Source organism: Buteo buteo, chromosome 20, assembly GCF_964188355.1.
Source record: "Buteo buteo chromosome 20, bButBut1.hap1.1, whole genome shotgun sequence".
NCBI classification, from domain to species: domain Eukaryota; kingdom Metazoa; phylum Chordata; class Aves; order Accipitriformes; family Accipitridae; genus Buteo; species Buteo buteo.
In genome coordinates this window covers 16,691,821-16,763,909 of record NC_134190.1, presented here as the reverse complement: position 1 = coordinate 16,763,909, position 72,089 = coordinate 16,691,821, and the positions used below count along the sequence as shown (strand labels likewise).

General features: G+C 44.7%; 1 protein-coding gene across 4 annotated transcripts; it reads right to left on the bottom strand.

Annotated features, from left to right (window-relative positions):
* Positions 1 to 24,646: 24,646 nt before the first annotated feature.
* RNF152 (ring finger protein 152) lies at positions 24,647 to 70,988 on the bottom strand. Of its 4 annotated transcripts, XM_075052298.1 has the most exons (3): positions 58,654 to 58,698; positions 58,099 to 58,179; positions 24,647 to 30,295 (listed from the first exon to the last, which is right to left on the bottom strand). In XM_075052298.1, the coding sequence occupies exon 3, from the start codon at positions 29,790 to 29,792 to the stop codon at positions 29,181 to 29,183; it is 612 nt and encodes a 203-aa protein (XP_074908399.1). In that variant the 5' UTR covers positions 29,793 to 30,295; positions 58,099 to 58,179; positions 58,654 to 58,698; the 3' UTR covers positions 24,647 to 29,180. The 4 variants fall into 4 exon arrangements, with proteins under 4 accessions (XP_074908399.1, XP_074908398.1, XP_074908400.1 ...); XM_075052297.1 differs by lacking the exons at positions 58,099 to 58,179; positions 58,654 to 58,698 and adding an exon at positions 70,927 to 70,988; XM_075052299.1 differs by lacking the exons at positions 58,099 to 58,179; positions 58,654 to 58,698 and adding an exon at positions 70,514 to 70,556.
* Positions 70,989 to 72,089: the final 1,101 nt, after the last annotated feature.

Here is a 72,089-nt window from a genome sequence, read left to right as displayed (position 1 = left end):
TAGAATTAGAAGTAAATACCATTTTCATGGTTGTTTCTCATCTCTGGCAAGTCTATAAAGTATTCTCTAGATAAATTTTCAGGGCTAAAATAGTTTCACACACTTTGCAATAAGTCTAGATGGGCTGCAGAAATAATTATATTCAAATGTCATTTAATTACAGAAAATACACACTTCTTATTGAGACCCCATACCAATAGCCTGTGGCCCATCTTTTTACCTTAATGGGAAAATCCCAGCATTCAGACATTGGATATTCTCAGACCAGACCCTTCCCATGGCAGTGGGCTTGGAAGGTGCCTTCAGACCACACATCAGTATTTCTAGGGGCTGCCTTGAGCAGAGGGAGAGAGGGGGTTACGTGCCATGCCTGCAAAGGATGGGTCATGTTGGCTCTTTGTACTTTGCTCCTTGCATTTACATAGAACCCAGCCACGCTTCCAGATGGGAATAAATTGGTTGCTGGTGCAGCATTGTTTTTGAAAAGGTAATGACACCTGCTGCAGTCTCCCAGGCCACTGGGAAGCTGGGCTGACACCAGCATTTCATTACCACTGTCAGAATCGCAGTGAGTGACAGCCAGAAAATCATTAAGTATTTCAGCAGGATGGTGGGAGAGCTCTGATTAATATTTAAGCACCTATGTTTACAGAAGCAACATTTTTATTTACTTTAAAAATACTTCTGATTACAGTGTAGTCCAGCATTCAGAAGGGAAAATATAGCTATGTGGCATTTATGAATAATCCAATGCTTTGTTTTGTTGAGAGATTTTTCATAACCATATGAAAGTATCTCAGCAATTCACACTGTAATTGAACTGGAACTGCTGGATTAAGACAATTTTCCTTTCTCAATGCCTACCTGCTGAACCAATTTACTTCAGGACTTATCTCTTAATGGAATACTATGGAAATAGAAAATTTTCTGATTGCAACTATTGGCTGCAGGTGCTGGAACAGCAGGAGATCACACTCAGCCCATGAGTTTCTTCTGTTTCTGACTCTTATTGTCACAAAACACACCAACCATGAAAAAAAAAAATGCTCCTACAATCTTGAATTATATCTCTCTCTGCAGCAACAACAACAACAAAAAAATCTGAGGTTCAGGTATAGAAAGGTATTGAAAGCAGAGTTATTTCCTTGGTTTGGGTATGAGTTCCTGAATTCAAACAAGCTGAAATGAACCCTCCTTAAAATGGTAAATGGTCTGAGCCCAAGTGTGGAAAATTGTAGACCTGAAGTATTGGTCTGGAAAAAAATACATGAGCTGCTGAGGGGACACTGGAGCACAGCTTAGAACAAGCAGAGCTCTTCCTCACTGGTACCTGTGCAGTAAATATCTTATGCTATTGACTGTTTCAGAAACCTTGGGAGTCTTTCCTGGCGAGCCGTAGAAGTTACAGAAAGTGACCTTAAAGAAGAATCACAATGACAAATTTTCAGCATCAGTGCCAAGATAGTTGCACTTCTAATCACTGTCAAAACACAAAAAGCAAGGAAATTACTTCTTCAAATCAGTGCTGAGATTAGCTATGTTATGGATAAAATCCTACAGATTAAAATGCAGTGAAATCTAATGGACATCCTGGTGCCAAGTCAGGTCAATGTCAGGTAAGATCTGTGTGCATCTAAGAAAGAATCATTTTAAGAGTGTTGCAAGCTCATACATTTATTTTGTAATTGGAAAGGACTCAGAGTTCAGTGACCCTAGATGAACTGGGAAGAGGTAACACATTAAACCCCAATCGCTGCTGATGAGCGGTATTTTTAATCAAACCTTGGAGATGTCATTTCTGATGTGGGACTACAAGGATCTCCCTCCAAAATTAATGGAATCACATATGCATGCTCTGAAGAAAGACTGTGCAATTGATAAGTGGGAATAGACCTGGTGCAAAACCACAAATCTCCTTGTGTATCAATAGGAAGGTGTTCATTTACATCAGCTGAATTTTGGACTGAAGGTCTGCAAAGTAATTTCACAAACGGGTTTGAAAGATGAACCTCCTTAATAAAAGGGTGGATTTACTTATCATGGTTTTTATCTGCATTACTTTCTTGCTACTAGTAAATCTGTCAGATGAGTTTTCAAAGTACTCTCTAAATTCATCCCTCCAGGAACCCAGAGATGATTTCATGTATCTTAAAGCACTGTGCATTACTACTGAAGTGGTGGATGAAGCTATAAACAAAATTCAAACAATTTTGAAAATACTGTTATTTATCTTAAAGCTATCACTATAGCACAGGAGAGAATGTTTCTACTGAACCACACATGGCATCATGCAAAGTTTTTATAATAAAAAGAGTTAAATGGCTACCAGTGAGTATAAACCAGAATACTGTGGATCAGCTCTTGATGGAAATATAAAGCAGAATGAGTTTTGTGCTCGAAAACATTCCATGAATGAGTCCAACATAGTCATTTCATTTGATAAAGGAGATGTCAGTCTGTTATTCATAAGGCACTTCACTTCTGTGAGCATTAAAACCTGAGCCAGCTTAAAAGATTGCATATATTAAGGTCCTGGTCCCTTAGTCAGGCAAAATAAAATATTTTGCCTTTGTCAAGGAAAAGCTTTGCCTTGAAGCCTTCAAGATTGGATTGTAAGGGGGAAATATTGCCCTCTCTTCAGGCAGTAAAAGCCTGGCATTCAGTGAGCCAGTACGCTTCTGAAGTATGAATATCACAGGATTTCTGGGCAAGGAGTAAGCAAAGCCATTTTGGAGATGAATCTGCACACTGACTGGAGTCTGAGAAGGGGACTCTCCTCAGTCACAGTGCAAACTCCACTTTAACTGTAAGATTCCGCTTTGCCTAAGTATCCTTTTCAAACTCCCTTTTGAAAGGTAGTTCATAAGGAGTGTTCACACATGACTAACAGCATGGGGTTGCTGCCTTCATGGACCCTTGAAATGCAATCACTCAAAACTATAAAATAGCTTCTGCTGAGGAGAATGGATTTGCCTGAGGGGAGATGATTTGCACACCAGGGTCACCTATCAACACCCCAAGCCAGCACAGGCTTAAACCCTTCAGAAGTAGCTGTGGTGTCCCCTATTGGCAATCTGTTGAGTGGCCAAAAGAGGTATCTGCCTCTATATCTGGTCAGAGCGTGTGAGCACAAACGCTTTTGCCCTTATCCTCAGAGAAATTAGGGAGCAGGCACTCAAAGAAAAGCAAAGGTGCTGTTCCACCTGACCCCTTCCCAATCATATAAACCTGTGCAAAAAAACAACCAAAACCTTAAAATTTACAGACTACATGTGTATGTGTAAAATAGTGAAACCGTCTTTAACAAACAAATGAAAAAATAGCTACAAATGCTAGCTTTCTAGGAAAAGCTAGGTCTTTCTGACCTCAGAGACAGGTTTTACATCACTGAAAGTGCTTCTTGCTCCACTACATCCATTGACTTGCAGGGACCAACAGAGCTGGTACAGAGCCAATAGACTGCTACTGAACTGGAAGCCACCTTCTGCATGTTCGGTTTCAAAAAAAATTAAGTGGGAAGGACCATTCCACAGAAAAAAATATATTACTTCTGCTGCCCCCCAAAGATAGATACCTCTATACTGAAGGAGGCTGAGCAGCAAATAATCAAGATACAAATCAGCATTTAGCCAACCAGGAGATAAAGGGCAGTCCGCTTACCCAGGACTTTCTGGGCCAACTTGCACGCAGTATCCCAACCTCTGTGAGTGAGAACAGGGCACTTCCAAGTCTGCTGTAAGGACAAAACAGATCTCTTGGAGGAAAAAAATATGAGGTGCTTACCTACTGTGGCATGAGGCCTACAGAGGGAGGTCAGCTGCAGCAATCTCAGTATTTGACACCCATGGGTTTAAACAATATTGTTTGTAAAAGAAACTCAACAAGCAGCCGCCTACTCCCAAGCTGTCCTGCAAGGCTGAGGACACACAGTCAAGGCCTTCATATTGTAGGATGACTCTACTGTTCCGAAATACAGAGATTAGTTTATTTTTGTAACTGTACTGAGCATTAACTGTAACACAACAAACATTTCTATGATTAATAGTATTTCAGATAATAGTGTATACTAAAAATAGAACATGTTGAGAAAGACACAAGGAACTCTGCTATGTGATTTGTTCCTGTGTTTCATCATTCACATGTTAGAAGCAGTTTTAGACAAAATGACAATGAGGAACGAGACTGCAGAGTGCTAGCCTCAAGTATGTCGTAGTCTTACCAGATAAGGTAAAATCTGGGCTTGAAGAAAAAACAAGCTTCAGTCTTAGCTAAAGTGCAGCTACTTTCCTTCCATCACCAGTTTTGAAAACACTAAAGGATTTTGCCTTCTGCTCCCCAGAGTGCCCTACTCCAGGTAATTGTGTTCATATTGAAATTGAGTCCTAGTGGGGAAAACTCTACAAGCTATGAAAAGCCTCTGACATCATTGTATTATTTTTAAAACTTTTTTCCATGATTTAGCTATGATATACCAAGTCTACTGTGACCTGGTTTTCTCCACAACTTTTCAGTAAATTACTCCTGTTCCACAATAGCTACTTAGCAGGATGTAAACGGACTAAATCCCATACATAAACCCTTTTTTCTAGTGATTTTCCAAAGCCATTGAGTGCAGTATTTTCTTTATCACTAAAACTGAATGCATTGCTATCCCCAAAAGGTTTAAGTGGAAATGATAATAAATAAGAATAATACCTCTGATTTTATAACAGTGATGACTTAAAAGGATCACAACATGATTTGTTGTTTAGTGGGTATTACAGACCAGATTTAAACAGTGTTATAATCAATGGAAATCTTTCTTTTGGGCCTAAATTGGCTCTGTATCAAGACACACACAGATTCCCTCCTTCTCCCCAGTACATCAGAACTCTCTCAGGTGAAACATATGAGCCCTGTTACACCAGTTGCTGTAGTTTCCCAGTTTAAAGAAGGGAGATGGAAGTGGCACAACTCAAGCAGTACAGCGCTGTAAAGTCACGGGTGCCTACCCTCTGGGAAAAGGGCACACAGAAACGGAGAAAATGTGTATATCCCTCATACACAAACTGTTTTAAAAAAGCTGTAAAACCAAGCAGCCAAAACAGCCCATGACAGAACCGGGAGTGCTTGTGCATCCTCACAGTGGGCTTCATCAGCTCAGTGCCACCGTGTTTGCAGCGCTGCTCCGCACCCCGCGTGGGGCCAGCTCCATCCACACAGCCCGGAGTTCTCTGCCCGCTGCTCCTCCCTGCGATTCCAGGTCAAGGCTCCGACCCAGGCAGCTCGTGCCTGCCTGCACCTCCCGGTGCGCGCGATTACTGCGAGAGCCACGGCTGCCCAGCCAGGCTACCTCCGCGAGGCTCCTTCTTCATACAGACACCCCTTGAACTGACTCGGCAGCTCTTCCCCTTTGGAGCGTGGCCAGCGTTAGGTTCAGCCCAGCAGGCAAGAAAAAGTGGTTGTATGAAATGCCCTGAACCCCAAATCAGCTCTCCTCTGTTCTGACTTCATTCCTCACATCTTTCACTTCGTGCCTGTATCCTCTTCCCACTTACCTCCCGCTGCCAAAATGCCCCTTTGCCCTACCTCCCTCTGGCCAAGGCTTCTCCTACAGCATCCAGATCAGAAAACCCTGGTACACGAATTCCTCCACATCTTCCTCTGCGAAGATGAAATTACTGGATTTCACTTCGGAGTAGAATATATGATAAAAGGAGAAGCCCGAGACCAGGACACTTTCTTCCCTACGATTAACTTCCTGTGTACCAGGGAAAGAGCACCTCCATCCCACACCCGTCTGGGAGGAAAGCTTCCCAGACTCCACTCTAAATTCCAAAGCCAAAGAACAGCTAAGTAAGCGTAACACCTATTTTGTGTTCCCCTTAAACGTTCAGCCACTGATTGCATCTTTCTACCTTATATCTAGAATTTCAAATGCTTTTTCCCAGTCTTAACTGTATCACTCCTCATAAACAAGTAAATAGCAGCAATGGGGGAATACAGTTCTGAAATTAGATCCCCCCCCTCCCCCCAAGAGAAACTGTAATATAGAAATGAGTGTGTATTGTACAGAATGTGACTGGTCATTTCATGCCAGAAATGATCACATTATATTCATTAACCACAGGACAATGATGCCTCAAGGTTAGTGCCCAAGGTCTAGGAGTTTAGAATTTAGGTGACAGCAAATGCACGAGCCATGAAAAAGATCACACTCGGTTAAGCACTGTTTGACATGCTGCCTACGTCTGCATGGCAGCAATGATGGCATTATGTCCAAATCCTGTGATAACATCCACATCTGAAACTAAAATCCTACATTTAAATAAGACAGTGATGAAAGTTATAGACTGCATGACAAAGCAGCATCTGCAATCTCAGTCCTAAACTCTGAGCTGATGGGAGAGGGACCTGAATGCTAAAGGAACGAGGAGAGTATCTATCACTTTTATATCCTACATTCATGACACAGAGGGAAGATACTATATCTGAACAAATAATACAGAATGATCCTGATCTCTGAATACTTTGTGATTGAAAGGAGCAAGCGTAATACATTCACAGACCTGAAGGCCACAAAAAGCAGTAATTAATCGATCCAGTATGCATCTCTATTTTAAAAGTGATTAATGCTCCCCTGCCTAGTCTTGTACTGGAACCAGTGTCTTGTACTTGAAGTACACTTTCCAAAGAGGTGACATGAACATCGGGACGATAGGGGAAAAAGTCTGTGGGGTTTTTGTTGTGTTGTTACGCAGAGCTCCTAGTTTAAAATCTGTGCTTTATTTGCTGTCTCCACCAGTGTAATTTTAGCTTCCAGCTACAAGATCATGTCACACGCTTGTCTAGACCTCATTACTCTCTCTCCTTGAAGGAACTTCTGCACTGTAAACCTGTCACCTCTTGATTCTCATTGCTGATAAAATAAACTGAGATACTTAAGTCTTGTTTCAACACCAGATTCCCAATCCCTCGAAAAACATTCACTCTCACTTCCTTTATGTTTCCCTTTAGTTTTCCAAAATCCTTTTGAAATGGCAGACACCAGAAGACTCTGTAATAATCTCACTGTGGCCAGACATGTAATAAGTCACAAACTATCACATAATCAGTAAATTAGTCACAACTACTATCTATATTTCACCACTCCTAATGTAAAAACAATTCCTGCTTCATTTATATCCTCCTTTTCTCTCCTTCCTCACCTGCTTTGAAAGAGGTTCTAATTTTTGAATTCCAGTGGTTTTTCGAGACTAGTACTCCACTCCACCAAAGCCTGTTTATACCTTTAACCACAACTTACTAAAATAAAAAGTCCCAATTTTCAACAGTGTTAAGACACCACAGTTTTGACACCTGTTTCACTTGTTTGTGTTTGTTAGCCACTTCCATCTTTCACTTATTTCTGTAACAGAACAATCTTCTCTCTTTATCAGCCAATTGTATTACTCTGGCCTTATATTCATATCGGTGAACTGTACCAGGTGCTAGGAAAGCTCACAAGTTTTTCTGATCACACTTCCGGCAACAGTTTTCTTCTAGATCTCAAATTTAAACTCATTTTCCTGAATATTATACCGTCACAAGCTGGGATGTTCTGCATGACAACAATAACTACTGTATGTAATAAAGCACTTGATAATCTCTATTATGGTATCTATCGAGACTCATTATGTCTCAAAATAAAGTCTTAGCCCTCACAGTAGTATTTTGCAGCTCTATAAATCTTGATGTTGATATCAGCAGTAGCCAATGGGCTTGACTGAGGCCTTGATTGCATGGATACAGAATATGACTGAAATTGAAAGAAAGCTGAGTAAATCTGGAAAAACAGACAGCACACTGGGGCAATGTTTTCACATTAATACGTGGAAGACAAAAATCAGACTGATCTTTGGTTATTCCCTTTTGGTGATGTGTGTCAAAATTAGACACATATCTGGATTTGGAATATTGGTCTGAATGAACAACACAGACTTTAGATAATAACGTGAAGTTTAAAAGTTGAATTCTACCATTGAGGAGTGAATTTTCCCATTAATTATAATGATCTGAATAATGCACAGTCTGGAACCTCTTGAATCAGCAAAATTAGAGTGGCAGCGTTTTTACGGTTTACAACATTTCCAGTGTCCAGCTCATCCCCCTTTTTTCATACCTGAATACCACCTCTGTTCTGTTGGGGGCATTTTTTGTGAAAGTTGTCTGTAGCAAACTCTCCTTTCCAAAAATCTCCCTCATGAGCCTAAAAACTGAAACTGGTACACGCCATGCAACAGAAGGAAGCAAAGACGTAAGATCAGTTAGAAGAGAGACTTCAGAGAAGCAGCTGACCCCCCTCAAGACCAAGAGCTCCTTGCCATTTTCTACTGACTTTGCTAAGCAAGCAGGACAAAGCAATTCAAATATAAGAGCTCATTTATAATGTCATCCTTCAGGTCAGTCTCAGACAAACAGTGCAAAGCAAAAGCACTTTTCTGTTCAATGAATCATGTTGTGGGTTTTGAATATGGAATGCGAATGAGCTTGTTGCTGAGGGAGAGCAATGGGCAGGAGCCTGAAGTGTCAACAAATGGAGAAGTAGGCATGAAAAATGAGGTTGGTTGAGAGCTTGGTGAATGGAGGATGAATGGTCAGCAGGATGAGAATGAACAAAAGTGAGAGATCACTTGGCAAAGAAGTGGCATTATTTTCTACAAAAAGCCAAGATGAATATCTGAAGAGCAATCTATGATCTCTTCTCCCCAGCAATCACAAACTAGGTGGGCTTAAATTATTAAGTTGCAGAAAGCTGCATCTAAGGCAAATATTACTATGGGGAGAGGGTGCAACTGCCACCATTTTGGGTTAGCCAAGGTGAAACACTCTAATGGGCAGACATCTCAAGGGCTTGGAGGCTCAGCAGTTTCTGAAAATAGGATCCATTTAACATGTCCCAGTCAGAGCACCAAAACAATGGGGCTTTGTTGCTGCTGACAGACAGAAACAATCAGTCAGGAATAAAGGAACAAACACAAACAAAGCGATCCTCTCATTTCCACAGAGAAAGCCATTTTTAGGTGCAGAATTCAACACAAGTGGCGTGCAGTCAGATTTCAGTAGATGAGTGCATGAACAAGTGTGTGCACACAGGTAGCCACTCTGATCCTGGAGGAATTTCCGCCTAACTTCACTAAGAATAGAAATGGACACTAAAGGCTAATTCCGTGGCCTGAACTCTTCCGATTCTCTGAGCAGCTGCATTGATTTGACCTGTGAAGTACAGTGCTGCTAGAGGTGAGAAATTATATCATCATCTGGCCCTGAGGATTTTGTGAACCCATCTGACTCTGAAAGAACCAAAGATATAAACATTTTCCAATCTCTGACCATACAACTGATCCTTGTAAAGCTGTCAGTGCGGAAGACTGACAGACAGCAGTTGAAAGGTCATAAAATCAATACACAGAAAGTCAGCTCACAGAAAAGCTAATAGGAGAGTAACTGCCCTTTGGCTCAGAACAGGAGAGAAAGGTACACATCCCTGATGGTTTCTAGGTGGCAGCTTCTCTGCTGCTTTGAAAGGCCAGAGGGTTGTCTTTCTTTGTTTTTCTACATCCACCTTATTTTTGCAAGCAGTCCGATCTGCAGACACCATAATAAGAAAAGTTCTTAGATCTGGAAGTAAACACTCTCTCTCCTGAATGATTTATGATTAAGGAATGAGAGAGGTGTTATCTGATCCTTGAGCTTTCTGGATGGGCCATAAGCATAGCTCCTCTGTGCAAACTACAAAAGGAGCAGAGCTCGGGTGCCTGTGGCTGAAAACAAGCTGTGCAGCTCTAGCTGGCAGGGACAAAACTATACAGGCTGCAAGCACAGCCCGAATAAGCCCTGTAGCACAACGGTGCTTTGGAGAAGCCCGAATTTCATTCACTCCCACCCCACAGCCCTGGATGCTTTCAGGACTCTGCCCAAACCGTTCCAAGGAACAAACACGGCTCCATAGCACTTTTCCAATTGACAATCTCTGTTCTGGGAAACATCAGTGGAAGGAAGCCCACCCTCTAGCTTATGGGTATTTTTCAGTCTGGACCTGGACTGTTTTGCAAGGCGGCCAAAACTCCATGGGCAGGACTATACTGGAAATGATGCATTTTCTTCTCCTGCATGAGGTGGCAACCATAAGCACAGAAAAATGAACTGTCACAGTGCAGGTGAGGGGAAAAAGTGAAAGACCCACAGAGAGGATACAAAAGATATGACACAATGTGCTATACTATAAGAAATCCCAGCAATTTAGTTTAGGCTACACGCACATGAGCATAACGCAAGGGGCATTTACTCCAGTGCCCTTTTCCCAGCAACCTCCCTGCCTCCAAGCCCCACAGCCTAATTTTTTTTTACCTGGTAAGACCCCAGCATAAGCTGTCTCACAGAATGTTTTACACATTTTCAGGATCCAGCTCCAAGTTGTGCAATGTATCTGGGCATAAAAATTATTCCTCTGCAGTGTTTCCAGGGCTCTTGAGGGGTTATGGAGTGTAAGTGTGAAAATGTGGTGCTCTAGCAGCAGCTGTACTTTGGAGAAGCTTGAGAGAAAGAAGTCTAAGAAGTGCTACAGCAAAAAAGGAAGGTCCCATTAATCCACAGAACAACCAGAAATGGGCAAGAGTCTCACCTGCATTCAGCTGGAAGTGAATACACACTGGAAACTACCCCAGTTGCTCTGTTAACTGGGTAATGAGTTCAGCAGTGTCCAATTGTGTTTGCTTCCCTCAAATACATAGTCCAAGGAATAGCTGCAAAAGCAACCATCTTGAGTGCAGTGGCAACAAATCCATTTTTTTATTTTGAATTTAAAAAAAAAAAATCAGCAAAAAGAAACCAGGTCCATGGGGTGTCCGTTGATCCACAGTTCACCATACCTTTGTCTTTCACATACCCCTGAATAATTTCCTGATGACTGCTGAGCAAAGAAGTATGGTTGAGAATACACTGGTGTACTCACAGACAATACGTGGTCTACTATAATGTCCAACCAGCTTTGTTGTAAAGCATTCCTCCGGTTTTTCACATGCATGTATTACATCAGTGTATAATACAGATCGGTTCACATAGCACATTCACATCAAATTATTTGCAAGATGAAAGAGATAAGGAGATGGTCTTTTAACATGAGAGTACTGGTATCTAGCAATTTGGAGTCACATCACATGAGAAGGTATATCTGTATGTGTGCATGCATGAAAGAGTGAAAGAGCAGAAAGAGAATGCTCCTTGCAAAACTGAAAAGCTCCTGTTGAGATGAGTTGCATTGAAGAGTAAAATCTCCAACCTTACTATTTCAGATGAAAGGTTTTTGCAAGCTTTTCCCTACGAGTTTTTTATAACCTTACAAAAACATGCTATGCTTCCAAGGCTTCTCAGAGAATGCCATGTGAAATTTTACAACATATATATCATTACAGATAAACACACATATATATGCACATGCACACACATATACATTTGTATATATACACATGTATATTTATAAAACATGCTTCAGCTTGCACTATTTCTGAATTTACACACAGATTTGGGGTAAACATGAAGGAACACCTAACTGCCTTTTTTTTATTTTAGTTTCACACAAACACTTTTGAGGAGTAATTGTTATCAACAAACTTACCCAATTCTGACATGATACCTCCATCATACTTGCTGTTTGACTAAAACCATACAGGCATACAAGGGGAACAATTCACTAACACCGACACCTACCTTACCAAAGTAAAGGACAAAACCATGTTTGTCTGAAATTTTTACTTTTGTTTCCCTTTGAACTTATCAACCATTAAATAATTTCCAAAGCAATGAAAGGGTTGTTTTAATTACATTAATATACAGTTTTGATTTTGATACATTAATATACAATTCAATTTTGTAGCAGTTTTCATATAAAACATATTCTGAAATGTCTTTCTGCATTAAATAATGCATGGCAACATTTTAAACAAGTTTTAAGCAGTTTATTTTGAATTCAGCCATGTATTCTCAAGTGATCAAGGTCAGAGCCTTCATTTAAAAACAAGACCTGAACATATTTTTAAAAAGGTATTTTAAGATAGTTGCTGCACAAGGTCTGCAGGACATGTAATCTGAAGGGTTGGTAGTTGTTTGGTTTTTTTTTTTTTCTTTTAGGCTTGCAGAAGCAGTCTGTGCTACATCTCAAAAAATACAGCATTATAGAACTTAAAGGTAGCAGGAATTGTTAGAGCATCTAGCCTGATCCAGTCTCATTTCCCAGTTTCATCCAAATATCCTGATGCTACAGGTACGTGTCACTCCTCCAAAAGCCAAATTATGGGCCGCCTGCAGAAAGCAGGAAAGAGGTATCATCTCCATCTAACGGCTCTCCAGGTCTGAGCCTGTTTGGCAGATTTGTGCAGGTGACCCCACCAGCTGAACCTCTCTGCCCATAAAAAGATGGAACACCAACACCCATCTGACCCTGGAGGGAAATTTTCTGGCTGCCCTCAGCTTTGTTGATTACTGTGGCCCAAAGCATGTGAGCAGGGCTGGGTCATCAGGCATCTCAGAGGATGCTCGGCACCAGCAGCGACCTGCTCCATTCAATATTCTGCCTACAAGCACTGAAAAATGGCATGTGCTTATCGGTGAGGCCAGAAAGCAGCTCTACTATTAGCTTCCCCAGGGTGTTCAGGTGCCTGCATATGCTAATGAAGTCACCTCCTGACCGCCAAACAGGCCAGTGGAGGAAGGTGAAGTCTTCACCCTCCCCTCAGAGCTGGCTCTCCACATAGGCAAAGTAATAATTTTTCTTAGGGCAGCAGATTGTCAACCGCAGGAAAACACCTCCAGCCCGATTTCCTACTTTGCTTCTGCTGGACTCCGGGTAAACCAAGCCAGCTGTTGGGGTAGAGGAGGACGAGGACAGAATCCTGATTTAAGGACTACTCCCTTTGCTCCGGCTGTAGCACGCCCAACACTCCAGCCCTGCTCCTCTTGCCCAGAAACACTGCTGGCAGACGTAGGACTTGCCCGTTCTGGGAATAAAGACAAACAAGAGCCTCCCTTGCATGGCGTAGCAGGAGGCTAACGCAGAGCTGCTCGCAGGAGGCCGGGAAGAGGCACGGGGATCCAAGCCTAAAGGAAAGCTGGACTTTGGGAAGGGAGGTTGCTCTTAGACCTGACACCAAAACGGCCCCTGGGGAACAGCACATCAAGGAGAGCAGCCAGAGCAGGGCTGGCAGGCGAGCTGGGACACAGGACGAGGCTGGGGGGGTCTAACCAAGGGGCAGGTGGGGTTTCACCTATGGAGAAGAGCAAAGCTGGAGCAGCCATGTTAACAGCTGCTGCCCCAGCAAAACCAGCCGTGACAGGAGGGGACCTGGTCCTGCCGGGCTGCCACCACCCCGCAACGCAGCCTTGGGACTGGGTGTCTGCCTGCAGGCTGCCTTCAGCAACCCCATGCCAGCGGGGATCTGCACTCATTTAATAGCAGACAACTGTTTTGTTTTCAACAAGGTCCCTTTCAATACATCCCAGGGGAGTCTGGCCTTGTTTCAGGCTACATTTTGCTTATTCTAGCTCTTCCTGGAGAGGGAACTCCTAACTAAGCCATTGTAAATTTGTTTTCTTGCCTAGGTACATTAGTACTTCAAACCCAGGCAAAGACAATAATAGGTTAAGTATAGCCTTAAGATTTAACAGCTGAACTCCACCCAAGTGCTTTTATTTTACTATGCTACTCAGACCTTATCCATCCCTTGGTCTCTGTGTAGACTTCTCTCTTATCAATATTTGAATATACACAGAAAAAAGAAAAGGCAAACAAAACAAACATAATTGGAGACAAGAATCTCAGGGTGTAAGTAGAGGAAAACACTTAATTTTAGATAAGTGCTTGGCACAGTGTGCTAATCTGCTGTTCAGTAATACTTACTCATGCTGAGAGTATTTTACTCACCATTAGCCCTGGCGCTTCAAAGACCTCTCCTTACAAGGCATCTTGCTCTGTGAGAATAGAGGTGGCAGAGCTGGGCTTTCGTGATTTATCCACCCTCCTTGCAGAGCCACCACAAAAAGCTGCATAAGTTGCATTGTTCTCCTTATGTAGGCATGACTGGGACTGGTCAAAAGTGATACATGAGTGCAATTAATGTGCCCATCTGCACCTGTGACCAATTAATTAGGCTGGGGACACGGCTGAGCTGAACAGTAGCTTGGGAGCTGCTTGCATGCCACAGACAATTGTCCTGGCTTTCTAACCAGGGCAGCAATGGATGAAAACATTGGTTTGCTTACTTGTTTATTTCTTTGTGTGTTTTGATTCCCCTGAATATGTCCTAAATGACAGCCCTTTTTCCTTTTTTTTTTTTTTTTTTTTGTTGTTGTTTAGTTTCTTCCCAAATACAGGTGGGACACAGAGCTGACTCACTGACTCTGAAGGAGATGTCTCATTTGTTGAAATGTAGGGATTCTGGTCTGTCCTGGGCACACCAGACTTGAAGACAACACTGAGTATTCAGATGCCTGAGTAGCAAAAGCTGTATACAAGGCTGATGTAAGGCTCAAATTAATTGTATGAGTTAGGAGACCTGATATTCTGTGGTAAAAGATAGTGTCAGAATGAAAACCACTGCATGATCATTGTCAGCCATGCCACTGTATTTATTCTACTAATACTTTTTCAGATGTGCCAGGGAACACAACCAACACCCTTCTGCTCAGTGAGGTTTCCTGAAGGATTAATTTAACCCATTGTATTTTGCAATCAACCCCTGCCCTGGCAGCCTTCCAACTGTTGCTCCACAGCTCTCAGCCTGTGACGGGTGATAGAAGCACGTAGAGAAAAAAAACGTGATAACCCCAGATCAGGATAATGCTGGCAATAATCTGTGTTGACTAACCCTAGCTCAGGGTGTGTATTTGCCTAACGCTGACAGCAAAGCAAATCAGCTAGTCAGTATATGCCTTCCAGTTAGGAGTTTACAAGCTCATTTGCAGCCGCTCCTCTGACCTGTTTGCTTTGTTCTCCCTTCCCTAGTGCCATAGAGAGCCTTACGCTACATCTTCAAACACAGACCGCACAGCCTAAAATACCAACAAAACATCGCAGCCTTACTGCTCCTACCACAAGGTCAACTTGCAAGCATGCCCGTTCAGAGGAGCAGAGGGAACTCACTCTGACATAGCCGCAAGGGAAATGAATAACAGGCTCTTAGCTGGGTAAATTGTTACAATATCATCATCAAGTCCAGCAAAATAAGAAAGCAAAGCAATGAACAGCATCAAGGTTAGGAAGGCTGTATTCAGCCTTTAAACACGCAAAGCAGTATAGTCACCTGGGTGAAGCTTAAAAATGCCACAGATAACAAACAGCCGGCAGCAAATCAGTCCTTCAGACAGCAGGAGAAACTTCTGAAAAGTGGTCATTAATTTGGCTACTGTGATGAATTCCTCCGTGGTGAAGGCAACAACCCACTCCACCGCTTCACAGATTCATTGCCTAGGAGGCCATGAGGAACACTGTGATAATTTAACCTGTCTTCCTGCATAAGACTTCAGCTACCAGCAATCTTTTATAATGCCTTCAGCTGGCGGTAAAGGGGTGGTTTTGATGAGACAACATCTTTCATACTTTTGTGTGCAGCTGTTGCCTCACTCCCCTTCTCCTGGGGAGCCTCCTCCCACCTTCCCACACGGGCAACGGAGAGAGAAAGCCCAGCAGTAGAATGGCTACAACTGGCCCCATTTTGCTTTACTTTCATACTCAGAAAAGTATAGAAACCAAAAGGCGCAGAGCATCAGCAGAGCAAACCTGCAGTGCGCACCCTACACACCCCATACGACAACTGTTACACAAGTAGCTGCGCAGGTTACGGATGCTCATCTACATTAAAGGGTGCCATATATGACTCCCACCTCGTAGACGCAGCCCTTGATTGCAGCAAGGCAGCCTAGGGCAGGCACAAGTGCAGGATTCAGCGGAGCCTGGATCTCCTAATGGTTATCCGACCCCCAGGTAAGCCTAGGTCAGTCTTTTTACTTCTTTCTCCCTTCTCATTCTCCATCTGTTTGAAGTAGTAACTGCTGAAACACAGTTTCTGCTCCCCAGATGTGTTTTTAGTGCTTAGCACTCTTTAAGCTATTCTAGTTAGCTTGACAACGTAAGAAAGGCTTTTACTCGCTCAAGCGATACATCAAGTCTTTGAACAAATCTCCCTTATGAGAATTACACCACTAAAAACATCAAATTCCCTTTGTTTCAGCTTTACTCAGAAGTCCTATTTGGCATTACTGAATTTAAAGACACTGGAAATGCCCATTATGCCTGTCTGTTGATGGCATGGGGGAAGAAAAAACATTGCTGTTTGAGAATGTTTCCATCTAGCCTGGGAATTAACAGCTGTACTGGATCCTGAGATTTCCTCTTCTGTTAGACTGGGATCTACTGAGGATCAGTATTTCATGCCACATTATAAGTCTCCATCAGGCCTTTTCTCCCTTAACTACTTGAATTTTTCACTGGTGAAACTGCTTCTTTCACTCTCTACCTGTTCTGTTTGGCTAAGAGCTTTCCTGACTCTCAATAAAATTTCCTCTCTCCTGCATAGGTCACATCTCCCCCGCTCTCTCAGTACTCCAACTAAGTTGGCATAACTAAGGCAAAGTTAGGGCAATTGTTGTCTGCCTGTATCTAGTTTTGATGTAGGCTACTCTTATCGCAGGCTTGAAGAAGACGAGCTTGTGGGCACAAAACCTCATGGTTTTTCCTCAGTTTACCAATTCACCTGACAAACCTAATTTATATTCTTAATTCATCCCAGCTAGAACAACCATATTTACTAAGCCAGCATAAATGACAGAGCACTGTATGGTTTTGCCTTGCTTTGGATATTAAAAAGCAATCAAACACCTCATCTTCAGGCATTTCCCTTCTTTGAGGATGCTCCTGTACAGTTTTGCCAGTTGGTATTTGTCCCATCATAGTGAAATTGGGTGACCCAAGCTTAATTGCTTGAAGTCACTAAATGCAAAGCGATGTCATAGCAGTTCTGTCATGGCACTACTAATTAAGAGATTCAGCCTCTTGCAACTGCAAAACTCCACTTGCCCTAGGCTATATACAGGCAACAAGTACCACCATAATTCATCACTCAAGACTCAAATATATATATATAAAATGCTAAAGGAGGCAGCATTTCAAAAGAAAAGTAACTACATGAAGAAAAGCAAAAATAAAATCTAATTTCCTGTGCACTGCTGTCTCACTGTTCACTGCAAGCTCCAGTTTAAGTTTTTCTTCCGTTTGAGTCATTTATTGGGGAGCATCTCCCATGCGGTCTTTCTAATTTCTAATAAGATTCAAGTCCACACTGTAGCTTTTTCATACGTTTGGCACATGCAGGATTTGTCTCTCTCTTCCATCTATACTTCTACCCACACATCATCAAAACAGAAATTTAATTATCTTTTAGATGGCTATCACTGTGTTAAATTTGGTTTGAAAGGTCAGTGGAAAGGGACACACAGATGCGGAGCATAAGTGTGCAGGTCTCAATTCCATAGGAAACCAGGCTTAAAAATGGGAGGTTTACAAGGAAAATGAGCTACACTTTTGCTCACAGCAATACACTCATTTGAAACACCAGAGATTGCTGAATATAAAAAATTATCTATATCTATTGGTCCTCACCCTGGGTGTTGTAAATCCTCAGAGCTCCTCTGAGATCATTGGATTTACATTCATTAATACCAGTAGTCCATTAATATAACGTTTATTAGGATGTGTGTCAGTTAAGGAGGTAAGAGAGTATCTCTAAACCTACACCCATGAGCATAGGCATGCATGTGCATGAGAATGTTTACACTCAGATATCACAGAGCATTCACAGGGAGATGTCACAACAGCTCCCACCACAAAGGACAGAGATTTGCACTCAAGTTAAGGCCAAAGTTGTATCAAACTTGCAGTGGTAAAGTTGCCCAGGGAAAGAAGGGGAGCACAACCCATTCATTTTTCTCCCTCTCTTTCACAAGCTCATAAAAGCAGCTTTCTGATGGACCACTTGAAAGTCACCTCCACCCATCTGAAACTTGGCTGAGGATCTCAGTCCTCCTTTATTACTGCGCAACTCTATTAAAGCTCTCAGTGGAACCGATGAGTGAATGTCCCAGCCAATTTTACTTTTTGTATTAAAAAAGAAAAGCACACACTAGTCTATTAAAAATCATTTTGAAGAATTTTAATCATAGCAAATGTGTCTGAACAGTTCTCATAAAATCAGCGCTTCCACACGTACAAAGGACAAGACTCCAGAGACTGGCCTACAAAAATACCATGTATTAAAATGGGGCAGGGGGGAAGGAGGCGGTTAGAAACTCAGCAGTGTTTGACAGGCCTTCAAGGATAGACAAAGCAAGCAAAGAATGCTTCTCCAGACATTCAGTTTTATTGACAGCATTTTGATTTCACCTTTATAAAGTCAATATTTGGCAAGGTTTTGACACAGCAGCCCAGTAGCTCATGTATCTGTAGGGGCTGGTTAGCCCTTCTCAAGAAAAGAAGGGAGAAGTCATCTCAAACCAAGTTATATGTGTTCTTGCTCCTGAAACACGTCACGGACTTCAGTTCACAGCCACTGAACAGTGCCAGCCTGCTTGTTTAGCTAGAATATAATTAACAAGGGGTGGGGAGGGAGCCTAGGGAGGGCAAGGGACCATGTAAAACAGTGTAAAACAAGGAGCAGAGGCGGTGGTAGAGCTGTGGGAGAGCCATGTAATACCTGCACGCCCGAGGCTAGACTCAACCTTCCAGCTTCTGGTACAACTATTAACGACCCTGAAAGTCCAGAAGGAGAGGGAAGAGGACATCGGCACTACCAGGCAGAGGGAGGCCTTTCTGCCTTCGATTCTTAAAATAAGAGCCAAACCTTCATTCAGCTCTTGTTTTAATTAATGTACTAAGTACATGAATATGTACACACATCTTCAAGGTTGGCACTGAGAGAGAGAACTAGCTCTCACTTCAAAGCTGTGCTGAGGACACTTCAGCTGACATAAAGATTGTTCTGTATTTTTCCTTTGCCTTTTTGTTTTTACACCTGGCAAAGTTTATTTGCCTTCACAAAAAAAACCCACCCATCCAACCATCCCCACTCCTTCCTATCTCCCTTAGAATACAGAAACCTTTGCTAATAGGGATAGTGCAAAGACAGGCCCTGTGGGATGGGCTTTTCAGGTCTGCTTTAGATAACAGCTCTATTGCAATGCCTTTGGAGCAATTAGGGATACTGTAGCCGAAGTAATCTAAACTGATATCAGCTCAAAATACACATTGGGAAGCTGACAAGCAGCTTCCCTAGAGAATACATGTATGTGTGCAGAGTCGGTCCTGCCCTCTCTGCAGCAGCCCTGTGGCACACCAGCCCGCCGGTCTCGGACCACAGGGACTGCAGCAGGGAGAACACCTCGTTGCGAGGACTGCCACTGCTCCCTCTTCACTTTCCAGCAACCACTGACCACATCTGCTGACTCCCAGGACTTAAAAATATTTTTTCTTCTCAGAGGTCTTCTGCTTAGCAAGGTTTAGTCTCCAAAACAGGAAACCTATTGGGATTCATTTGGAGCATAGCTGAAATTCAGGGGCACCTCTGCTTTCTCCCAACAGAGTTTAAATAGATACAGAACAGATGGTATAAACGTGGCCTGAATGAAGAACAGCTTTACTCTTCTTTCTGTTTTTCCTAGTGCCTGTTTTTGTTTTTCCAAAACAAATGTAAGCAAAATGAGGGTGGGGGCGGGGGGGGGAGGATGAGAAACACTTTTTAGAGCCTACCACAAAAGAGCTTCTGAGCAGCACGCTAACCCTCAGCGCAGCAACAGCCGCAGCACCCTGCCATGAGGCAGCCTACTTTGGGACCACCTTTCTCACCTGAAGCTAAATAGAAGGGCAGGTTCTCCAGTTTGCAGGATACCGGGTGGCCGGGAGAGCTCTACATCTGTGACGACTTAGAAAGCTGAAGGAATCTTACAGAAAGGTTCTCACATTTCTTCTAAACCTTAAAAGTCATATCTACAGCAGAGGAACCGTAAGACCCCACGCTCTAACCAGAAATGTTATGCTGGACCATTCCAGCTAGGAGAGTATTCGCAGTGTGTCCTTACGGGGCCATTTTCTCGACAGAGATTTGTGGTGGGTCACATCCATGTTTCACCCAGTTCAACACCCACCCATGGACACCTCCTCCCCGTGGGCCACTAAGCAAGCACAGGGTGGGCAGACTGTGCAGGGACAATCTAACCAAATTCCCGTCTTCCTTCGGCAAAAGTCAGGTCACTGACCTAATCGAGGATTTAACAGTCTTTTAAGGAGACAGATGATTTGCCCTCAAAATTGGTAAATATCTCTTTATCAAAGGCTGCTTGCTTTAGATCTATAAAATGAGGACTGCCACTGCGTATGGGACATATGACAGAGATCCTTAGAGGCCGAGTCCACTAATGGCTTTAAATGAGGCATAAGACCCGAGTTTGATCTCAGAGAACTGACAGTCACAACTAATTCCACATATAGTGCTCTGTGTGCTTGACATCCAGAAAGTCCAGGCTCTGCACATTTCAGCAGGCATTTTAAACTTAATAGGCAGCACGTGACATTTCATTAAGATTTTGGTGCTATTGCAGTTTTCAGCTGTTAGGAGGTTTATGAGGTATTACAAAACAGAAGCACATACATATATTTTGAAACTCGGCAGACCTAATCCGAGCCATGAATATGGATTTTCTTCTTATCTCCCTCCCCCACAAAAGGAAGTGGAATCACAAAATTAACGTCACTGATACGCTGAACAAAACCCCCCAAAAGCTGCTAATGAATGGACCTTATCTAAAAAATCAGATTGTACAAATAATTTCTAGTCTCTCAGTTGTTTTCTCTTGTTTTGCTATTGCTTTTTTTCAAAAATATTAGGGCTATAGTAAAGACACAATAATCAAAAGTTCTTATTTAGAGAAGACCTATTATAATAACAGCAGACAAAGAGGTATTGCAAATAAGACACTGTATGGAGCCCTGGAGATGTTGCTATTTCTGTGGAGACTAGTTACCATTTTCATCACTGAAAATGGAGTAGAAATTTGCAGTCACTCATACATACAAAGGTAAGTTTCTTCTTGCAAATATGCAGGGAAACAGGATGGCCAAACAACAGGCTGAAGAAGAGGAAACAGGAGATGGCACACTCCTAAGGAAGCAGGACAAAGTCCTTTCTAAGCTTCTTGTTATAAAGGACAAAAGAAAGAACCCAATCCCAAAGACGCCAGGCATCAGCAATAACAAACACAGACAGTATCTGGGGTATTAAAAAATACCCTCATTTATCCAGTACTCCTGACAACATTTCTCTCAATCCCAGAGGTTTGCTGAAGTTGCTGCATGCTTGCTCTGCCTGGATGGCTGCCGAAAGACATTCAGTGTTGCAATTCTTTGTTTATCACAAAACCATGCTCCTTGCTGGTAACATTTTACAACTCTTATCATGCTGTTTGATCCTGCTACAACTGTCCAACTCTTGTCTTCTCTAAACCAGAGGAAGTCAGAAAGGAAAAGAAAGAACACCCTATGTATCCATTGCAGTTAGCCAGTTTAGCAAATATAATCATCAAGCAGGGATTCAGTTGTATCAATCTGTAGGTTTAGCAAATCCCTCAGCATTTCAGCACAGCAGGAAAGAAGCGATTAGAATTCAATTTCTCTCTCCTGGGTTTTTTAAATCATCATCGCTCTGGATTCCTAGGGTGGGTTTTGGTGTGGGTTTGAACTGCAAGCTTTTTTTTTCCACCATGAGTTAAGAATTCTCAGCTATGTACAATGAGCAATTAAAAATAGGAGCTACAGAAATACAGGTTTCTACATTCAAGTGCTTGAAAACAGCTGCCTTGAGGTATTACAGAGTCTCTGCTAGCCGATATGCTTTCAAATTTCAAAATAAAACTTTCCCCAAAGCAAAGCTTATTACTCCAAATGGTCTTTAAGAATCATGCAGACTAGCCAAGTATCAAGAAACAAAAACCTAAGTGTGAAGTCCACCTCTATTCAAGAAAGTATTTAATTATGTGTGACCGAATCCCTTCATCTTCCTTCGTTTTAACACTTTAGTGCTTTCTCAGCTTATTTTCCTAAATCACCTCCTAAATATTTCAATACATTTCTTAAGCAAATCCTTGAGAAACATCTGTGACTATTATTCCAAATAATTTAAGCAAGAAATTATTCGTTTGCAGTTCAATCAGCAAATTGGCCATGCTTGGGAACTGAGCTCCCTTTTATGCTTGTAGTCAGCCACACGTGTCTACCACGTGACACGTTGCTTTGAAAGTATTGTAAGATCCACCACTGTTCTTAAATTCTTCCAAGTGAGATCACACACTTTACAATGACAACCTGAATTCAAACCAGCTTGCAGGAGAAGACTTTTTCAGATCTTGAAGCAGATCCAGTTTCTCTCAAGCAGATGCAAACCCCAGTGATTCAGACCTGGTCAGTGCATGCAGGCACCCATAGGGCCAAAACTGATCAGCACGGTGACAATACACACACATCTTTTTGTAATGCTCAAGATAGGCAAGTAAATAACCTTCAGCATGAAACTACTCAGGTTTCTCCGTTCTTTTATTTACTCCATCTTGAAAACCAAGCCAGAAAGCTACAGACCCCTAACCTAATCCTACTATTTGAGTGCAATAGCTGTACCAAATAGCCACTTCTTTTGTTTTCAGCTTCTCAGACCTAATAGGTTCAATAAATCCTGTCTTTAGCTGTTCGGCATTACCAACGTTGTCAACTTCATTATTTGTCCTGGGAGATGGCCACCTGCTTTTCTACGTTCAGTCAACACACATGCAAATAAACCAAGTTTTTATTTTAAACAATGTGACACATCTGCACGCACCAAGAATTCAAGGGTTTGCTTTTTTATCCCAACTTCTTCCCACTGAATTCCTGTTCAGCTTGTGTCTGAGTCCTAGACTTCAGTGATGATTCAGCACCCTAAAAAAATTCTGCACACCCATCAAATTTTTCAGTTAAGTGGAAAACTGCACTTTTGAAATAGGCAGCTTCCCAGCTCAAAGGTGTTGAAGAAAAAGCAAGATCTGGAGTTTCACTGCCATTCTTGAGATACAATTTGACAGCAGTGACATATGCAGGCCACTGCAAAACATGCCCAGTAGATGTTTTTGCACATACAGATCTGAATTTCCAGGCTACTGCCTAATTGTTTGCTCATTTCCAGGTGTCCTCCTTCTGCACCCTTTCTTCACTCTTTCAAACCAGTTCAGGGCAAGTCTGTATGTTGCCTTCAAGCTTTCAGGAGCGCTTTATGCAGCTCTGTTTCGAAAGACCTCCAGTTGAACTTAGATTCCTGACAAACTAAAAGCCCAGGCATCTGGCCATTGCCTTTTGGGTAGACATCCCAGCCTGGAGACACAGAGAAATGATGTGGCTCCTCACCTGAACCCCAGGCGAGATGTCACCTGTGGAGCAGCGGGTCCCATCCAACAGCAGTAGGAGTTGGTTTGCAGGAGACAACTCAGAGGGGGTGGCAATTCATCCCACACAAAATCCAGGTAGCGATACCTAGGCTTCATACTACCAAGCTATCTCAGCACCTCATCATCCCAGCACCATAAAGTACGTGACCTTCCCGAGATGTACGAGCCTGAGGCCCTTTTATTAATCCTCTTGGCCTCTCTCTACTACACGTAAGCATGTGCTGTGTGCATATCCCCCCCACCGAGCATGGAAACATGTCCCTGTGCTTGTATGTATAGGGGCTCCATGCATGCCCATGAGTCCCCATTTCATCCCCATGCTTAGGTGCTTCACTGCGATATAGATGAGGAGAGTGAAAACAGAATTCTGTAGATCTGAAGGGGTCTGTGGGGTGGATAGAGGGGATAGGAAATATTACCTAATCCCTCTGAATTGCCTCTGATGTTCAGGAACACGCTCAGCATAAAAATTACAGAATTATTTAAAACTAAAATAACAATGTATTGAAGCATAAGGAAATGCTTGAAAAATGCATTTTCCTAACATTTATTAAGCACTAAATTTCACTGAACTTGGAAGATAATTTCTTTCATTAGAGATGCTCACGGCAACTTAAGGAACATCTGTAAAATCATTCAACTTGAGGATGAAGCAAGCAGCTTTGCTGGTTGACACGAGCATGCAAGAGGTAAAGTGACAAAGAGAAAGAACACAACAGCCCCAGCTGTCAGGCCTATGGACAGTGTATAGCACCGGAAAGGTCACTAACTCGCTGTAAATCCATTGCAGCATTTCCAGACAATCTTGTCCTACTGAAGCTCTTACACAAAAACCTTTGCCTTCAGGGCCAGCAGATCCTTCAACAGCCTCCCAGATGATGCTGGGACTCATTTGCTGCCAGGTACTTTCTTCTCTCCCTCCCCCCTCCACCTGCCCATAGAAAAAGTCTGGAAAAAACAAATCTCAAGGCACGCTTTCTGCGCAACTAGGATAAGGAAGCATTTCAACCTCAACATTTACTTGAGATGTGTTCACTTGACACGCGAATGTCTCCCGCAGTCCTCACAGAAGTGTCTCCTGCCAGCAGGCCACGTTCCCTGTTTAGCTGTGGATGGTGGGCACAGCCCCTGTCTATGACTGAGAGGAGGCAACATCCTCCACTATGTGGCAATGCTGTGAAAAGATCCAGGGAATATAGAGGCTTGGACCAGTTTACACAGTAGACTGGTGCCTGGGGCTTTGATACTGGGACACCTACAGAAGAGCTCAAATCATGTATGAATTGTTTGGGTTTGGTTTAGCCCTGTTGTGAATGTAACAAAACCAGTGCAACGTCAGCCATCTCTATTCCAGAAGAGCATTTGCAGTATTAGAAAGGTTGGCTGCCCAGGGCTCCAGCAATAAAAATGGGACTGGGAAGGGGGGCTGAAGGGGAAGGGGAAGGCAGCGTGCCAGTCTGTACAATACATGTTTAAGTCAAGGCCAATAATCCCTCACTTCCATAAACAAAATATTTACTTATAAGTCACGATTAAAACAGAAAAAAGAAAAAAAAATGTTGTGTAGCTCAGCAGTCATCCGCTATAATTCTGTATTCCAAGGTAATTAAAATGTGAACAACCTTTTTATTATTTACCACAACCCACACTTAACACTTTGCCTTAAAAAGCTGAGAGCCAAATTTCAGCCACCCCCTCGTAAAATACAGAGCAATTCTGCCAAATTCCCTTCCATGCTCTTCATTTGATGGCAAAGTAACAGAGGTACCATAATTCACTTGATATCATTCTTTTCCTGCTAATGTTTTATTCAGACTGAGCTTCATTAATAAAGATGAAACTTTGGACTCATGATTGCTCCATGTTTACAAAACATCCAGGCTCCTTTACATCTTGGTTAAGCATGAACAATCATTGAACGCACAATTTCCTAAAAAAATCCTGCATACCAAAATTGCATATTTTGAATTTTTAAAATTCACTAAACAAAATTTCACAGAGTGAACCCTAAAGTCTGTTTGCCAGGAAAGCACAAGCCATAAATGGAAGTTGGGACCCTCCAGGAAAAAAAATATAGCTGGACCCCAACACACACATCCTTCCCATTAAACAAGCAAATAAATACACATTCATACAGATTAATTTGCTCTAAAAATGCAGGTGCTTGAGTAATTACCCACAAGTTTTAGCATAAATTTGTGTTGCTCAAACAGTACTGTGTCACAGTAAGTTTCCTTCTTTTTTTTGGTGGAACTGGGCAGTGATTTCTTACTGGACCTCAAAGAACAAAAATTAGCCCAGATTTTGAGACAAGTCCAAATGTGTTTCCCCATAAAGAAAAATTACAAAGACAAGGCTGTTTTTAAAAAAAATAGAGTTTAAAAAAAAAAAAGTTAAAGGTGTATATAGCAGAATCACTTTTTAATGCCAGGTATTGGACCAAGGAATGGGACAGACTGCACTGCATTTTTAAAGCAGGATGACTATCGACATACTTGAGAAACATTTTAACACTGTACATTACAACAAACTATTTAGTTCACTTCTACACAAGTCAGCAAAAAAGCTAGGTGATCCAACATGATATGGCAGCTGCAAATTTAAAATGATAGTCACAGTCTAAAGCCAGAACAAAAACATCTCCAGAACTCCTATTTATAAAAAGGAATGAACGTACACACCGTGCGCGCACACGCAGGCAAAAATCTTGAGGTTTTACTTATTGCTCTTACACAAGGCTGTGAGCAGGCAAATGTCTGGATCAGAAATTAGGTCAAACATGCATTTGAGCAGGCACAAAAAGTACGCGAAATTCATATTAATGAAACAATGTACTGTGTTACGTAATACAGGATGGTATTCTGCTAATATAATACTTACGTCATTAATACCGGATAAACTCCAGGTCTGCCTGTTGCATAATGTGTTATGCAGGGTGGTATTTTAACCTAATTTCTGATTTCTCTTTCATACTGCACCCCCCATGCAGGGATGAAGAGGGCAGTTTTCAAGACAGCTGTTCTTTGCAACACCAGAGAAACCTTGGCCTCAAGAGCTTCACTCAGGCAGGTATGGCTGGAAGGAGGTTATCGTTGTCAGCACTGTATCTCCAGGACCTGCTCTTTGACTGCCTTGCGTTTTTGTGCAGTCATTGACAACTCTGATAAACACATGCAGAAGCTGGTGCAAAATGCATCAGCGCTGTTCTCGGAGCATCTTCCAGCTGTGCTATACACTCCAGGTACACCCAGCAATTGCTACAGGGGATAAGGCAGTAGAGGGTCGAGTCTTGTATCTGGTCAATTCCTCAAGAGTCTTATAAAGGCAAGATTTTTTTGTGAACTGGCTTTCCTGTACACAATAAGCAGCACAGCATGGATGTCGGTGGAAATCTGGCTACAAGAGACTAGCACGTTCAACAAGACACATTTTGGAATACCTGCTGTTCCCTACTGCAACCAAATTAAACATGCTGCGGAGAGGTGTCCGTGTAATTACAATACTCATAAGCCAGGTTCAAGGCATACTGCACATGGGCCTTGCACAAAAAAGGCATTGAATGTGTTATCTGAGGATTTATTTTTTTTTTTTTGCTGTGCTATGCATACATATGACAGTAGATAAAAATCAGCACAATGGTTCCTCTCCATACATGACCCAACACACACCATAACAATTAAGCACCATATATATGCTATTCTTCAGTTAACAGGAATCAAGGAAGAAAATGGTGGTTTGTGAACAAGGAGGGGAAGAAATCCAGCACGAAGTTAGAGGTATGTTCCTGACAGAAGTCCTAGCTGCGAATGTTTATTGTGAACCAGCATCTGGATTTTGTGACATAACTAGAAAACCACCGATGTCTACAGGGCCAACTTGGGCACTGCATAGTCAAAATTATGTTCTCCGGTGGTATAATATGGCATTGAGCAATCTCCAATTAATTATTAGAAAGAGCAGTAGGTAGACAACAAGAGGTCACACTTCAGGGAGGTTACGCTTTGTACTTGCAAAAAGAAGCAGTGCAAATCAACAGATTTTTCTGTCTTATTAAAGGTCTGTCACGTGCCCCTTGATCCAATCCCTAAATCTCACACAAATTTCAGCTTTCAGGCTTGCCAAACACCCAAATTCACACTGAGCTCTATTTTACTTATGAGCAGTACTAGTAGCGCTAGTGGGACTGCTTAGAGCAAGGCGCTACTGCAGTGAAGGTTCAGGAATTTGGCTCTTTCCAAGAAGTGAACTGCAAATGGCTGGGGTTTCATGACACTCACAGGTGGAGGGAGACACTTCCTGTGTTTTTGTTGGGTTTTTTTCAAATCTGTCCTTATGAACACCAACATTTATAAGACTAAAATGTGGGAAAATGCTCTGTTATGCTCACCCAGACACTGTGACACCAGGACAGCCACAGTGGTTTAGGAGGGGTAGCCCATCCAGTAGAGGGTTAGGTTGGCCTGGGTTCTCCTCCCAGCTATGTCACTGCCTCTTACTAGATGATTGCATGTAAGGGTCCTTGGTCTCAGCTAGGATGGTGAGGCTTCCTTAGAGCAACTCCTCTGTCACACCATCCATGGGTGCACAGTTGCATCTCCTAGGAAAGAGGGAGGCAAAATAGGTCTAAATTCTTTAAAAACAATTAAGAAAACCCAACCTCTAGAAAAAGAAAAAGAAGAATAATTTGCTATGACATCCTTGCAGGAGGAGTCCTAGGACTTCTCATGACCCATTTCTTCACTAGTGGCTATGAAGGCCAGGTCGTCAGGAAGCCCTGCTGCCAGATTGGAAGTAAAACAGCATGTCCAATGTTTACCACTCAAAGCCATCCTTTGTGTAAAGCCAGTTAGGCAGAAGTATTTTGGCTGCATTTTTAGGTATTTCTCCTAGCCCACTTTGCTCCCCTGCTTGGAAGCTCCTTCAAATAAAAGATGCTGAAGTGCCACTTCCCTGTAGTTGAAAAAAAATGGAGAAAAACAGAGAGGCAAAAAACACGCACCACGGAATGAAATGATTGCTTGTAAAACGTTTCCTTTTAAAAACTATTGTACAACTCCCTAACTTGGTTTAATTAATGTGCAGTTTAAAACATATAAAATGCCTTACCAGCTAAACGATTCCTTAGTTTTACAAGTCTCCCTCCCTCCCCCCATTAAAAAATAACGCATGTGTGGACTGGTATTGAACACCTCGTACAGAGTTGCGCGCCAATTCTCCTTTAATTCTACATGGAGCAGTTTTGATTTTAATCTACTGTGTTTACAGAAGAGCTCATACCATATACTTTACAGTATAACCAGCTACATAGAGGCCGTTAATCTCGTAACACGATAAAAAAAATCACTGTAAGTTGCAGTCCCTTTGATAAATGATTATGGTGAGACATGCAGTCCTCCTCAGTGCTGTTGCTGCCAGACACGGGACGTGATTTTCTCCGCACGCTGCTGAGAGGCCTGATGCTGCACCGCCGGGGGCCGCAGCCGGGCCGGCGCACCGCTGCCCCGGTGCACGGCATTCTGCAGTCATTGGGCAAAGCTGTGGTGAATTGTCTCGCTCGATACCACCACCACCATCACCACCACCACCACCACCACCACCACCACCACCACCGACCCAACCCAACCCCCGGGGGAGCAGACCCCCCCCTTCCCGCCTCAGCCGCAGGAGATCACCGTGAAGCGCTTGGAAATGCATGACATGTTGTGGAGGACGATGCCCAGGAGAAAGACCAGGACGCAGGCCACCAGGATCACAGTGCAAACCCCCGACCAGGTGGAGCTTTTCACAACGCCTCTCCGGTCCGGCTCCTCTGCTCCCCCCTCGGCGGGAAGGCCACCCTGCAGCGGCTGCTGCTCCGCCGGGATCGTCACCACCGCCAAGGACTTCTGCTGGCCGCCGGGCAGGAGGCGGCAGCCAATGTCTCCCGGCAGTAGCGCCCTCTCCTTGGAGAGGGGCAAGGGCAGCATGTAGCACCCATTGCTGGGGAGTTTGATGAAGACGGGGGTGTGCTCCGATGTGTGGGGGATCGCGATGACGGCGATCACCTCGGGGTCATCGGGCAGCTGCGACACGGAGTAGCCCGGCGGCAGCTTGGTGATCCCGCGGCACCAGGGGCACCGCAGGTCCTTCTGGCTGGTCCTCATCTGCTGCAGGCACACGGAGCAGCAGGTGTGCTTGCAGTCCAGCAGCTTGGGCCGCCGGCGGGGGCTGTAGTAGTTGAAGCAAATCTGGCACTCCAGCAGAGAGTCCTGGGACAGGGTCTCCATGGCGGCGGGCGCAGAGAGGCAGGGCGGGCCTCACGACGAGACTCACCCCAGTGCCTCGCTTCTCCTCAGGGCAGCACCCGCCTTCCCGCCGCTTCTCCTTCTCCTCAGGGCAGCGCCCGCCTTCCCGCCGCTTCTTCTCCTCAGGGCAGCGCCCGCCTTCCCGCCGCTTCTCCTCAGGGCAGCGCCCGCCTTCCCGCCGCTTCTCCTCAGGGCAGCGCCCGCCTTCCAGCCGCTTCTCCTTCTCCTCAGGGCAGCGCCCGCCTTCCCGCCGCTTCTCCTTCTCCTCAGGGCAGCGCCCGCCTTCCCGCCGCTTCTCCTTCTCCTCAGGGCAGCGCCCGCCTTCCCGCCGCTTCTCCTTCTCCTCAGGGCAGCGCCCGCCTTCCCACCGCTTCTCCTTCTCCTCAGGGCAGCGCTGGCCTTCCCGCCACCGCTTCTCCTCAGGGCAGTGCCAGGCGGCGGCTATGGAGAGCAAAGGAAAACCTCCGGCCTGAACCTTTCAGTACCTGAGACAAACAGAAGAATGCAAAGGAAGAGGTTACGTACAGGAAGGACTGGGAACAAAAGAGCCCAGCTAAGGGGGCATGAAAACCAGCGCTGACTTTGTCGTCTGGCAGGAGAAACAAATTTGCGACCCTTAACAGGAAAGCATCTTCCCACTGGCTTCACCAAACTGCCCAGAGGCAAACCTTCAGGTCAGCCATCACTACATCTCCCCCCTGCCTTTCTTTTTCCAGCCCAGCTATAAAATCCCTACCAACCCGCCGGTCCACCACTCACAGTTATATTTATACCCGTAACAGGGGAGGCTGTAGCTCACTAAGCAGGTCCTTCAGCATCTACCTCCTGTCATATTTTCAGGACTTTTCAGCCCTTCCTGCACCTTAGCAATTGTTCTCATTTAATCCTTTAAACCCTTGAGGATTTTTAGCTATTTGGCTCAACCGCTAAGTCTGCATGAAAGGTGGGGGAAAGAAAAAATATTGTTAAACGGATGCATTTCCACAGGCTCCTGAACTTACCCTTGTGCACGAATGAGCAACCAAGTAACTGTACTGAAACACCCACATTTGCACACAACAAAAAGTAATGGCACCGTTTTCAGTCAAATTAACTGTTTGCCTGGTTACATGAGCAGCTTGTTGAACATGGCCCTCTGAAACATAAACCTTCTCACTGATGAAAACTTCACCCGAGACAAAAGGCTCTGTTTAGACCCAGGACCACAGAATGCCACAGAGAACAATCTGTTAATGCACTGAATTAAAGGCAAATTGTTACTAACCTTGTTCTAAACTATTCATTATAAAGGGATTCTTTGTGTTTCCCCACTTATTTCTTATAGCTATGCAAAAAAAGGCAGCTGTGTTTACTTTCACAGTGAGTTGCTTAGCTTTGATTTTGCTCACTCCAACACATGATAAATATGAAGGAGTGACATTTTTACAACCTTTTACATTGCCTTCCTTGCTGTATTTAAAGAAGTATCAGCCTGAATTTGCATCCAGAGAATACAATAAAGAAAACCCAAAATATTTGCATGGTGACCTTTGCTCTTCTCTTATTGCAATGTTATGCCCAAAATGGAGTTAACACCTGAGGACCACAGCTGTCGGAGGACTTCTTCCTTTCCATACAATTATTTCTTGCTTTTCCCTCCGGATCATACCAACTAGGTTGCAACATGCTAATCGATGGGTGACGTCAGTAAAACAGAAACAACGTAGTTCAAGAAGAGAAGGCAGGCATAGACGTGGGGTTTGCAATGCAGGACAGCCCTCTGGACCACACTGTCCCATATCCTGCTTCTGGCAGTTACCCGTATTTGAATAGGGAAAACAAAATACACGTCATCTCTTCAGATGCTAACGACCGATATCACCGACATTGGCAGAACTAGACCGGCTGCTGATTTTGTAACAGCAGTGGATTTTGGCTCACAAGGCGCTTCAACAAACAGGCAGTGACAATCCTGACTCAGGAGGCAGCAGGGGCTGCAGTTTTGAAGGCAGGAGCTTGCGAAACGTGCGCAACGGCTGCAGTGGGAAACGGCGCGTGCCAGCTGCCCGAATGGCACTTTCGGGATGCTTCACCTGAACGCGGCACAGAGGCCACCGCTGGGAGAGACCCCAGCCAGCATGAAGCCAGCACGGGTCCGTGCAGTGCCTGCTCTGCACTGGCATGTATTACACATGGCGTTAACTGATACTCCACGTGCAGAGGGAGCCTAACACCACCGCAGAAAGGGCTATGCATTCACCACGTATGTGCAGGCTGCACCGAGGGAAGTGGAAGAAAATGAGTAGAGGTTTTATCTCCTTTATCCTCTCCTTCCCGTTACTATCTCCACATCCCTACAGTGCAGGCAGGCACAAAGGAAGACTGTCAGAAAGGGTCGTTAAAAGACTAGCATGCAGCAGAGAGACAAAAATGGAAGAGAGCTATCCACAGTGCTAGGTAATTCCCAGCTGAAAAACATTAAGAGACAAAAGCCAGATTAGAAATTAGTTACAGGAACTCAGGAAGGAATCACTGAAGCCGTAAGATCCAATTTTCAGCCACAATCAACCCAACAGTTTTATATCTTGCACAGAAGTATCGATACAAAATCTTCGCAGTTACACACTGCTCAAGCCAAACTTGAGCTCAGACATTACAAGACACAACTCTGATCTGCTGTATCTGCAAATCTACCCAAAAAAGCCAGGTGTAACAATACTGCAGCGTTATTATGAGAAAAAGCCCCAATGCCAGGAAATTCAGAACATAAGGCTTATGTTTAAAAACAGAGTGGAAGTACTCCTGTAGATGTGAATCAGTATCTCTCCATAGAAGTTTTGCCCTCCACATTTTTTATGTCAGTGAACTGACTGGTGAAGTTCTCTGACCTCATTTAGCTGTCACCTACAACCATCTCTCTCCACTCACAGTGCTAAAGGTAAACCAGTTTCTATTGACATGAATGTGACTGGGATCAAGATAATTTTTCTGACCGCATACCCTTGTCCAGGAGTCATACGCTCTTGCACTGTCAAGCCCCTCATCCCTGTCCCAGTGACATCCTTACAGTAGAAGATCAGTGCTAGGAGAGAATGAGATGAGGTATTCAGAAGTGAAGAATAAAACAAAAGTCACCTTCAGGCAAACAGCGCCCTAAGGAAAAAGAAGAAAATCCATCCCAACAAGAAGATCTCGGCTGGTTTGAATGCCAAGTAATGCTGCGAAGCACTTCTCTAGGAGGTCAAAGTTTTAAAGCATTAGTGCAATCTATAGGAAGAAGAAAGAAAAGAATGGAGCCAAATTGAAAGGTTAAGATAGGGCCTAGCACCTACATGACACACGTTGTTCAGGTATGTGTGGTTATATTTGCAGAAGCTGTAAATATAGTGACAATCCCATTTTGACCTGGTGCTGAATCAAGGAAACATTCACAGTGTCTTGAAGTTACACTTTTTTCCTTTCCTTGCCCCCCTCCCCCCGAAAGAACAACTATAAACAGTATTTCGAGTAACAAGGTTGCATTATGCATATATGCCGAATTATGACATTTCTTACTTTCCCAAAATGTCTCAAATAATGATCAGAGGTGTATTTTGACACATCAGCGGTAACAACTGGCAAGCAGAGAGGTAAGCATGATTCCTTCAGAATATGTCTAAAGACAAGTTAAAGAGTAGCCACAGCCATCTAACCCCCTTGGCCTTTGCTGACACTGCCTTGTTCAAAGGTTGGACATGGGTAGCTTCATGGGTGCAATGTAACTTTATTTCCAACCTTACTAAAAGCCTCACAACCACCCTGCACTCTGCCACAGCTCAGTTTGGTGATAAAAGAAAGTCAAGCCATCATCTACAGTAAGAATTAAACTGCATATCTATTTGATTCATTTTGTAGTACAAAGTTAGGAATGAAAAAGCCATGGGAGCGCTCTCAGTACTCTTCTACCACTTGACTTTAATAACTATGCCAAGATTTAACACTGCAGCAGACCTCCTCTTGGACAGGGGACTGAACTCTCTAGTTTGTGCTCAATGCACCCCCATACCAGTTGGGGGTACTGAGCCACCACAGGAGAACACCTTGCTCAAAGCTTACTCAGACTGGACTTTTCTCAGCACTTCGAGCACAAAGACCAACACTTTGAGCACAAAGACCAAGAGGCAGCCAGACTGCATGTGAGGGCACAGCTAATATCAAGCATCAGCCAAAAACATTGTTTTGACATTATTTGCTCTCATCAACCAGGGACACCCAAGGGGAGCGAGGGGACCGTTGACAGGAAAACGGGGGGGAGTGGGGGGTGGATCAGAAAAGAATGTCAGGGATATATGTAGGTTTCCGCAAGAGAGACAGTGCATTTGTATGTGTGGATAGGAGCGCGCATGTGGAAGGGAAGGCTGGGGATTATGACAGTGAAACCATACAGACAGACAGAGGCAACTGCAACTGTGAGTAGTGACTCTGCCTGGCACAAACCTGACAGCAACCAGAAGCTCTTCAGGGCTGAGATCTAACTAGTAACACAAATAAAAACTAACTGGGTATGAAAATCCACAAGCTCCAAAACTCAAATGTCAGCAAGGTGCAGCAGGAGCAAAGGAAGCGAGAAGAGACAGGCCTTGCAAAGAAGCATCAGGAGACCTCTCTGCCTCCCCCACACGCTCTTCTTGCTGTGGGTCTGCCCAACATCCACAGGGCTGCCGCTAGCCAGCGAGATGAGATTCACAAGCAGTTAGAGAGACGCAGGGAAGAACCTGCAACACTGACGACCCTTGTAGCAGAAGATCAAAGTACAGCTGGGTGGCCAAGAGCATGGCACAAAGGTCCTCCTTGCAGATTTGGGCTATCCTCTGCACAAGCCAAGAGTTTTTAAGATTTCAGACATGATCGTGTGACTCACGCAATAAAAGTCTGGAGAATAGAACAGGTATTTCAGCTGTTTGTCAGTCACGCTATCTGTTCTGCCAGTACCCTGTCGGAGGTCACAGCAGAGCCCCAAGCTCTCTTTTTTTTTGGGTGAGCAGGAGGTCAGGAGTGCGAAGGCATCAGCTTCCTACTCCCCGAGAAGGGAGAAGGGGCATTTGCTGCTCTCTTGCAATTTGTAGCTTCCCAGCACAACGTAGGGAGGTGCTGCAGCAGGTGAACAGATGAAGGTTGCTGCAGCTAGTATAGCACAGCTACAGACAGTGAGAGAAAGAAGAACGCACAGGTTTGCTGCAGAGAAAGCTCTGCACAAACCCTATTATAAAGTGGTCCCCAACTGGCCAGGTCAGAAAAGACAGCTATTTTTGGAACCCAGTGCAAAGAAAGTCATTGAACATCCATGACCAGAGTTGGGCAACAAGTCAGAGAACAGAGTAATGGCAAATCCTTGCCTATTTTTTCTACGCAAGGCCAGCCCCAGTAAGCAATGGAAACCACAGCCTTGAGGGGGTGCTCCCTCCACTGGAGAACTCAGAACTATCTTCACACATACTTAACTTATTAGGGCCCAGAATTATATTAACTTGAAAGCCCCAAAAATATACTTTAATGATGCCTGTGGAATCTAATACAATTCACAGAAGATTAAACATCACATCACATTTTTAAAGACTGGCTTCGGGGCATGCTGATGTAGTTAGCTGATCACTGAAAGAAAGCCTCAAAAACTTTGCACAGACTTATGCACATATTTAGGCATGCTCTACTTGCTATATGGCAAGGTTAATAACAGACTTTCAGCAAGGCAGTGCATTGACGATACTTCACCTTTCTCAGGGAAGGTTCATTACGTAAACTCCCCAAACACATTAAGAATTCTTTGACAGTATTACTGAGTATGTATGATTTATGATGAAGAAAGATCCATTCATTTCAGGTGCCCTTAGGCTGGAAAGAGATGGGGGGAGGGGGAAGTGCTGTTCTCAATAGGGGAACTAATTGCAAGAATCATCTGCCCACAGATACAGATGGAAACGTGTGCTAGAGTCACTTCAAACTCATAGTGAGGAGGAAGGAACATGTTTAATATTTGGAAGGATTTCTGCTACAAAATTCAGCATTTGTTTATGTTTCAACACATTCATGTTTGGACAAAATACATTGGGGCTGTTGCAAATGCCCAGGACGTACTACCTGATTTCCCCTGAATATCCTTCACTAAATGATCCTATTTATTTTTAGGCTGTTCTGTAGCACTAATTACCATAGTAACTAAGAACAGCACAACGATTAATTAATTTATTCATCACAACACCCTTGTTAAGAGAGAAGTATTATCATCATTATATCCTTTCATCATCTAAAAAAAGAAGTGCTGAGAGACGAAGCAGTTGGTCCAAGGTCATGCAAGCACCACCCAGATTGCCTCAAAGCTCCTGGACAACTTCATCACAGCTCCACTTCTCACCTCATGAGCCACTGAGCAGAGATGACAGATTCTGGACAGATTCTTTTTTGCAACAGAGAATCAACAAAGCTCAGAAAACCACCCGTTTATCCCCATCTCTTCCAGCTGGCAGCATCTTCATGGTATACCTGAGATTTTTTGTGGCTTTCATTGGACATACTAGCTTTTCCACAGACCATGAAAATCATGAAAGCCTGTGATCCAGAAGTTAAAGTATCGCCACGGTCACAGTTCATCCACCACGTAGATTACAACTGAGAGACTACAGGCATTTTAAGGGACATAAAGCTAACAATAAGATGGCAACATTAATCCATTCTTCTGTCCAGAATTACCTATTTTCCAGGCACCTTCCTCTAAGCCAAGCAGCCTACACCCATCATCCTTTCCATTTAGTTATTCACAATTGCACAGAAATATTGCAGAACAAAAGTGTTTTAATTTGGCCAAATCCTTAGCCAGTGCAAGCTGGCACTGTTCCTTTAGCTTTAGTCCAGCCCTTACCAAGATGAGAATCAGGTGTACACACTCCCAGATGCATAAAGCCACAAAAAATTAAGCTGAATGAAACCATGATATATGAGTCTACAACATCCTATGAACCAACACCAGGGGATCCGTGCTGATGGAGAGAGAATCTGCTCTGGATGATCTCAACAGCGCAGATCAAACAGGACAGCAGTTGTCCTGCCTCTCTGGCAGCTGAGCAATCGGAGGTGGATCATGAAAAAGGCGCCTAGTTGCAAGGTACCATCCCACAGCATTTACCTTAGAAATTGTCACCAGCCAGCCCTCGCAACAGGAGACAGAGGCAGAAAGGTCACCCACAGGAACGTAACTAAATGTAGAAGTTTACGGTTTCGGAGCAAAAACAGATCAGATGAAAACAACCTTTGGTGTTTATAGAAAGCAGAGGGAGACTCACATGCTGCTCATTGTTCCAACTCATGTCGCCAGCTGTGCTGCTCCCTCCTTTTATCTGCAAACTTTGACACGTCCACATTCCCTGGCTCCAAAGACCTTATTTTGGTCAAATATGACCAGGATAAGCTGCACTTTGTTCCAACAGCAAACACTACTAATCACCTGCAACATGCCAGGTCAGCAAACGACCAGTACAGTTTCTTACTGCTGAGTCAAAACAGTACAGCTACACTCATCAGACAGTTTCGTGCAAGGTGCTTTACCAGTGTGAAACACTATCTGAAATCAAAATATTCCCAGAAATATGCCCATTTCAGACAGGCAAAGACAGAAAGCAGACAGCTTTCCTGCCCACCCAGCCCCTCGGCGGCCCTCCATGAAGGTGGTCCTGGAGCCCAGGCGGTGGGAGCCTGACCTGCTCCTCACCAGCCCAACTCCGACACGTCTGCAGGTTTTTGACAAGGTCGCTTGTCAAGCTGCCCCAGAGCTACGGTTCCCTAAATCTCCCAGGCTCCCTCCAGCCTGGCAGAGCAGGGGTCCCTCAGGTGCAGCTCTGCCCTGCTAGAAGGAGTGTGGAGGTACTCCTCACCACTTCTGCTGTCCTCAAGTTCTAGCATTTCTCTTCCTGCATGAGGGGTGCACTGACAGGATGACAGACCTGACTGTGGTCCTAAGACATCCCAAATCTGAAAATTTCCCAGCACAGGATATTAAAAGGTTCCCCCTAATTTGCAAATGAACAATATCTCCAGCATTCAAAGCATCCCAAGGGATGGTGCTCATTTTTACAGCCCACTCTGAGCACAACACTTGCAGGGCCATTAGCACTTCTTCAGTTTTGTTGGCTGCTCTTAATTATGCCTGACTCACTCCTAAACCCCAGGGTGAGAGGAATTGAAAGCCAGGTTTTTCCACTACCAAGTGCGAGTGCCATTTGCCATTCAAACTTACATCAAGAGGAATGGGAGTAGGAGGCGGACCGTGAAAAGGAAACTACCCCTCACCCCTGAATAAAAGCAGCACCAGTAGTTATTTATCACCAGGACATAAGGAGCAGGTGGTTAGGTCGCTGGCAGACAGATTTAGAAGTTGCTTCCCTAACTTTAAGTGAGGTCACAAGTCACCAAGGCCAAAATCCCACAACCTTAACAGGAGTAGCTATGGGTGTTAAACTCGCTCTCAGTAACAGCTTTTAAATGCAATGCAACATATTCTTTCTAAGAGATTTTCATTTATGGCAACATGACAGAATTCTGTGGCATTCAAAATGCTGAGAGAGAGAAGCATGAAGCACCTGATCACTTAAATGACAAATTTTGCTCTCCCATTAGAGCTTTATGCTTCATCTGCCATTGATAGAATTTGCCTGATACCTGAAGAGAAACTTAATTAAAAGATCTTCCTTTCCTCCCCTGAGGATTTGGAATTAGACTTACAAAATACACTATTCAAAAAAAGGAAGTAATTTTAAATAAAGCTCAAATGCAGATGTTTCTCACTGATACAGGTCAGCAGGTGATTGAGTGGGAATCAGCTTGAATTAGTGTATTAAGACACCAGTCTATAATTACAGGAGAGAGTGCTACAGCTCTCTTGAGGTCATTGAGTGGGTTTTCAGAAAACTAAGTCAAAATCTACCTGCCTATGGGCCCAAACAGACAAAGAGAGAAAGGAATCAATACTCACACGTTCATACACTGCCTATACAACGCAAAAACTGAAAACTCAATTTCACACTTACCTCAGGAAACAGAAGTCCTTCAAATGAGAGTTTTAATTGTTGCAACTCTGCTCTGCACTCCCGCCTTATACACCCCGGCCTGCTTAACATGCCCTGCGCTCTCTGCATTCACCCAGCACAGCTTCCTGAGGACGTGATTCTGCGACCCACATCACTGAACAGCTACCTTCACAGGCACGCCTGCTTTCAAGGGCTGGGATGGTTTGGGGTTTGTTTTGTTTGCATGTGGGAAGGGGTTGTTTCTTGTTTTGCTTCAGACAAAGGGAAAAAAAGCACAACAGACCCAGGGGAATCAAAATAATACATCCTTTTTACATTGAAATAGATTGGATTAAGAAATTGGAAAATATTTTATTAGAAGCCACACAACAATATGGAAATTCTCTTCTTTCATACACAAAGAAGTAGAATAAGGTTTGAAGGAGATTAGATGGGGCAGGGGGAGCTTTTTTCATCTTTTTACCTTTCTCCTGAAATCTGCTAAGTGGGCAGCACAAAAGAGTCAAGCCCCTTATTTATCAAAAGAAAAGGTGTAACAGATGTCCTAACATAGATAGAACCAGTTCCAAGAGCTTATCGTCACAAGAGAGCAGAAGATAGCCAACTAATATGCTTCCTCAAGGTCAACTGCTATGTCATTTCCTAATGCAGACAAATTGTGATCTTCATGCATTTTTGGTCTCTGATAAGTGCTACAGCCACACCAGGTCACAGCACTGGTCATTCTGGTTTGCAGACTACACCAAAAGGAACTGGAACCAATCCAAAAGCTCCTTTCTTATTGGAAACTAATCATTCATCCTGTAGCACTTCCGGCAGCTAGTAATACTAATACCACCCACACTTCCTGAATCTTGGGAACAGTCCAACTCTCACTGCAAATATGGATCACAAGCAGAGTTAGACCAAGCCTGAACTGCATACATATTTATGATTTCCTTTTTTGTGATTTCTCTCACTGTCTTTACATCAGTAAAATCCTCCAAAAGAGATTTAGCAGGCTATACCAGAAAAATATTTTCTTCCAATACTTTTCCAAACCACACATTTCTACCCATGACTATAAACATTCCACAAGCAGAGTTCATACAAGTCATGAAGTGCACAGCCTGACATTAGCCACAGAAGTTAATGGGATGACACATGTTCTTGAGGTCAGTTGCACATTTACATACTTAACACACTATCCATCAACACAATCAATACAGAACCCGGTGTCAGCAGCCACAGGCAGATCAAGGTAGTCTCCAAGTACAGATGCCTTCGCTCCCCCTGCGCCATCCTGAAAATGTGCAACCTGAGGAAACAACACAACCTTCTCAAAACAGCTGCAACTAAACCAGCTGGTTGCACATCAACTAACCCAACCAGCTCCACATCATGACTCAAAGTCCCAGGACCACCAGCGAAAATATCAGACTAGTGGTGAGACAACAAATTGACACCAGGAAAGGCTCTCGGCTCTCTCCTTCATGCCCATGGACACAGGCATGCCCACGAGAGAAACAAGATGACTCCCATGGGTGGACTTCTAGGATGAAGCCTAGAACAGAGTGAGGGGATTTGCATCGAGTCTCTCCCTCACATGAACCAGCACCATTTGCAGACAAAAATAGTCTTGCAGCTAAGCAATGTGGTGTTCTCTAGGGCAACAACCATAACTCAGGCTAGCAACTCAGGTTAGCACCACCACAACCTTCTCCAGTGGGCTGAGATAAATTACGGCTCTGGGAGACTAAGCTCCAAGCTGCAGAGCTGCTAGCCTCTCTGCTCCGGCAGCCCTGCTGTGATGGGGACTGGCAATTGGCTGCTGAAATGCTCAGGCACAGGAAGATAAACTGTTCTGGCCCGTATTACGTGAAATCTACAGTTGCTTTCCTTCAGAGATGGTATTCAATTCCTAGAGCCACTCACCTTCTGTAGCTGCAAGAAGTTTATCAGACCTGCCAAGATTTGTCAGGTTGTATTTCATTCTTTACAGTGAGTTTCAAAGTTTGGGCCAGACATCACCCATCATACTTACTCCAGTCAAAGTCTGGCTGGTTTTGAAACATCCTGGTGTGAAAATATCCTCCATTTGGCAGCACTTAACTAACAGCATACAGCGTTTTTGCTGTATGAAGGAATGCAAATGCTCAGAAAGGACTGTGTTACGCTACATTAGAGCAAAACAACCAAAATGAAGCAAACTGCTTTACCTCTTAATTTTGGGCCTAGCTCTGCAGTCCTTGCAATGTAACAGCAGAACAAACTTAGAAGACATAACTAGCAAAATATTGCTTATGCTCAAGACTTAATCACAATCCTGATAGTATATGGCCACAGTGAGTCCTAGGCTCACAGGATTATGGACAATCAACTAAGTACTCAGTAAAAAGAAAGCTGCTAGCCCCATTTTTCTGAAGAGAAGCCTGAAAACATGAACTTCAAGCCCCAAATCCCAGTTAGGTAGAACCCATAAACTTCAGTCTCTGTCTTGCAAGCCAGTCTCATGATTTCTGCATGTGAGTTAGAGCTAACTAAAGAAACGTAGTTTTGAGGTGAACAAATTCATTGGCAGTTTCAGATCAGATTAAGCAAATACTTTCTCCTTAGGCAAAAACGGTCATTTCCATCAAAATGTCAGCTCATTTCAACTTTCACTTCAGTTTGACTATTTTCTTTCAGAAGAAGAAATTTATAAAAAGGTAACACAAAGGGCAAACAAAGCTTTTTGTACTGACTCTGGAGCAATTTTTCTTCTGACATGGTCAGCCACTGAGTCAGCCAGAAGTATCCCTTACATCGCTCTACTGCTGAATGTGGAATGCTCAAGTCTATCAATACAACATGATTTCTTTTTCTTTCCCAGTCTAGCAAAAGTAAATGAGATAAATACACTCCAACTATCAGCAATAGTTTCACAGCAGCATGTTTTCAAAGACTGTTATTCAGCATTTTTTGGCTGTTGGCTTAAAAAAAAAAAAAAGAATCACAACATGGGGCATTTTCAACAGACAAGTCACATTCCAAGATGCGATTGAAGCCTGAAGAGGACTACGTCGTTGATACCATTTCTGTTTTTTACAGGTGTTTCTTGCTGAGGATCTAAAGGATCTTACTTTGAAAGGGCAGGTGATTCAGGGCTTTCTAAAAAACCTCACACTCATCCCAATAGTCTCAAGAGTGCATCCCAAAATCATAAATTGCTTTTGAAGACTTATATCAGATAAGCTTCACCACTTACTTCCAACATGCAGTTCACCTCAAATACTGTGTTCAGTTTTGGGCCCCTCACTACAAGACAGACACTGAGGTGCTGGAGCGTGTTCAAAGAAGGGCAATGAAGCAGGTGAAGGGTCTAGAGCACAAGTCTTATGAGGAGCGGCTGAGGGAACTGGGGTTGTTTATCCTGGAGAAAAGGAGGCTGAGGGGAGACCTTATCGCTCCCTACAACTACCTGAAAGGGGGTTGTAGTGAGGTGGGTGCTGGTCTCTTCTGTCAAGTGGCTGGTGATAGGATGAGAGAAAATGGCCTCAACTTGCAGCAGGGGAGGTTTAGATTGGATATTAGGAAATTTCTTCACCAAAAGGGTTATCAAGCATTGGAACAGGCTGCCCAGGGAAGTGGTTGAGTCACCATCCCTGGAGGTATTTAAAAGACATTGTTGACATGGCACTTAGGGACATGGTTTAGTGGTGGACTCAACAGTGTTAGGTTTACGGTTGAACTCGATGATCTTAAAGGCCTTTTCCAATCTAAGCAATTCTATGATTCTATTCCATGTAGCATCACACAGAATAGCAGTTAGGAACCAAAGACATGCCTTAGGGACTGCTAAAAGAAGGGAGAAAAGGCCAAAAATCTGTGTTGCTACTCTAGAAAGTGTTGCATTAGAAGAGATGATCTAAGAAGACACAGTGTGCATGCACACACCTTTATGTATCTATGCAGGATTCACCCAGATTCCACTCAGCTGAGGTCTTTATTCCATTTTTGTTATAGTATTATATGTGTACCTTAGAGTGGTGCGCTGAACACTGAAAACGTCAATGCACACAACCAAACCAATGCCAAATGAACCACACTGACTTATGCCCATTGAGGATTTGGCCCACAGACAGAAAATCAATGTTATAAAACAGATTCAAAAAATACCTCTTTTCTACTGCCAAAACAAGTTCTCAACTAGGATGAAAAAAATGTCAGCTCTGGACCCAGATTTGCATTGTGCCACAAACTACAACATCCCTTGCTTTCCAGCCAAAATGTTTTCAAAATTATTTAGTTTACTGACATCATTGTTACTTTTTAGAGTTGAGTCAGTGTTCTCCTAACTTTTGCTTCAGTCACTTCACTGTCAGGTGTCTTTCACTTTAATGATTACTGCTTTTCGCTTTTTGCCAACCACAGAAATGATCAAAATATTTTACTAAATCAAGACATAAAGAAAAAAATACTTCATATTTTTCAGAATAACAGCATGAATTGGAAAAATCATTTTCTATTCTTTAAACCACTCCTTCAGTGAAAGCCTCTGCCAGTTTCTTCCACACTGAGTTTGCAGAACACCTGCCAGAGTGAGGTCTTTGCCAATAAACAGGGCCCTTAAGTGCTATGACAATTTAAAAAATAATGTAGTGATCAATACAAATAATTAGTACTATTATTATTACTAACAGCCATGCTCTTTGGTCTGAGCTCTCATCTTCTAGAGCAGCTGCCTCTAGAAAAGAGAGCAAAGAGAGCAAGTGCCAGCAGGTGGCACTCCAGAACATAAAGCATTAAGCACCAGGGCTTGCAGGAACAAGAAAGCCAGTCCTGCTTGGCTGTCCCACTAGCTCGCTTTAGCACCCTTCAGGAGGTTTGGTTTGGTTTAGGATGGCCGTCTCCACTTTCCCGCTCCCCAACAGCAGGGACAAATGCTGCCAGTCCCAGCTTTTAGCACCATAAGATTATCCTGGTGCTGAGTGGGTCGCATCAGCAAGGTGAGATGCAGCTTGCGCAGTCATTTCTAAGAGTAGGGTACCAGCACACCCAAAGTGCTGAGCTCATTACTTGCTCTCTGACTGAGGGGAGAGGTCCTGCAGGGCAGGCTGAGTTCTTTCCCACATTCTGCATGGAGAGGTGGCAGCGTCTTACTGCCTCCCACCACTCCCCCAAACAAGGAGCAAGCTGGGATATGGCTGAAATAATACTGGTTTTTATTGCTTTAAGACAGCACCACCAACAAAAAACATACCCTAACGATTAGGAAACCAGTTTCCCTTCTGTTTATTTTTAGCTATGACCTACCCATACAGAACAGCTACAGTGTTCACTTGCGTGGTTAGGAAGAGTCACCACAGATGGTTCCTCAAGGTGCGGTGAAGACTCCCGCCCTCCCCTGAGCCTCCTGCCTTGCCCCAACACTCACACTCCTCCTGCAGCATAGTCAGTCAAACTGGCACTTCTTCCAATCAAACCCTGACTGTCAGGAAAGCCTCTGCCTAGTAGTCTCATCAGCCAGAAGAAATAAATCCACCTCAAAGAGCTGTGGCTCACCTGGTCTTTGCAACTCTCATCCAACTGTAAGAGCAATCGCTTGTTTTGCTCTTGCTGGAAACCCTCCCGACCCTTCAGTCTTCAAATTGAGGCCCTTTCAAACACTGTTCAAAGTAGGGAAGATAGGAGGAGGTACCCTTAAACCCAGGAAGATTGTGCTATTCTCTTAGAAAATGAAATTTTAAGGAAGAACTGTAGAAGCCAGTTGTTTTGTCCAACTCTCGGCATCAAGCATAGCAGTCAACATTTAGAGAGGCAATGAATTGGCTTAGGTGACAAAGATGCAATTCCCACATCATTCTCCTCTAGAAAAGTTTAGAGTAAAACACTGAAGGTCATACAACTGGGTGGAAAAAAAGCCTGCATTTTTATCAGAAGTCTTTATGAATTACCTAAAAGCTATACAAACATGGAAAATAACCAGCCCTCTTGCAAAACACATAAGTATTTACTGCTTAAACTCTCCTTAAAGGCAAACCTGTACTATGGGATCCATCTGCTCATGTAGAAATAGCAGAAAAGATCTGTCAGAAACTAATTTCCTTTCCTTTCCTGTATATGTCAGTGGATCACTGGCATTCTCCCCCCCCTCCAAATTGACCCCAAATATAAATAGACACAAAACTGGAAAAGTTTAAGGTCATCTCTGTGGATATGAGCAATACACAAACCAAGTAAAACCAGGCAAAGTAATGTGCCCTTTTTGCAGAAGAGGGTCCACAATCAATGCCACATGATATCCATTGTGTTTTAGGAAATTAATTTATACCTAGAATTCCAAACTCATTTCCTCACACACAATAAACACATACCTTTTTTCTTGATGCTTCACTAACATTACCCACTAAAAGAGGCATGATTCAGCTCAAGGTTTATGTGCTATATGCACTGCACAAAAGTTTGCTCAATACATGTTTTTAGAGCAAGTATCTTTTAATACACAAAGATGGGCTAATGGCATGGAAAAAAGAATGGGGTAACTGTTCTTTCTTATTCTGCCTTCCTAGTTGCTATCCCAGTGTGGATTTGGCTCATAAAATATTCACCTGTGGAAAAGCAAGTCATGAAGCATAACTGTAACCCATACCAATCTTAACACTGAGCAGCAATGAAGCATGTAACTGTCTGGTGATTATCATGAGACATCAGAAATATTTCCAAGTCAGCAAGTTGCGCAGTTGTTGCTGTAAGAACTTACTTGGATCTCCTGTTTCCATGGATCTCCCTGAACAGATGCATGGATGCTCTCCTTGTTACTCCACCCACTTGATCAGGAAGCAGAACTAAAGGGTGCCTAGGCTTCGGTTTTGTCCTTGCTATTAGGTACAACAAACTACCTTCTCTAATGAGCAACCTCTCTTGATAGAGGAGACTGCAATTAGTGTGGACTCTCGGGAGCTTTAATGTTCCCAAGCAGGAAAATGTAGGCAAGTGCATTGTAAGTGGGTTCAGAAAGGCATGCCAAATTCTCTGGCACTGACTAGTTGATAGATATGAAAAGGGTCAATCCCTTTCTAAGTTCTGAATTTAAATTTAGAAGAAAATATATTTAATGGAGGTGGGAGACCAAAGAGGGAAGGAACATTAGAACGAAAGCTTCTTGCCTTAAAAACAATCATTCTGTCCACCTATATGCTTTTCTTAGCTTGATTTTCACAAATGAGCTCAGGTTTTGCAAGTAGACTTTCAGGCTCCTCAAAATAAGTGTGCAGGTGCAAAACACAGGTGCTTAAACGTGAGTAGTACAACCGTAAGAATACAGGCATAAGACCTTTTTGGAGAAAAAAAAAATCATTAAATATTTTCATTCCCTTACATCTGATTGCATAACCCCTCTAAAGAAAGCAGTAAAGGTCACTGAAATGCACAGGCCTTTGCTGATGGAAAAATGGTACTGTGTATTGTTTAAAATTACACAAAAGAAATGAGCACAAGTGCTAGAAAATGAGACCTTTAAAGGAGCGAACTGAAAAATTTCAACTCAGCATGATATCCTGATTTAAAATTGCACGTGTACAGGTTACAGCCATCTCTGTGCCTCTCTTCATTTGAAAAAGAAACAGTTTTATAATCTTATTAAAGAACAAAATTGTAGATTCTTATCACTTCATTAAATTGCCAGTGCATGATCTTTAATTTTTTTGTTCTTGTTTCATAACCACCCATGAACATAAAAAGATAAAGAGTTTCTCCAATGGACCACATAGAGGAATTTCAGCCAGCAGAGGAAGGAGTAGCACAGGAATGTAACCCTGTAACATTGGAAAAAATAAGTCAGGTTCCTCAAAATATGAAGGGGTTTTTGCTGTAGCTCTTCCAAGGGCTACAACAGTAAAGTTCCTGTAGTCTTGGGGTCATGTTTCCATTGCCCTTCACCAAACACCACCACTCATTTTTGGGTCATGCTGATTCCAAACAAGTGGACATAAGGAAGAAAGCAAACTTGTCACAAAATTGTAACCTTTCTTTAAATAACTCCTCATTACCAAGCTGAGATCATTAGCAGCCCTCTAGCTCACAACTTCTTGTGTCAAGGATGTGGTTGCATCAGAAGAGAAGACCTGGACTCCGAGAGGGAAGTCAATGTGAGTTTTTTTCCCTAAACTGTTTTTGAACATGGACATAACATCCTCTTAAAATGCACATTTCCTTACCAAAATCCTTTTCACTGGCTTACCTTGCCCTTTTGCAAGGATGTTCAGGAGCACCAGTATGATAGTATGAATTCATTTATTTTACGTACAAAAATAACTATAAATTTATATATGAGCTTAAAACAAAAATCACAAGGACTTTGCAGGCAGATAAACAATTTCTTTAAAGCCTCATTTCTTTAAAGCTGCAAAAACCAGCCTGCATCCAGTCCTGCCAGCATTTCTTTGTGCCAGTGACCCCTCCATATGAAGCAGTTCCACTGAGCTGGGCGAAGTCTCTTTCACAATAACTGTTCTCAAGAGCAGATTTGGGCCGGACTTGCCCAGAAATCCTTCCAGTGGAGAACAGGTCATCCCACAAGCAGTCCTGCTTCCTCCAAATGCCAATGCATGTGACATGCTCTGTTTGAGAGGAAAGCCTCACTCTTCCCGGCCTTTAGATAAAGAAGAGGGAGGCTAAATCTCAAAACATTCAGCAAAAGCTTTCAAAAAAGGCAACTGCTGGATTTTTAAGACCACCTCAAAATCATCCTGACATGCCCTAGATTTCCTGATCTATTTTAAAATTCCCTTTCAACTGCTATTACTTGTGTTTTCTGTGGAAGTCACACAAACATGGAGAGTGGCAGCTTGCAAGAGGTTGTAAACCAAAAGGCAGAAGACACCGTGAAATTGAGAGAATAAAAAGAACAAGTTTCTGTACACTTGAAGACTTTCAGCAGCATCAGGGTTTTTTTCTGAAGGGGGGTTGCTAATTAGCCAACTCTAACAGTAGCAACAGTGTCCCTGTAAAAATAGCTCACTGCTTATTAAAAGCAAATTTGGGAGCAATACAACTTCACTGAATTCACACCAATTTGCTATTACTGACCAGCTTCTGCCTTGTAAGCATGCTTAAACTTCATACACTGACACGTTTCCCACTCCACAGACTATGTATCAGTCTGTTCAACCAACACAACTCCAGTATTTCTGTTGATTTCTATTTTAAGAAGGGAATCTACTTCAGAAAGTAAAATCTGAAGTCTGAAGAGTACTTTATTCCTGTTCCCAGTCTAGCTCCATTCCACACTTCAGAAATATTTATGCCAGACCAGCAAGAGAAGTCTCCTCGGGCAAATCAAATCACCATCTCCTACTTGCTGTACTTTGAACTTACAACAAATTCCAGTATCCTAGTATCACACTTATTACTTACTGCAGGGCAAACTCCTAAAAAAACGGTATTTTGCGCTTGCAAATTAAGCCAAGATGCTGGTTTAAAATCAAATTAGAGAAAAGTAAGTTTTAATGGAAATTTGGGGTTTCAAATGAACACCTTATGAATGAAGTGAAATGAACAGCTATGTCACCTGTACTAAGGGAAGTCCTACCTTTCTACTACATACTGGAAATTTGGCAACCCATTTTCAGAACTGTAAAATGCTGCTTATACCAGCTTGAGGTACTTACATATGGGATGACCCGTGTTCCCGTTCTCCAACATGGACTGGGTTTCCCAGCTAGATTACATCTCCCATAACCACAATGGCAACTCAACATGAAAAGAGGAGATGGAAGCCAGCCATAAAGCCAAGCCCCGAGGGAAGAATGGGGAAACAAAGTATGCTAATTACAGTTCCCATGGGAGATGGTGCTAGCATTCCTAAACCTAACCCTTCAGTCCCGTTTTTTCAGTGAAAGGAGATCTAGGGTTTTTTTTCCCCTCCATAAAATAAACCAATGAACTTTGACAAAATTAGGATGCAGAAAAAACTTCCAGAAGGCAATGCAGAACAAATCTTCAAATCTGCTGTAAAACCAAGTGAAGAGGCGAACAGCTTCACCCTTTTACTGTTCAGAAGCTAAGGAGGGAGTTTTCTGCTCCAGGAACATTCTTGAGGCTTTGTAGCAATATATCCCCGACTCCATCCTTTGCCACGCAATTCTTCCCCTTTTTAGTTTTAAAAGAAAACTACTAAACAGGACTGGATCTTTAAACCTTTATTCATCAAAACCCCTCAATGCTTTAGCTAGGTTGCACCAGGGTGACAGAAAGACCTTGATCTACAGTCTTCACAGTGGTGCCCCAGCGCTTGACACTAAAGTGAAACGGAGTTAGAGGGGCTCACAGCTTCAGGATACTGCAAGCACCCCATTTCCTCAGGCTGCTAACATCCTCAAATTAGAATATAAATGGGTGTGGGCTTAGCAATGGGACAAGACAGCCAAAACACAATACCCCATTAAACGTGAGGGGAAGCAATCCCTTTCAAAACCTCCAGACCCCCGTGCAAGTTACTGCAATGAAAAAAACATTCAGAGAATTAGGTACAAACAATCTAGCCTGATGAAAAAACTCATTATTTCAACACAATTCAATAATCTGGAATATCAGTAGTGCTGATTAACTGCTCTCTTCAAGGGCCCCTTGTTCTCCTTACTCTGAAAAAAAACTATTCTGAGCTGCAATACAACTGAAGGAGCAATAAATGTGTCGAGCATGGGTCTATCACAGGGCTGGCTCACCTATGTAAGGGGCTGGCTTATGAATTGCAGCAATCTCTCCAAATTTACCTTTCCTCAAGGCAGAACCTCAGGCAGAAGAAAACATTTGAATTAACACTTTTGCAGATAGTCCCCCAACAGTCTCAAGAGTGGCTGCCTCAAAGGGATCTGGGGAAGGTAACTACAAAAGTAAGTCTGTTGACTGCAAGCTTAAGTTCTGAGCAAAGATTACACTGCCATCAGTAAAAAAATTAGGGGGTACTACTTAAGAAAAAGTTTCAAGATGCATAGTTGCAATACTGGGTCTGTGATCTGCAATTTAGAAAGCATCTCTATTACGAGTTATGCACTGGGGACAAGCACCTGAAGTATTAATACTGCCATTATTGGACATCTCAGCTTTACCTGCATCAGGAAGAGCTAAACTGACCTAAATTTAGCTTCAAGCAAGCCTTCTGTCCAAATTAATCTGCATGCAACAGGGTCGGGACTTCCCCAAGCCACATGCCAGTGGCATATTCAGTGAAGCCACCCAAGAACCTGAGTATGCTCACGGCAGAAGGAAACTTTCATTCACTGAGGGTGAATTTGACAAAATAATAATATTCTTTTCCCTTCTCCCAGATGGAAGTTTTAAGTACCAGCAATTTCAGTAGCTCAGCAGAGCTCCACCAATGCCTCCTGCTGACCTCATTCCACTTTGAAGTGCTTAATTCAATATTCAGGTCAGAAAGGAAAAGTGAGTATGAGGGGAAGGCAGAGAACTGGGTTCCTGTCCCTGCTCCAATGAATGTTTAATTCTTTTATATTAAAAATTCATTTGGAGAAGGGCTAGGATCCAGGCAGTCTAATGGGTTTACCTATGAAGAGAAAAAGATCCATGATCAAATGCCGCCAGACAAAGGTGGGAGCTCAGTCTTAGCTTCCTTCGGGCTGAGCATCAGACCTAACTCGGAGAGAGCAACCGCTAGCTCCTCCACTGCTTACATCTCAGCAGAAGGTACCTAACTCCAGAAAGGAATAAAAAGGAGCAGTTCAGCATGTTTCCTGGAACAGAAAGAGGGCTGCCGGCTTAAAAGACCTCCTCTTGATTCTCTCTTGTTGTAGCCAGCTCCTGTGTCTTCTTATTTGGGATGCCAGCTTTTGCAAATCCCACTCTTGGGCCAACTTTTCTCCCAGCGTTGCACAAGAAGCCTCGTTATCTGCATCCCATAGAATACTCTGCCTGGAAGTCTGATACCACAGTACTTAAGGTCTTTTGTGGATCTACTCTGTTGAAAAAGTTCTTGAGTTGCTTTGGTGTTTCGAAAACTTTGAGCTGTGTGATTGACGTTGCAAATGACAGCCAACCCAACTGAGCTAAACGCTGAACATCAAGTGCTGCACGCTCCCATCCACTGTTCTCCCTCAACTGAAAGAGGTCAAGGGCGTGCAGGGGTTCAAATATTCAGACAGTCACATCTGAAGAGCCACTCAGTATAAAGAAAAAATGGAGCTATTCAGAGGCATTTCACAAGCAGAAGAAAATAGTCAGCAAGTAAATTTTCTGTAGCAAAGAGCTTGCATGCAGGTAGTTTTTTATTTAATACTTCTCAAAAACAGGGCAACCTAGCAGATTTTCATGCCAGTTTAGGGAAGCCCTCTGAATAATCACACCACCATAAAAAGGTTAAAAACGGTGGGTGGAAGAAGTCATTCTCTTTGCAGAAATCAGGAGCTGCATCTCCTGTGCAAGCAGGAAGCCACCGCCTGTGCTGTCCCTCCAGCCGGCTGTCGAGCAGGAGCCGGGACGGGGACTGGCTGGGTCGCCTGGCCAGCCAGGCACCACCAAGGTGACCAGCATCACATCAGCTGGCAGGTGGGATGCTGGAAAGCTCTGGTAAAAAACCTGCCGGGCACTGGGGTACCACTTTTAAAATCAAAGCATATGCAACTGTGCCTCCATCTCAACCACAAACATGTGTCCATCCACAGCAGAAGTAACAAAAATTCATTTTCAAAACAAGCTGCTCAATTTTTTTGTTGTTGTTATTTTTTATGATTCCTCATTCAGCGACTGGCACCAGCATTGCCTTCAGCAAAAGCCACATGTAAAGGATGACATCCCAGGCAGCCTTCGCAGTGTGACATGAGGGTAGACAGGAGGGGCATTTCCTTTACTTTCTAGAAGCAGATGAACTCCCACTGAACATTTAATTCAGACTCTAAGCTATTTTCACCAATCACTTGAAACTTAAATAATTATCCCATTTAAAGAAACCTGGCAATCATATTTTGCATTCCCCCCCCAAGCAGCTATTGCTGTTGTGACAATATTCATCTTGTCCATGATGACTATTATCTGCTGTATAAATATTGATGATCTGAGTAATTGCTGTTCTGTACATATGCTTCTCACAGATATAAATTTCTCTGCCTGAAGTAGGCTGCTGACAAAGTGCTTTCCTCCTTTTGCATGGCAATGAAACATTACTGGAGGTGCCACTGAGAGTTGTTAGTCCTGGTGGAAGTAAAAAAAAAAAAACCCAGCAAGTAACAACAGCCTTTGGAGAGGGGGAATGAAGTGACGTTTGCCTGGACTGGGAAGACCGAATAGTCCCAAAGAACAACAAGTTAGCTAAGCTGGTATTCAAGCGGCTTAAGTTTAGCTTAGGCTGTGCCAACACCAGACACAGCTGAAAGGGAAAGAACTGCTCTGGACTCAGCGCTGGCCACCAATGCTAAGCTGGGCATGTCATGCTCTTGGGACACATCATGTATGACATACACATTGTACCCACCCAGTGGTTCACTGATGATGGGGTTTACTTTTTCTGCATCAAAATCCAACCAGAAAAACAAGCCAGTCTTGTACTGGAGGAAGAACACCAAGCTGAACGTTACGCTGGGACAAACAGACTCCCACTGCCACCCTATAACGTTTGCCAGCACACGGTCAACGTGTCACAGAAAAGCAAAGCTGGTCTTGAGGCACCCAACACCCTTTCATAGATACCACAGGCATACAATACAGCATCGCTTCAAACTCTTTTCGCTGGTTAAATGCATTTGCCCAGCACACTTTGTGACCAGTCAGGTAGCCCTCTGTCTTCCTGCAATTGGCAAAAATCACTAAAAACACCCCACTGCATGTCCTGGCTAATCTGACCACATTGCCCCACAGTCTGGCAGTACAAAGACTCGGTTTTGTTAGACAGAGCCCTCCCACAGGCACACAGCCTCACACTTCCAGACTTGCATTTTGCCTCTGCACTTTAAACAGTCAACAGTATGTAAGAGATGAAGGCTTTTCCTTAGTGGACACAAATTTTCTATGATATAAAACCTGTGAGTCTGAACCTCAATAAAATTACCCCTCTGGAATTACAGGTCAAGAGATTAAGATTTTTTTCAGCCATGTAAAGTTTGGCAAGATTTATACTCAGAGTTTCCTTGTAGAAATACTCTTTTTCTAAAGTCTCTACCCATCATTTACAGTACCTGGAAACGAACACTGGACAAAGACCCTTTCTTAATTTAAAAAAAAAAAAATTCTAACTTACATATGCTACAGAAATTAAGGGGAAAATAAAAATCTGCCTGATTTACATCTGTGTTACTGAAGATTAGGGAGGGTACAGAGAGGATGCAGAAAGCAGCAGGACAAAAGACACAGGACTCCCTAAGGGAGCTGGAGGCCAGGGCAGGAACAAGAGGTGGGTAGGGACAGAGAGCGAGCAGGAAGCAAAGGCAAACACAGATAACGTGCGAGCAAGGTTTGGAGTGCCCACAGCTGGAGAGAGAGGAACTGAATGTTTGTAATGAGCAAAAGAAGTAAGAGTCTGGAAGTCTTACTTTCTCTGTTGCCTTGTTCAAACAACTACATAATAAGTCATTATATGTAATCACAGCAGCCACTAATTTTTATAGATATATATAATACACACACGAACAACTCAGTGAAAGTAGTTACTAAACACTGATACAACTGATCTTCTCCCTGCAACACTGAGTGTTAAGCCATCCTGTTGTTCAGTGCGGCCTTTATCATATAATTAATTCCCCTCCTACTTTCTGCAGCTTCTTTCCTTCCCCCATAATTTCTACAGTGCTTTGGGGTTTAATATGTTACAATCTCTAATGACAACTTCTGTACATCTCTGAATCTTGAAGGGAAGTTGCTTCCAGCAGAAAATTAAAGGTTGAACTCTTACCATTAACTCTGGGCATGTTTAACTAATACTAAGCCACATAACATAGCCTAATTAGTCCAACAGGTTCTTTAAAAAAAATCCACATGACCTCACTGTCAGTTCTTACACTGAGTCATTTTGGCAACCAGTTGAAACAGAGCCCTGAGTAATTCTCTAACATCAGCAGCACGCTGCGTTGATTGAAGTGGACTGGATCCTAACTACAATAACCAGGTAACCCCCACCCTCTCCGCTCTGTCTTTTTTTTTCCCTTCTGTTTTTAAGACAAGACACAATTTAGTGGCCTCCAGCAAGAATCTAGTCTTACCTACATGGCTTCCTACATTTCCCAGACCTACTTTATTTGCGTGCAGATTAGTTATAACACACACTATATGGACATGGAACGCTCTACTGCTAATGCAAATTATTTTGCATGCAAACACAAAATGCAGGTGGCCAAGCCACTAACTGCCCAATTCACAAGCACAAACAGACTTAGTGCTGTCAAGCTTTTACATGCATATTAATTTGAATGCAGTGAAACATACCCATAATTTTGAAAGTCCTGTTAATACACCTTTAAAAAACATGACTCAAATCTTAAGTGTTCACATTCCTGAGTCACTAAAAAGTGAAATCAAATTTCCATCAAATAATACCCTATTTTCTAGGTAGTTATTAATTCCATGTTTCACTCTGAAATCACAGTCACCTAACTTTGCTAAAGCTATGCCTGTCCAACATATCTTTTCCTGCACAGCAATCTGCAGTGTAAAGAAATACGTCCTCCATCCACCACAGTTGCGTTGCCAAATTTCCTTAGAGAAGATGCAAAACTGCAGTATTACCAGCTCAGTGTGTTTTCATCAAGAGACTAGCTAGTTTCATCACATCTGTGCCAAAGTCACTATGTCCACAAACAGAAATGCTTTGCTGGGTTTGTATCCTGCTAAAGTACCTCTCATAGAGATGTGAAAATGCAATTTCACTATAAAAATAAATACAGTGGAGTTAATAATTTCTTGCACTGGGCACATGGCCATCTATTTTCATCGCTTCCAAACATCCACCGCACTCTTAAGACCTAAGAAGCTGACAATGCGTGGGCTGCAGGACCCTGCTTCTCTAGCTCTTGCTGCTTTGCATCAGCTTTCCTGGGGAGAGCAAGGGTTGCAAGATGGCATTTGTGCCTCTGAGATGCCAAGCACCCTTTCTTAACAGGTATGGCAAGTGGATGCTGCGTTTGCTTTCTTCTGCTGGTGTGAGATCTGTAAGCAGGCCATGCAGTTGCAACCAAGGCACAGTGAAAGAGGGACTCTTGAACTGTGATGAAAGAATGGCTAAATCATGTGCATGCGTTCTCAAAGTGGCACAGAGACCTGTACGGATTTGGGAAGTGCAGCACACTGACTAGTCTTTCCCTTTGCTAGAACAAAAATATTTTGCACCAGCTTTTCACAGGAAAGGCATTCACAGAAGAGAATTTGCCAATACCTGGAGTTTTGTGGTTTACCAAGCTAGAAAATCCAGCCAAAAGACTGACGGAAAGTGTATGAGCACTATTCTAATCAAATTTATTTACATTATTCACTTCTGAAACAAAATAGCAGGTACTAAACACATCACCAGGTAATTCAAAGAAACCTAATAAGCAGTTTGAGATTCCAAGCAATCTCCTGAAATTGCTACTCCTACAAAGCTCTTTCTTCTAGCTTTTTGGTTGCAAAAAGTAAGGTGCCAGCAATCTATCTTGGAACAGGAGCTGATGAAATGGGGACATTTACAAAAAAAGTAATACAATACAGTTCACGAACTGGTTTGCTTACCAAGGAAATATGTTTAGCACTTTCCTTTTATGTAGCACTAAAGAACTGCAACTTGTATTTCTTCCATTTGTGATTTTTGCAGTGGCCTAAGACGTTTTCTTCTTCAGCTAATGCCTAGGTGACTCCCAGTTTTCACTTCAAGAATATTCTACAAATATTCAAGCTCTGGAGAGTCTAAACGCACGTATCCTGACACATGAGAATAACACCCACTTCCTAGGTGCACTACAACCAAATCACAGTTCTCTTTTCAGCTGAAACTGATCTTCAGAAACTTTAAAAATGTATTAAAATAAGGCCAGCAATGAGTGCAGGAGTATCCTGAGGAGGAATAGTAGTGCTCAATCCTCTTTGTAATCATCTCCAAATGTTGATGGTTTGGTGGTGTTTTGGTTTTTAGTTTTGCAGTAAAGCTCAGCTGGTTTAAACAATTCCACCCAGTGTTCACCAACATGGGAGAAAAGAGGAAGAGCTGGTACAAGATGCATTCCTTTTGGGCAGTTCAGCGCTTTCAGTGCTCTGGCTTGTAGGTTTCTGCCTGCTCAGGGGGCTCCAAATGGAGAACACTGATGGGATCCACTGGAGGTCACAAAACACTGCCAGGGATCAGATGCAGACAAGAAAGATGCAGTAAAGAAGTAAAACAAACAAAACCCTAAACAAACTAACAACTGCTCTCTTACTTTTTTTTTCTTTTTTCTTCCTGCCTGCATGTCTTGCCCGCAATCAGAAAAGTGGCAAAAAAGGAAAATAAAATGTTAATGTGGTCATAGAGGTAGTTATTTAACACAATAACTTTTAAAAGTACTGTCAAGGATTTTCCTCTCTTCAAAGAGACATTTATTTCACACAGAAGCTCAGTATTTCTGTCATGTGTGACATTACTGAAACACTCAAAGATGGTTTCATCCACCTAGATGACTGCACGTGTTTCTCATGTCCTCTCCACTGAATAAGCAACCCATGCTGAAATAAAACAGGATCTGCACATTACCCTCTTTGACTTGATTTGCAAAAGGGGGAAGCTGATAAATCCCAAGAGTATGTAGCATATCACTCCGGTGACTTCAGACCCTCTGCAAGCAGTGAGTTGCTGGCTTTTGCTCAGACCCATGCGTTATAAACAAAATGGAGAAGAGAGGCTCCTGAACTGCGATGCAGGGACAGCTAAGCAGCAGGCAGCTCAGGCCACTCGAAGTGCACAGCACACCTCAGAGCTAGGAGTTGCTACCACCTATGGTACTAACTAATATTTTAAAAAAAAGCTAGTGAGCTAAAAGAAAAATAATTGGACATGGCTATCCAATACCCTAGACCAGTCTTAAATCAATGCAACTGTGCTGTAGTTAGAAAAGGATAAGCAAGGGCAAGAAAGTGGAGAATCAAGCCTATGTTTATGTACCACCAGAATACAAAGTGGAGTAACTTGCAAAGTTACTGCAAGTTGCTACATGCATCTTTTTTCATAAAAGTAAATTTCCATAAATCACTGATTTTCACTAGCCTTTTCTTGGTAAGTCAGAAGTATCCATATATTTTGATTTTTCCTCCATACATACATGTGTGAGTGTCCATACAAATAAGAGTATGAATAGAGGTTTGACCAGCAGGCCTCATAAATTACACACACACAAATCCTTTCTGTCTGATCCCAATCTTTCACAGGTCTCTAATGAGAACCACGAACACTAATCACCTTATCAGTAATGCAAATAACCATCTTGGCTTCTCATCAAGTGTCTCTCTGGCTTAATGTGCCCTTAGACTGCACAGCCCTGGGTGCAAAAGCTGCCACGTCCCTCTGAAAAAACCTCGGCGTGACAACGCTACGTACGTCACGCTTCTTTGCAGCAGCCTGCTGAGCACAGCCACGGATCGGGAGCCTAAGCAACCCCTCAGCTACCGTAACAGCTCTCGAGCACTTCTGTCCCTAGCTCTGCACACACGAAACAGCCAGATATTGCAAATGCAGGCATCTCGCGGAGGAAGCGTCGTTCAGCTACAGCAACATACCTTCAGGCCTCCTAAAATGAGACGCTGAATAAGCAACACAGCAGAATGGCTACAGCACTGGATTGGCACTTAAAAAATAGAAACGGGACCTCATTTTAGTCCCCCCAGGGCCATCACTCCCTGCTCCAGGGATGCCGCAGCAGTGCTGTTCTCCAGCCCCGTCCCTGGATGGACTTCAGGCTCACGCTTGCAGCCACGTCCCCAGCCCCGTCATCTCTGTCCCTGCCTCCTGCTGCTGGATGGACCCTGACCCTGGTGCATCGCTTGCCATGCCCGAGCTGTGGATGGACCCCGTTAGAGCACTTTGAATTCAAATTATGAGAAAGGCATTCTTCTGTGAAACATCATCACCACCCTGCCAGCGAGGTGTGGATCGCAAGAGCTTCCAAAATAAAAAGAAATGTATCTGTATTAGCCCCTTACCCTTGGTATCAGGCCCATACTGCCAGTTCTCATAACATTTACAGGGAAACTGGCATACAGAACAGTGCAGCAAACGAAAGGAAATCCTGTGAGAATCAGGTCAAAAAATACCAAACAGGCCTTGATCCCACAAAAGCAAAGACAAGCTATACCTGGACAAGCAACTTGTAGCTGTAGTCACTGATGTTAACAGATCTACCGTGGCCGAAGGAAGAAAACAGGCTCCCAAGCATCTGCAAAATAGCGTATTTCAGGTTTACTTTTAAATAATTATATCTGGAAAACATTGCTAGGAAAAAAAAGGCTTAATGAATTTAAATATTCCAAATAACAATGCCAGCACTTCAGCACCCCGGTCCTGCTGTGACCACACACGCACACATTGCCGAGCCCAGCTCAGCCGTCGGCACTTCCCTTCTTCGCTGAAGGGAGAATTGCTGGGCTTCCAGTGCCACTCTCAGCAAATTTCTACCTTCTAAGCTGCAAGTGTTTGTACAATAAACATCCTCCTATCAGCATTACCAGCTGTGCCCAAAGCACAAAAAACGCAAGCATGTACACTGCAAAATCTCAATGTTTGTGCCTGTGTAAACAGTGCACTTCTGGAAAGGCAGAGAGAATATTTTCAGAGTAAACACCGCAAAGATTTCAGGTCCTTTAGGATGTCAGAAGGCCATCGTGATCTGCCGCTCACCTTCATTACTTACCGCCTGCTTAGCTAAGACGCCTCTGTAACTCACAGGGACTGCAACCACATCTCATGAGCCCATTTTACCGCCTGCGAGGACACCAGCCTTGAGAAGGGAAGAAACTTTTCCTCTCACAGCAGTCTGGCTCTTTGGTGCATTACACTCCCTAATGTTAGCTTCAAGCCATTAAAATACCAACCAACACCAGAGCAGGAAATGCAGCAAGAGGAACTCATTTCTGAACCTCACCCTCGGACTGCAGCTGCTGCCCCAGGGAGATAAGCAGGGGAAAATGGGGTTGCTCCTCACAGCCTGAGCAGACCCCAGAAATCCTTCCGGAGGCATGAAAGAGGTAGAGAAAACAGGCATGCTAAAGCACTCGGGCAGAAGACCGTCTCCACCCCGAATTACTCACTTTTAGAAACAGAGCAGCCCTCCAAGCCCCTGAGCATACCTCCTCTTATGCAACTTCACCTGCAGCTGATGGGAGCAGAAGGCTCGTCTGCTGCAGATGCCAGAACTTCGTAAGACTGGGACTTTAATTAAGAGCCCACTCCTGAACAGGAACATCTTGAAAGGTGTCTCCTTTCAGTTTTTGACTTGGGAGAAAGCAGGAGCGGGCAAGAGAAAAGGCTGATGCTTTCTCCTCTTAACTAAACCACCTACACATGTATTTTTTCAAAACATGCACAATTAGGGTAAGTTATGTTTGGGTTAAAGAGGCCGTGGAGAGAAGTTCTCGGTCCCAGAGGAAAGGCAGGCTAGGGAAAAACACTACAAAGAAAACTGTTTTTGTTAAAGTCTGAAGAAAAACAAAATTGGGTGGAGAGTGTGTTGGTCCAATCCTGGATGAAGCATACTCAAGCAAAACACCCGTCCATGAGAGAACCTCATGCAGCACACAAACATCTGGGCTGTATTTTCAAGATAGCACTCATTAGAAGTTAGCTATCCACTGCCTCCAGTTCACCAACATCCATTATGCCTAAAATCATGACCATTCTTCTCCTGCTGTCATAGCCTTCCCCTTTTCTTTGCAGATACCTAAATATACTACTTCTTCTTAGAGGAAAGCGTTTAACCACAGTGGCTATCAGGACTCCACAAAAAATGGCACATAGACACTCTAGGCATGCAAGCCAGCCTACCAAAAAGTACTGAATGACATTTGGCAAAGGCATCAAATGAAAAATGAACCGCTGCCTCATGAAGAGCCTACAAGCACACTTCACTGCATACTTGCTGGACCATCTCTGCATACTGTGGGGTTCAAAAGCCAGACCCGTGAGGCAAAGGGAGCTGTACCAGCGACAACAGCCCAGCCATGGAGCCAACCAGGGCAAAAGCAGCCCCAATGGGTGCAGCATACATGCAGCCTCCATCCCTGCTCATTAATGACATGTGTCTGCACCTGACATTCAGTGCAGACTCTTCCCAGGGACCAGGAAGGCATTCCTCCTAGCAGTGACCAGAGTAGTAAGAAGGAAAACGAGAAGGAAGGGTATAAACTGAAGTGCAAGAACCCTTCCATTGTAAGGCAGGCCATCCCTTTAGGAGTGCTACTCGCAGACTGAGCATGGGGGCTTCTTCAGCTGAAAAAGGATCTTCACCAGGTTAGAGGCAAGCGGGTGTCAGTGCCAGAAGTCTGGCATGTAGTGTGGAGGAAATATGGACCCATGCTGCTGGTCACTGCAAGCCAAACAGCTCCAGCATCCTCACTCCTCTCCGCAGGGATGAAGGGCACACGGGAAATTACAAGTCCAGCACTTACATACCCCTCGCAGGCTTGGGCACCTCAACACCACAGGTGCTTGCAATAGACTCTTTTTTTTCTCTAGCTGCATCTGGACAGTATTTCAGATCTGATTTACTGTCTAGACACAGCACGCTACCACACAGTACAACTGAAGACGACTGAGAGCAGAGTGTGGAAAACAGACTGGCCCAAGCTTTTTCTTCCTTCTTTAAAAGCAATACATTGTGCAGTCTACATCAACATCCTCACAAAAATGCTCCATCTGTCCTGCACCTCAGAAGCTGGCTGCTGAAAAAAATCCAGAATGCAATTAAAACATGGATTCTGTTAAGTTTCACTTCCCTCTGCAATTTTATAATCGTTTCATCCATCAATTTTGAAAGAATAGTAATACTGGCATCAGCTGGCTCTCCACCTCCTCTGCTGAGCCAGCTTTTTCAAAGCCCTGTCCCTGCCTCTCAGCATCCGACCACCAATGCGGTGAGGAAGAGGAGAGGGGGAAGCAAACCGGGGGTGGAGGGAGGCCAGCAGGGCATACCCGGCATGGGGGCCACCCCATGGAGGAGCCACTTCTTTCCCAGGGCAGCTACGGCAACTTACAGTGCCTGAAGATCTGCCCAAACATGCTCACCTCAAAACACACACGCAAAATACAGAGAACAAGGTTGTGTCAGGGATTAACTGAAGCCTACCCAGACTCGAGACCAAATCCTAGGCATGCAGGCTCACTGCCACCTTCCAGGCTGGAGATGGGTAGGCCAGTGATGTGCAATTTTTTTTTCATTCACAAAACCTTTTTTCCCCCTCTGAAAGATGTGTAGATCTCTCCACTGATTCAAGCCGTTTCTCCCAGTTACCTTTCACAGATGAGACAACGTCCTTGGCCCCCAGGTGCCTTCAGACCAGAGCTGAAAACCAGTCCCATGCTCCTTTTAGTAGTCTCTCCTTTTCAAATACATGAAGTTCAGTACTCCATACTAGCTGTTGGACTTACACACGGTGGTAATGCAGGGAGAATTGGTCGGTGCCAGTTTTTAGCACCTGGCTTATTAATTATTTTGTAAAGGTGCACAATCCGTTGAGTCATCCGAAACTTTTTAAGACACGTTGTTCTGTCATTATTTTATGAATCTAATTTGACGTGGTTTATATCTATCATGGCCATGATTTATATCACAAACTCCCAAGAACACAAGTCTGACTTTAAAATCATTCTCATCCCGACTGTTTCATTGCAGGTCAGCCTGGTCTGTTCCAAGACCAGATTTTGCTGGCAAATGTATTTTCTTTGCTGGTATCATCTACTTTTCCTCATCTAGTTTAATGAAAAAAAAAAAACAACCCCAAAGTACATAAAGAAAGCCAACTGTTATGCTCATTTGAACATAATCAGAAATTTCTGCTTTGTCCTCTTACTGCAGCATGAGGTTTATACTAACCGCCCTCCCCTCCCCTGAACAAAGCTGTAGGAAGAAACTCACTGTAAATTGGTCAGAAGACTGACATGCAGGCCAAAAGCATCTAAAGGCTTGCTGGGACTACAGACATCACTTCTCCGGGAAGCGGCTGAGTTGCACCAACTTGCATTTCAGCTGGAAGCCCAGCCTCTAGAACCTGCACACTCTTGCTTGCACTATCATGTATCTATTCATTCCCAGAAAACAAAAAAAAGGACGAGCGGCCAGTCTTCTGCACTCTTCTATGAACTGATGTAATTTCAATCTCATATTCAACCCCATAAAATGGCATGTCCACCTAGGCTTAATTGTAGAAGGTAGGTGGGACCAAGCAAGACTGCACACAAAAAAACACTGAGAAACAGGGCAGAATGCAGCATATTCTTTAGATGTAAACTGTTTTTATAGGGTTGGCCGAAAGCAGCCATTTAGCCATTGCCTGATCTCGGAGGATCCCCACAGTAATGGCTCTGGACTAGAAGTAAGGAAGGTGAATCCCCTAAAATGCTTCATTCAAAGGTATTGGGCTGGCCTTTACGTACGGTTTGAACAAGCAAAAGTTACAGATCTAAACTGGACTCAAGATTGCACACAACCCTATCTAGATCTGGGACCTCTGGAAAATCATAGGTGGCACTGATAGTAACAAAAGATGGGCTGGAGCGATGGTACCAGAAAGCAATCGGAGAAGCAGGTGGCATTTGTTAGGGATGCACAGGAACGGAGGGGAAGGAGGGGGAGCTGGGGAGGGTGAGTTTAAGGGGATGAGAAGCCAGGCTGCCACAGAGGGAAGAGCAGGACAGACACAGGCAAGTCAGAGAGGACTTGGGAAGCACCAGAGCTCTGCCCACCCCATCCTTAAATGGGATCTGAGGGTATCTTGGCTCTGGGCTGCAAAACGCCAAACACAGCAGCAGATGACCTGCTGAGCATGTCACCCCACTCTGGCAACTCCCACGATCCACAGCCAAACAGTGCTCTTAAGCAAGCCGTCTTCTCATGGGTTGGAAATTAATGCTACAGCCCAAAGGTCTACGCCCTCTGGATGACCCGGGTCACTGCAGATTCATGTGACAGGAGCAATTTTTATTTCTCTCTCCCTTTTCCCTTCGTACAGTTATAAAATGATGTTTAAACCTAGCTATGTTAAATTTTTAATACAAAGACTGCAAACTTCCGCACTCCAAAATTCAGAAGTATCATAATGAAGACTGCCCATACAACCTTCACCCAGCTCCTGTATACATCTGCACTGATTCTGTCTCCAGTCATTTGAGCCCTGGAAATCAATTGTTTTGGGACAAAGATGTGGTTGCGTGATAAAAGCGAGGGCTGTCTCTCAAACCCTGCCTCGCTCAGTGGAGGTCAGGAAGATTAGTGAATGAGGCAACGCAGGAAGAAAAAGAGACGACCACCTTACTTGAGGAAGTTGGACATACCCACCTGCAGGCAGGAATTACATCTTTCTTGGCTCCACAGTCTTTGTAAAATGCTCGGTAAGTCCCTAAAAGCAGTTTGTCTTCAGGTGACCCTCGATGGGGGTCCCGACCTTCTGCAAAGCCAAGACATCTAGGGCTAACCTGCGAGAGTGCCAAGACACAGCTGAGGTCACCGCTCACCCTTGTGCTTCCAGCAGATGAACTGCTCCATCATGCCAGGTATTCTGGGGTGAGTGAAAAATAAAATCATCCCCAAGTATCTCTTTGAGGCAGCCAAAACTGAAGGCGTTTCAATTATTTGAGCTTTATTTGCTCTTTGCCTCCATTCCTCAGCTATGAAAACGAAGACAGTACCTGTACCTGAGACGTTGCAAGAATAAGAACTTCCCCACCTGCAAAGCCCGCGGGAGGGAATTAGCAGCGCTGCTCAGTTCAAGGTTTGGGTGGGGTGTAAAATAAATAGATGTGGAGACACATGCAGAAAGTAAATGTGGGGAAAAGAAAATGAATTATGCAGTAATTACCTATCCACTGAAAGAGGGACTCTGTGAAAGGGAAAAAATGATGCAATTATAGAATTAAAGATTGTATCATAATGCAGATGCAAAGGGGAGCTATGCAACGTCAGTCCTGGCACTTCCTTGCTTTCGTCCGCCTGATTTTGTAACCCCATTGTTCTCCTAATGTCATTATTTTGTAAGTAATTGAAACGCAACATAATTATGAGCTCATATGTTTATATCTTTTCATCATTAATAACGTGTGGAACAACTGGCAGACTGCTCCCAGCGTGATTGATGCCTCCAGCTGTTGAATGACTCTTTTTCTTCCACCTTTATCTGAGGTGAAGAGCAGGGAGGAGAGAGGGAGACTTTATATTTAAACTTCAATTCCATGCACAAATATTTGGGGATTTGGGGGTTGCTTCAGAGGAGGAAACCAAGACCAATATCAATCAATTGCTCTGAAATAAATTGTAACAGATCAGATTTAAAGAGCAGAGGCACTAAGCAGCTGATGTGCTTTGCCCAAGGTCGAAGGAAAGCTCCCAAGGCCTGGATCCCAAATGACCCCACCGACAGCCTTCTGCCCAAGCCGCTGAATCCCTCCTACCTCCCACATTAAAACTTGATTGAGTATAATTATGGCTGTTAACTGGAGGTCAGGGAAGAAGCCGATCACCTCCAGGCTGTGTTTGCCGGTGAATGCAGCCAACGAGCAACTTCTGAGAGTGTGTCATAGAAAATACAACTGCAAGCAAACGTTATGGTTGTACGTGTTCATCCTGGATGGTAACTGTTATATTGGGTTTTTTAAGTAAATTACCCTGCGTGCCTCGGACTTCAGACAAATTGCCAACGCGTTTCTCAGAGTCAGATGAGTCTGGCTCACCCTGCTTCATGAGGGAAAGCAGCTGCAATAGCAACAACCTAACTTGTTTTATTTGTGGATGATATTAGCTGGCAAGAGGCAGTGTGGCTGACAGCATGATCGCTATGTGGGCTCCGTGCTTTTTAAAACGTCTTGTTTGTCTTTGTATGCCCCCATTTGTAAACACATACACACCCCTTTCTTTTAAGTAGTATTTTTACCTTGTCTAACGGGTACAGGCAGCTACTACCACAAGCTTTACATGCTCTTTTGTTCCTAACAAAGCAAGCTTCACTTCCATCTTTCCCCATCCTCAGAGAGCAGAGCCTGCAAAACCCAGAGCTATCAAGTCCCTGAGGTGCAGCCAGTCAGAGCCTGCAGTGTCCCAGGCACTCAGGCCACACCAGCTCTCTCCAGTGCCCATCTTCTGGAAGAGCTCCACTGTGGAAAAGTCCGTCATGGTGGTGGAAACATTGATATCCTTCCCTCTTGGCATGCAACCCACTTGGTTTGGTTTCAAACCTAACAAGAGAAAGCACTACACCATCACTAACTATATAGTTAGCACGATACAGTTAACAAGAACAGGCAGAAATATTACAGCAGCAACGTTTTACCCCGTGAGTGCCTGTTTCAGGATTTCTCCCACCGACGCTTGGGTGGCTGGCACTGTCAGAGGAGGGACCTGCACGGGATGCCTGGTCCAAGCCCAAGAGCCCATTCTTAGCCACCACGGTCATCTGCTGTGCCACACTGCCAGTGGTACGAGTTGGTGCCCGTGGAGGGGAAAGGAAGGGAAGCAAGAGACGTTCTCCTTCACAAAGTGCCGCATCTCTAATAGCGTAGAGATTTACGCTCGGATGCCAGAGGTCCCCAGCCCCGTCTCCAGCAGGCAGAGTTTGTGTGGGGGGAAACAGCGTCCCCCTTTGTCCTGTTGGCACAGCTTGGTGCTCCGCATCCGCCGTAACCCATGATGGAGAGCCAGCTACACAGTTCCTCCCTTCATCTCACCTTGACAGATGCATCTGATCTTAGCTGCATCACAGGCTGTCTGAAAAGGAGCAGCACACAGGTGTTTGAGATTCAGCTCGGCCCTCCAAAGTGACACTTAATATTTTGACATTAGAGAGTGACACTGGTGATCTCTGAAGAGCCACGCTCTATGCCCCAGGACAACAGGCATGTATTGCCTGAAGACCAGCAGCAACAGAGAGGGTAGCAAAACACTTACTGGCTGAGGAACTGCATGTGCATCCCACATATGCTCCTCGACACCCTGACGCTCCTATTTCTTATGTCGCTGCCTGAACAGATGCCCAGCTTTTCCTTCAGTCCCGGTCTGGAAGACACGTGCCCACCGCACCCAGCACAGCTATACTGAAAAGCTGTCTAGCACAGGCACAGCCTGGGTGAGGGTAAGACTTCTTTGCCTAGTATAGTTTTGCCCAGATTTCCAAGGCAGACTACCCAAGACACGCATGCCAGACCAGCTGCACCTACGCCGGGGCACTTAGCAGTACAGAAGCACGTCCCTGACATCTCACAGCGCTGCATCAGGCCAAGTACACACCTGCCCAAAGTAACTGTGGGGAGGGAGCTGCGTGGGAATCGGAGATTGTATTCACTCATGGAAGCTATTTTGGGAGGAACGTACGGCGCTGAACGTCATCTTTTCATCACTCTCAAATTATCATTGAATTCAACAGGATGACACCAGTGAACACCCAGATAATCACGCTGCCATTGCACACGTGCAGTTTGCGCACACGCACACCTCTGCGTAAGTCCTGCCCGGGCCGCACGTTCCCGTCTGCTCTGACGCTCACCTCTGTTCAGCCCAAGGTGTCCCAGAGGTCAAGGAAAGCCGTCTCCAAGCTATGGCTGACAGCCTGCCAGCCTTCCTAAATCCAAGTGGCTTTAGCTTGACAAACAAAAGAGCAGCCGCGCTGCGAGGAGGTGTAACAAACAGGCCCCGTCTGCCGGAGATCTGTACCCTCTGCCCTCCTGCCCCTCCGTCGCAGCCACTACAGCTCCCTCCGATGTTACCCCACGCCCACCCCTGCCTTGGAGACCACGCACACCTCGCGAGGTGGCCAGGGCTACGAAGGTGCTGCGTGTTTGACCACCACACGTGCAATGCCTGGCCGGGCAGCTGCTACCGGGCAGGATGGAGAATAGCTGAAAACAGTCTCCTTTTCTTCAGAGAGAGCACCGCTTCAAAGACTTCCAAGCCGGCCGCTAATCTTAACAAAAAACAAGTGGGAAATTAATGATCTTCCAAGACTGCCAACCGCTGGTGCAATCTGGTTGAAACTGGCCAAACACAAAGGGCAGGAGAGAGACGGCACTCATTTCCTTGGGAAACTAAGTTAAAATGAAATAAAATAAAGCCAGATGAAAAGTATGGTGCATTGCATTAGCGGCATTTCCACGTTCTGCTACGTCCCAGGAAACTCGTTCAAGCCTGCAAGCTGCACATCCAACACTGCAGTTAAGCTCTGTAACGCTTTTATGCATTTGGAGCAGGAAGGGGCAAATAACAAGCTCATTTACATCTGAGGGTTACCCTGAAGGGGTAATTTCTGCAGCAGGAAGACAGGGACAGTCATTTGCACCTGGAAGGGGTGAAATGCCTCGTCAGGGCTGAAGGACTATTGCTCAGCTCTAAGTGTGGAAGCTGCTGGGGCTCCTCTCTCCTTCACAAGCCCCAGCCCTGGAGGTGATCTCATCCCAGAGATTTCAGCATCTCTCTCCTCGCCATCCCCAGCGTCCCTCAGCCCACGCTGCTGGCGCTTGGCCACCTGCACCAAGAGGGTGCCTTTGAGGCAGGGGTCAACTCTGCTGCGGTCCGATGAGCAAACGCTGAGCCCTTGCCAGCCTAGGACATGGGGAGATGCTGCACAATTAGCTTGTGCTGATGAGGGCTGGAAGGGTTTCCTCTAATGCCACTCGGTTTGACAGACTCTGCTACAGAGCTACATTGGTTCCAAGGGCTCCTCTTCTCCCTTCGCAGAGCCCAGCCCAGCAACAGAAAAGCCATCTGTGTAGAAAACAGCATCGGCAAAGCAAGCAGACAACTCTGGACAGACTCAGAAACAGCTGTGGAATTTCTCTGGAAGAGCTGCTTACTGTAAAAGGGAGGAAAGTCCAGCCTCCTATCTCACTTCCAGCCCACCCACCCACCAGATAGAGGCAAGCGTAAGCACAGGAGAGAATTTAAGGCATGCCAGGATCCCAGGCTCTGGGAATTAGTTTCCCACATTCCCCACAAAAAGAGAGCACTCACGCCCAAAACCCACTACCTTGAACTCAGATTGCACACCATTTACTCAGCTGAATAACCACGCTCAAGCCAGTGGAATTACTTGCCTGAACAGCTGCTACTTGATGCGCAGAAGGGCTGCAGAACTGGCTGACAAATAAACACAGGCATACAGAAGGCAATGTGAGACCACCCTTTTAAAAGGCTGGGTCCCAAAGTCGACGGCCATGTGGTCAAACCCGCAAATCACCAGGTCTTTGGTAGAGTCACGCCAACTGATCGGGGTATCATCTAGATCACATACATCCCTCTAGACCTGTATCCTCCAGGTACCACCAACCGACTGGGGTCACGGTCTGAAAAATACTTCACTGACTTAGAAAACTAAATTCTGCTCGAAAGGATGGCTTGAGCATTTAAGAGTATAAGCTTCATTAGCTTCCAGCAAGACTTCAGGTCCCAAGCGCAAACTAATCCTCCACAAATCTCCAGCAGAGAAGCACCACGGCTCCTACTCTGTGGGTACTGGTCCCAAGTAAGGTCAGCTATTCTGTACTGAGCCCAAACACGATACAGCATTTGTTCTCAGCACCATGCAAGTAAAAAAGAGGTGCAGTTCACACCCTGGAAAGCTTGCGAGAGAGAGGCAGCCCTGAGCTTAAAACCTTTGCGTGCAAGCTTGCTTGTGAGTATCCCTAATTTTGCTGGGACAACACGCATGACTAAAGTTAAAACTGTGCTGAAGCCTCTGTCAGACTGTGGCTGAAGGAGATCCTGCTCCAGTTCACCGAGGGGTCAAGGTGAAGAATCCTGAACTGGAGCCAGGAACAGGTACAACAAAAACATACCCAGGGATTTTGGCAAAGCTGGAGGCCCAAGTGAGTCACCTGGGGAAGGGTGAACAGCACCCAGAAGCATCTACCTGCCCGTTCCCTGCGTGCTCTGCTAAGCCATAGCACACCTTTGGATGAGCGGCTCGTTCTGAGTTATTGCATTTGCATGTATAATTTAAACACACTATATTAGGGCGGAAATAATATTTATTGTCCTTCTGGCATTTCTAATCTGGATATTCCACAGCACTGTCCAGTGCTCCCAAAGAGACTTCATAACAAGGGTCTTAAGACTTCCATCAGGTGTGGCCCAACCAACTTTCCTCCCCCCAGACAAGCAGCAGAAAGCATCTTTTTCATTTGCCTTCACATACCCGGCAAGCTGTCCAAACCCTCTGACAGACCTTACAGGTTTGAACCAGAGGTTTGGGCTTTTTAACTATATTCCCAACAATAGCGTGTGCGTGGCAGGAATTTTCCACAGAGCCCTGTCCCAACAGTCACGGGCACACCAGTGCCACCAGCGCCACGGACAGCAACGGCACAAGGCTGTCCCAGCTCCGTAGCCCTCAGCCAGGGCTACTTTTATGTTTTGCCTTTCACGCAATAAACAAGAAGCTGAAATCCAGTTGCGCACCGTTACATAGTCAAGAATAGCGTTTCCAGCAGAAGGTTTTTTCCTAAATGGCTACTATTACCATCCTGTGAGCTCTGCATTAGTTCAGACTCGGTGGGCATTTCCAAAAGGCCTGTGACCCCAGCCTGGGTGCAGAAAGGCTAGAAACAGGACCTTCATACACATCAGAAGTTGGAAGGTTACAAATATTTTCCAACGGCCTCAATCAGACCCAAACCCTGAGCAAAGCTGCATCAAAAGAAAAGATCTCTGAAACGTACTATTAAAAAAAACCCCAAACAAACCACAGACCGTATCGGTGAGAAGGAGGAAAAGAGTTTCAGCGAGGAAATAAGAACAGAGGAATGACTATGTTTATAGTCCAATTAATGGGACCTTATCAAAAGACTGTTTGCTTTCTTTTTTTTTTTCTTTTTCAGACACCTATTACACAAACACACCCCCTTAACGCCTCCCCAGCTAACAGCCCGGTGCACACATCTTAAGCGTATCCACATTTCGGAAGAGGCAGAGAGCTGTTTCCGAAGAAGTCCCTCCACCGGACGGCGTGTCGGAACAAAGCGCTGGGGTGATGGATGTCGGCAGGGTTCGTAAATCCCGTTTTTGCAGCTCGACCTCAGCCGGGAGGCTGCAGCTAACGCCGTGACAAACTCCGAACGCCGCCGCTCTGCAGAGCGGGGACCCGACCCGGGCAAGGGGAGCTTCACGCCTCTCCTCTTGCCTGTTTACCAAAATTAAAGCCTCTCGCTAAAAACCCAGCGAGACGTCTAGCACTTAATGACAGCACCCGAGTTACCGCGTATCTTCTCCGCTAACTGCCAGCATAAGGCAGGGAGGGGAAATCAACCCAAAAACCCCCAAACCCCAACCCGACCCCAAACCCCCAACAGAAACAAAGGACCCCCCCCCTCCAGCCCCGTCTCTAAGTTAGCCGGCTTTACTCGCTCACGAAGCCCACGGATAACCCTCCTCCGCTCGAACCCACGCCGCCGCGATGCAGGCGCAACCCCGCCGGCTTTCAAAGTAACCTTCGCGCCCCGCCACCCTCCCGGGACGCGGCGGCGGCGGCGGCGGCGGGGGGGAGCGGGCGGCCCCGCGCACGTTTTCGGCGGATCACCTGCACCTCGCATCGCGCCTGCCTTCGCCCTCCACCGCCGGAGGGAGCGGGGGGAACCGGCGCCGCGGGGTGGGGGGGGGGTGGGGGAGAGCGGCGGGAAGCGGCGGAGCCCGATCCCGCTCCCGCTCCGCGCTCTGCCCGCAGCGAGCCGTGCGCGGCGGGGCCGGCCAGGGCAGGCGGTTACGAAACCGGCGGCTCCCCCTCGCCCCGGCGGCAGGGAGGGAGGGAGGCGGGGCGGGGGGGCATCCGCGGCGGCCCCGCTCCCCGCCGGGAATTAGGGGAAGGGAAGGAAAGGAAAGCCACCCCCGCCGCCGCTGGATCTACCGCGCTCCGACGTCGCCTGCCGCCCCCCCCCCCACCGCCGAGGGGGGGCAGGCCGGGAGGGGAGCCCCGCCGCCGGGGAGCGGGCGCCCACTGACCTTGCCGCCATCCGCCGCCGTGCCTGCCCGCGGGGTGGCAGCCCCGCCGCCGCCGCAGCCGGCGCCCTCGCCCCGGCAGCCGGCGCCGCCCCCCCCCCACCGTTCCCCCTCCTCCGCCCCGCCGGGGTGCGGGGCCGAGGCGGGGCCGTAGGCGGCGGCGGGGAGCGCCGGAGCCGCCCCGGACCCCGGTGAGCCCCACCCCGGGCCGGCCGCGGCGGGAGGGAGGGCGAGCGGGGAGAGGGGGAAGGCAGCGGGGGGAGAGGTGGGGGGGGGGTCCTCGGTGCTCGGGCAGGGCTCTGCCGTGGGGAGGCAAAGCTCGTTCTGCCTCTCGGCACCGGGTGGGGGGGAACTAACTAACTGCACCCACCAGAGCCGCCTCCACGGGGTGCGCGGGGCTGTCGGAGACCCCGGGCAGGGCAGGTTCTCAGGCTCCAGGTAGCTGGTGCCTTGAGGCTTGAAGAGCTTCAATCCCAGCTGGAGGTTTAGAGCTGTGTTACTGGCGCACGTTAAAGTAAGTAATAGGGACGTGTGGCGTGTTGTCTTATCGCAGCAGACCCGGGGCTGGGCTAGGGAATAAGGCCTGCCTTTTATTCACTGCACCAAGGCCGGTGCCTGCTGGAGAGCACAGGACCACGGACTCGTTTCTGCGCTGCCTGCGGAGAAAATAATCCTATTTACATCAGCAGTAAAAGAAAAAATGCCTATGTACCTCCTAGTGTCTCACATGGGATCGGTAATGGCAAGCAGCAAGAGCTACAAATGGCAAGGGCAGACAAGCGTCTTGCTGCTCCTCGTTGCCTGTCTTTCCGCAGAGCCAGGGTTGTTTTGGGGCAAACAGTTGCAAGCGGCGTGAAAGCAGACCTGTAGGTTATCCAGGTGCTGGTTTTGGTTAGAAAAGCCCTCTCCTCCTCAGCCTCTGCAGCTCCACACTGAAAGCGTTGCCTGTGGAGGAGTAAGAGCTCTATAATTGGCAAAATAAATCATTTTCACAAAAGTCTACTTGGTTTCCTCCCCTTTCTTCTCCCCCATCTGCTCTGCAATGGGGCTATTTGCAGAGCAGGGTCTCCAGCAAGCCAGGCTTACCACTGGGGAGAGTCTATAGTGCATTCACTAGTACAACTCTAGGTTCTGCCATAAATATTTAAAACTCAATTACCACTCTC

Coding starts and splice junctions, on each gene's coding strand:
- RNF152 (XM_075052297.1), bottom strand. CDS start 29,792: ATGGAGACCCTGTCCCAGGACTCTCTGCTGGAGTGCCAGATTTGCTTC.